We start from the raw sequence: 72,089 nt of genomic DNA on the forward strand, positions 1-72,089 counted from the left end.
TATAAGGGAAGGGACTTAAGACGATAAGGCCTCATGTTTCAAGTTTCATAAACATACATAGCAAAATATAGCAATCAATTTTGATACAAATCAATTTAAATACAACGAACAATAAATAGATTTTCGGACATGCTTTTCCACCCCAAAACATAAAAACCGAAAATAGGGGAGTGCGTGAATACTCACAATATGCAAAATATAGCAACCAAGTTTATACAAGTCAAATAAATACAATGAAAATAAATAGTTTAGGACATGCTTTTCCACCCCAAAACATTTAAAACCGAAAATAAGGGAAGTCGTGAATACTCACAATATGCAAAATATAGTAATCAAGTTTATATGAGTAAAAAAAAATACAACGAATAAAAATAGTTTAGGACATGCTTTTCCACCCCAAAACATTTAAAAACCGAAAATACAGGAGTGGTGAATACTCACAATATGCAAAATATAGCAACCAAGTTTATACGAATCAAATAAATACAACGAACATAAATAGTTTAGGACATGTTTTTCCACCCCAAAACATTTAAAAAACCGAAAATAGGGGAGTGCATGAATACTCACAATATGCAAAATATAGCAACCAAGTTTATACGAGTCAAATAAATACAACGAACATAAATAGTTTAGAACATGCTTTTCCACCCCAAAACATTTAAAAACCCGAAAATAGGGGGAGTCGTGAATACTCACAATATGCAAAATATAGCAACCAAGTTTATACGAGTCAAATAAATACAACGAACATAAATAGTTTAGGATATGCTTTTCCACCCCAAAACATTTAAAAAACCGAAAATAGGGGGAGTCGTGAATACTCACAATACATTGAGATGATGCAAATGGTGCCTTAACTACGCTCCACTCGTACCACTATCGATTCCTACAATAATGGTATTCGCTAGTGAGTCTCTAATCGAAATCTAACACTAGTATACTTACTACTACAATAGAATTATGTCAATATTGTGTCAAAATTTAATATTGATAAGTTAAAAACATTTTTCTGAAATGGTGAAATTTTATAACTCATGTGATTAAGACAATTTTGGATATTAATTTCCAGATTTTTATGATATTAATTGAGGGTATTTCAACACATTTAAAGGTGTTTTAAGCTCCTAAAAATCCAAAATATTATCAAACAGTTTCCAAAAATTGTCAAACTTTGCATTTTCATTCTAAATACAGTAAAGGTCTTCCATAAATTTTCCTTTAAATTTTTGATATGATTAACTAATTTTCCAAAATTTTAAGCCTCATAACAATATAAATTCGTGAAAAAATAGCATCCAAATGATAAAAATTCCCAAACTTTTAATGATACTGCCATTAGACATACTTAAGCTAGGAAAAATATAAAAATGGATTTATATACTGTTTAACCTGATTTTATGATTTTTGTTCATTTATTCTAATAAACTTTTAAATAAATAGAAAACAATTTCCAAAATTTCCCAAACTTTTTGTAACACTATTATTATACATGTAGAAGATTTTAAAAATATAAAAGATATTTTTCAATTAGTCTTGCTATTTTCCTTTGTTTTATCCTCTTAAATAATCATTAATAGGAGAATAATTATTAAATAGTTAAAGTAAATTACCAAAATTTTTGTAAATTTCATTTACAGTGTAAATAATCTGGGAAAAATAGCAAAGGTGGTTTTTATCTACTGGAATCCGATTTTGTGGATTTAAGTGTATTTAATCTTAGAAAATAGAAGAAAAATAGCATAATGAATAGAAAAATCATCCAAATTTTTATTTAGAGTTCTAATATATTATAAGGTCTTTTGTTAAATTTTCATGAATTTTGGATAAGTAGAACTATTTTTCCCGTTATTAGTTCGTTATAAATACAAAAATAGGTATGCATTATAAACAAATTCTGAAAATATTTTTCTGAGTCTTCCACATAGGTTAGGAGCTGCGAAAATTATTAAATAGACTTTTCAAATTCCTTAAAGTGGTTTTATGATTTATTTGAATAAAACAAAAAGAAAATTCAAAACCATAGCAAACTGTAACAAAAATCGATGACACTCACTGAGATGTCATCATTCACTTTAGTGGTCATCCACGAATTTACCTAGGATTTATAGACCTCAGAAAGTATTTTATATGAATTATTTCCCTATTTTCTTGCAATAATTATAATAATTCGAGAAAAATAAATTATTTTCTGAAAATTTATAGAACATCTCATTTTGTTATGGAAATACTGGGAAAAATCGGATGTGATCAGAAAAGTTGTTTTAGATATTTATTTGGGAATAAATCCTTTATGAACATATTTGAAAGCTTTTAACAACAAACTTTGATCATCAAGCATCTAAACTTGAAGATCATCACATGCATGTTGTTTTGAAGACCATTAATGAGTTTGAAATGTTCAAAACTCGTTTTTTATAGAAAACTTAGGGTGCATGTGGTGATTTCTACCCAAAACTTGTAGAAAAGTGCATTATGTTGATTTTGACTTAGGTTTTGGTCCTTGGATTTCACCATTTACAACATGCATGTTGTTTTTGGGTGATATCCTACCACCATCATCATCAAAACCGTGAGTATGAGCAAGTGTTCATGATTTCACCATAGAATGGAGTAGAAGAAGAGAAAGTGCAAGAAAATAGCAAAACTTGAAGGAAAAGTGAAGTAGAATTAAAGAAAATTCGGGATTACCTTCAAGATTACTTCAAATGATGAATATTTAGAGTTTAAGGTGTGTTCTTGGGGCCATTTTTCTGTAACATTTCGTGGGTATAGAGAGAGGAAGAGAGAGTTTGAGAGAAAAACTTGTTCTTGAATGATGTAAAGAGGTGGAGTGAAGAGTGAGTGAAAATGAGTAGTGTGTGCCTTTTGAGTGTGAGAGAGAGATATAGAAAGAGACGGATCCAAATTTTTGAGGTATAAAACCCTCTTTCTCTTTTACTTTTATAAAAATTTCAATTCTTTTGTAAAAGTATTAAACTTTTTATAAAATATACACCCTAACCAACTTTTTATTCATGAAACCTTGATTTTTGACTTATAAATTAAGGGTGAATGTTAATGACTTAAATTTTTGTTTTCCTTGATTATATTTCCCTGAATTTAATTGTTTTAAGTTAATATTATAAGTTTCATAACTATTTTTATAGAATTCTTGATGTCAAATTTTATAAAATTTAGGTTTTAGGGCTTTTACGGTTTTGAGATTTAATAAATCTTTGGATATCAAAATCAATAGAATCTTTGAGACTTCAATTTATTTTATGGTACTATAACTCTTTTATAGTTATAAATAATATTTGTAACTTATTTTATCGGTTTATTGGCATTCTATGTAGTGGTTTCGAGATTCAAGCAAAATTGAGGAATCAAGTATACTAGTCCTAGTTTTCAACTTTGACTTAAGTTTCTATGAGGCTCCAACCTGATTTCTACTACTAGTTTAAGTGGATAATGTGTGTATATGATTCATGAAAAGGTGTTCGAGTCAAAGAGTGACCCGAATATGGATAGTCTCTACAGTTAAGTAGTTATAGAATTCACATATCAATGTGAAATCTAAGTACACCATCCATTGTTTCTATCTGTTTCTAAGTTTCTACTAGGTTATAACTTAGCTTCTAGTTACTAAGTCTAATATGTGTTGTGCCTATATGTGCAACTAAGTCTAGTCAAATCTAGAACCGACTCGAATTTTGACGGTTGTCACATTATTATAGGTGGAGCCACTTTAATATACTAATAATACTAAAATTAAATATTTATTAAAAAATTGTAAATAAATCAGATAAGGGGAAACAGATACCAAAAGCCTTATGAATCCATCCACTAAGAACCAAAATAAAAAATGACAACTAAACACAGGGACCAAATCTATAATTTAGCCATACATTTAAATCCGGAAGTATCATAATAGGAAGAATAAACTACAGTTTTGATCTCTGAGTATATAACTGGTTTTGCAATTTTGGTCCCAAAAAATTCTCTTACAGTTTTGGTCCTTAGGAAAGACACTTACTTTCCATTATTTTCTTTTTTCAAACTCTTGTCAACAAAAATACAAATATATATTGATATAGTGCTTCGATAATTATGGTGATGATGCTGAGGTGGCAATGAAAGAGAGTTGGAAACCTGAATTCGATAGGGTCTGTGATGTTTAAAGAAGGTTGTGGATCTAATTTGACACCATGATTCCAGCCATTGAAGCTACCAGCCACCTCGACACTCTCACCCTCACCCTAGTAGTCAACTTGAAGGATCCAAAGTAAAACCAGTAAATGCCATTTTTAATAGTAATTTAGTAAATAAGGAGTTACCTGTTTTAATCCAAAAAGGCTTTCTTCATCTTTTGTTGCATGATGGAAAGCAACTTTTAGGGTTTTCAGGCCTTGTAGTTCAGGAAGAGGAATATCCAGTACTTCATAATACAAAATATCTGAAGTCTGTGTAGAACAACAAAAACATAATAATATAAATTATTGAGCAAATTGAATTCAAATTATTTAATAAATTTTAGTTACCTGATTGTAGTGAGCAAGCATGTCTGAGAGGTGTTCGACTCCTCGATACTTGATTGGTTGAGGTTTGGGTTGTTGGGAATAGCAGTTGTGAGACGTAAGTCTGATTTTAGATGGATCATCTAACTTCAAATGCCCAGCAACTCTTTCAACAACGTCGTCATAATTGTTAAGTTTTGACCTGCTCAAATCAAAGTCAACAACAATACAACATTAAAAAAAAATTTCCGTGAAATTAAGATCTTATTCTTAGGAAACTTACAGTTCCAATGAGAACTCATCCTCTTTTGGTTTCTCCAGTGAACGAAAGCGTACAACCTAGATACACAGAATATGTTATATACTTATTATATGTATGCATAAACATAAAAAGAGCAAAAGTGGAAAAATATAAATTTAAGTTTCACAGTATACCTGACGATTATGAACGTATTCCAGCAATGATGGAACATCTTGATAGCGGTTTTTTACAGTTCCATCCTTGAGAGGTTTCTGGAAGCAGATAATGTCCCCATCTTCAAGCTATAAAACCAAAAATGTGTTGATTAAATTAAATCAAGAAACTGTCATAAATATATGAAAAAAAGAAAAAACTTGAAAATTTACCTGACTAGCTCGAAATGTTAGCTTCTTATCAATGTGTTCACACATGACATTAGGTTCGAATTTGATAACCTGAATGACAAGGGTAATTTAGGAAACAATATATATATATATATATATATATATATATATATATATATATATATATATATATATATATATATATATATATATATAAAAGTAATACAATAGACTAAAAGGTTGACCTCAAACAGTTCTATTTCTTCAGCGGGGGTAAAGCATGCGAGCTCATTTAGCTTTCCCAGCATCTCCATTGGCTTTCCACTACTCTTCACAAAGAGCCTTCCAACATACCTGGATAACACATTAAACCAAATTGAGGTGTTGTTTCCAAATTGAGGTGTTGTTTCTTTTTGATTTAATGAGTTAAGCACTTAATATGGATAGCTATATATGTCTCTTTCTTTTTTACTTAATCTATGCAGAACCACTTAATGGGTTAAGCCAAAAAACCTCGCTTAATATTTTAAGACATTAACCCTTCTTCTTTTTTCCTCCAACTTCTCTCACGTAAATATCCATACATATTTCTTAGAATCGGTGAACATTGTGACATTTGTTTTTTGGAATGTAAGGGTGCAATGGTCATTTAGTCTCATCCAGACGGTTTCTTCGGTCTAGAAAAGAAACAGACATTATGTATACAACACTTTACCCAAACTGACATCATTACCCACTCAGTCACTTTACAATTCACACATACAAGACTTAATAGAAAAAAGAGAAACAGCCACTATATATATATATATATATATATATATATATATATATATATATATATATATATATATATATATATATAGAGAGAGAGAGAGAGAGAGAGAGAGAGAATGCATACCGAAGCTCTTCTTTTAAATTGGTATACCCAATTCTTTTGCTACTTCCTATTAGTCGTAATACTTGTACTTAATGCTTTTTTGTCATAGTCTCTTTGTATAGGGTTCTATGTGTAACATTTCATTCTATTTATTGTTTTTCTCTCTGCCTCTTTTGGCATTTCGAGAGTTATTCCTCTCTTGGTATCAGAGCACCGGATCCGATCCTCTTCCTTTTCTCTCTAAAACTCTTCTCCTCCTCCATGGCCGGATCATCTTCTTCTGATTCTCTCCTCTCAATGAACACTATTCTCCACCTAATCTCCAATCGCCTCACCTCGTCCAATTACCTCATTTGGAGAAATCAAATAGTGTCACTTCTCCAATATCAGAATCTCCTGCCTCTCGTTGATGGCTCCTCCACTAAGCCGCCTTCCACGATTGTCAAGGAAGGGACCTCTATTCTAAATCCTGAATTAACAGAGTGGCAATCTGCTGATCAAAGGGCAGTCATACTTCTTCAAGCTTCTCTCTCTGAAGAGGCTTTTCCTCTGTCTTCGAGATCAACTCCGCCAGGTGTCAAAAGGCTCTTCCTCTGTCTCCGATTTTGGGCGAAAATTTCGCACTATTTGTGACCAATTTTCGGCCATTGGACACCCTGTTGCCGATTCTGATAAAGTCCATTGGTTTTTGTGTGGTCTCGGTGCTCCGTTTGAGACATTCTCCACCGCCATCCGGGCATCTCGTTCTACTATGACATTTCGTGACCTTCTTGCTCAGGCTGAGGGTCACGAATTATTTGTGCAATCCATCCATGGGTCTGTCACTCCTCCAGTGGCGTTCACTACTCATTCGACCGAATCTCAGCGAAATCGGGGTCGCGGTGGTCGGAATTTTCGTGGGGGTCGAGGTCGTGGGCGTCGTCCTCCGCACTGCTAGCTTTGTCGCATAAATAGCCATTTTGCCAATGCATGTCCGCAACTTGTCCGGTATGCTTCGCCCACTCTAGGTTCTCCTTCCCCTGGATCGGACGTTGATATTGCTCGGGCCTTTCATGCCCACTGCCACGTGACTTCATCTGGTCCGGATTGGTATGTCGATTCGGGTGCAACCGATCATATGTCCTCCACCACTGCATCCGTTACAAATCTGGTTCCCTTCCCTGGAAACAGAAAGGTTTTCTTTGGAAACGGTACTGCTCTTCCAATTTCTCATACAGGATACGTCTCCTTCAAAGGAGATATCCACCTTCGGGATGTGTTAGTCGTTCCGCGACTTACTAAAAACCTCTTATCTGTTAGCAAATTAACCCATGATAATTGCCTGGATGTTTTATTTTCTCACCCGCATTTTTACATTCAGGATCGAAAGACGAAACGGGTTCTAGCTCAGGGGCAATGTAGTCAAGGTCTTTATGTGCTTTCCACCAGTCCTCAAGCCCTTTTTGCGTCCACCAAAGCTGCGTTGAAAGCTTCTTTTGATTTATAGCATGCTCGTTTAGGGCATGTCTCTTATGACACTATTTCACTTTTAAATAAACAGGGCCAGTTGTTGGTTTCCTCCATTTTACCTAACCCGTCCATATGTTCTTCTTGTCAAATGGCAAAGGCACATCGGCTACCTTTTGTAAACAATGATAAACGTGTTATGAATGTTTTGGATCTTATTCATTGTAATCTTTGGGGTCCCTCCCCCGTATTTTCAATTGATTCTTATCGCTATTATGTGTCATTTGTGGATGATTTTTCTCGCTTTACGTGGTTTTACCCACTCAAAACTAAGTCCGGTTTTGTTGATGTATTGGATGTGTTTCTCAAATATGTACAAACTCAATTTAATGCCAAGGTGAAGATTTTTCAAAGTGATGGTGGCACGGAGTTTCTAAATCACAAAGTACGGTCCTTACTTGATATTAATGGCACGTTCCATCGCATATCATGTCGTTATACCCCTGCCCAAAATGGTCGGGTGGAGCGCAAGCATCGCCATATTGTCGAAACCGGTCTCGCAATGATGTTTCATGGCCATGTTTCCCCTGATTATTGGGTTCATGCGTTCAGCTCAGCGGTGTATATCATAAATCGCCTCCCCTCATCTGTCTTGCAAAATAAATCTCCATTTGAGTTGCTCTACAACACACCACCCACATATGCTCATTTTTGCCCTTTCGGGTGTCGGGTTTACCAATATTTACGGGATTATGCGGATCACAAACTATCTCTTCGCAGCCTTCCCTGCATTTTTCTTTGTTATTGCTCACAATACAAGGGTTTTCAATGCCTTGAACCATCGACATCTCGTATTTACATAACCAGGCATGCTAAGTTTGATGAACAATGTTTTCCACTCCTTGATGACTCCAAGGCTACTCCGGCACATTTTCTTGCTCTCACAGAATTTTCCGATGCCATGCTACCTGCTCCGATCTCGCCGACTCCTTCCTCTGATCCAACACCATCTCCAAAGCCATGCAATATTTGTGTTGATCCTGTCCCATCTTCCGCTACCATTGAGCCTGATCCCACCAATGATACCACAGGCTCTTCCTTCGACTCCAGTGACACTGTTTCTGATACAAGTGATGCCCTGACAGATCCAGGTGGAGCTCCTTCTGACTCTGGTGATGATTCTTTTTCAGATTCCCCACCGACAGCATCACCTACTCCAGCTTCACCAGTTCCGCCATTTGGTTCTTCGGTACCTATACCGATCTCGAGTCACCCAATGATTACTAGAGCCAAGGCCGGTATTTTCAAACCAAAACATCGAGCGGATATGGCTAGCTCCATCTCTCATGGGCTTATTGCAAAGCTTCACACTTCCACTGATCCAAAAGGGTACAAAGTCGCTGCTCGATCTCCTCATTGGGTCCAAGCCATGGAACGTGAGTTGGATGCTCTTCGGAAAAACAACACCTTTACGTTGGTCCCTCGACCTTCCAATCATAATGTTGTCGGCTGCAAATGGGTGTTCCGAACGAAATATCTCGCTGATGGCTCAGTTGATCGTCACAAAACCCGTCTTGTTGCTCAAGGGTTCAGTCAAATTCCGGGTTTGGACTACTCCCATACGTTCAGCCCTGTGGTCAAGGCTTCCACGGTAAGTGTCGTCTTATCTTTGACTGTGGCAAACAAGTGGGCTCTCCACCAGTTAGACGTCAACAATGCGTTTCTCAATGGGTCCTTAAGTGAGCTTGTATACATGGAGCAACCGTCGGGTTTCCATAGTACTAAGTTTCCGGATCACGTTTGCCGCCTTAACAAGGCCCTTTACGGCCTCAAACAATCCCCGCGGGCATGGTTTCATCGTCTCAGCACCTTCCTGCTTGCGAATGGTTTTGAGTGTAGTCGGGCTGACCCATCTCTGTTTGTTTTTAAACGAGACACATGCATATACTTACTTGTATATGTTGACGATCTGATTCTTACAGGCAATCAAGACTCCGTGATCCGCTCGTTTAACAAAAAATTGCATCTTGAATTTGCAATAAAGGATCTTGGCCGCCTAAACTATTTTCTTGGCCTAGAAGTGACATATACATCTGATGGTTTGTTTCTTGGTCAGTCCAAATACGCTCATGACATACTCCAGAGGGAAAACATGCTAGATGCCAAACCGGTGTCGACTCCTCTAGCCGCTAATGCAGCATTTGTGACCACCGGTGATCCGTACGCTGATCCTACTCACTATCGGTCTCTTTTCGGTGCTCTTCAATATTTCACCATTACCCGTCCTGATATTTCGTATGGCGTGAATCAAGTGAGTCAGTTTCTACAAGCACCGACTGTTTCTCACTTTCAAAGTGTAAAACGGATTCTCCAGTATATCAAAGGCACCGTGTCTTATGGCCTTACGTTCTCTCATCGGACGCCCCCATCCACTCTGCTCGGGTACTCCGATGCCGACTGGGCTCGCTGCCTTGAGACACGACGCTCTACCTATGGTTACTCCATCCTCTCTCTTCCTCTTGAAAGGGTAAAATGGTCATTTATGTTGGATTAATGTCTAAGTCCATAACTATATTTGGTATGTACTTGACCCGACCCGGCATGGTCCATTTGGGTTGCACTTCACCGGCATAATTTATATGGATAGTCTTTTGAGAATAGTATATTTATGATTTATATTAATATATTATAAGTTCTAATATATTAATATGGAATCATATTATTTAATTAGTATTGATCAAGAATTAATTTAGAATTAATTAAGTGATCAAAAAGAACTAATTAAATATGGACTCTTATATATATGGAATGGGCCAAGTTCATTTAGGTTGGGCTAAGCTTTCATGGATGGTCCATGGAGCTTTTAACCCATGGATCCTATGTAAATGAAAGGTCATGGGTATTAGGGTTTACATGGATGTAACCCTAATCCTCCATAATATATAAAGGGGTCCTTGGCTCACAAAATTGGCACAAGTGTGTGAAAATAAGAGTGGGCCGATTTTAGTGTGCATACATATTCTCTCAAGTTCTTCCAAGGTGTTTTGGTGATTTGTGATTCCATTTGAGGCTTCCACACTATTGGGGCTATGCTCTTAAAGCTTGAAGACATCAAGCTACATCAAAAGGTATGTCATCTAACTAGAACTTTGTAGTATAGGTGCTTCATAATCTGCTAGTTAGGATGAAACCTTGGAATAGTTAACTTTTGCATGTATAATAGAGAAAACATAGATCCAAGGTTTATAGGGTTGCATGTACACCATATGGATTGTAAGGATGAGTTTTTCCACAAAGTTTTTTAAAATAAAAGGAAATTTTTAATTTTATTTATTTGAAGTATCCTTACAATGGCATTTGTGGAAAATTGTTGCTTATATGACTCCACTGACAGCAATATTGGAAAATGGATTTGATTCTTTCATTTGTGGTAGTGTCTAAATTTACCAAATCAGGAAAGTTGCTGATCGCCCAAGTTTCAATTGGACCGAAACTTGGAATCTTGCAAGTTGAATAGTATGATGAATGAGAACTTTCAAGCATTGCAAAATCAAGACTAATTACTTGTTCACATGGATGTGTGAGTCAAGTGAAGGACTAAAGGGATCGAGTACATATTCTCTTGCATTGGCCATGTCCACCACAAAGCTCGTTAAGACTATTTGATTTACTAAAGTTTAGTAAATATGGTTATACTTACAAGTTTAAGTATAATTCTGAAACATTGGAAAAGTCTCAATGTATGGCAGAACGAATGGGAAGAATCAAATTAGGCAGAAAGATAAAAGTTTCTCAAATCTGAAAAGATGGGAGAGTACTTTAGTATCATGTTTGTGATCATCTTAATGATTTAGAAATCATATCATAATTAGTCTTCTAAAGGTCATCTTAGTGCATTCTTATGACTAAGAAGAGGAGTCATGAATTGTTGAAATGGTTAGATCAGGAAGATGAGTCATACTTCGTTCCAAAACAATTCTTAGAGTCATACTCCAAGATTGTAACTTGAGTGACATATCTTAAAGAAAGGTTTAAAACACTTGTCAAATGTAAGAGTAAAAGTGTCCTACTCTTGTACATTTGAAATTGGTAAGTTGTGATGTTTTGGATAAAACAAAGACCAACTAAGGCCAATTGTGTGAAGTGTTTGTCTTGATAAAGAATCCGCACTATCTCTTGAATATTTGGCAAGATAGTCTTATATGTCAAGAGGATAGTGGGAGTCTTAAAGATCCTAAAAAGAATTTCAAGAACTAATCAAGAATAAAACCTGAGGTTCTTCACAAGCACACGACTTGAGGTTTATAACCTATCGTGTTGACATATTTTGTGCCCATTCCAGTTAAATTTGGCTTTGCATAGGAGTTCTGAAAGTTCTCAATTGGTTGCACAACAACTTGGAAGCAATGGCAGGCCCTGTACTGCCAGGTGGCAAGAAGTTAAGATTGCATAAGTTCAGTCCATATGAGTTTGGATTTGTCATTATCCTTGTCTTGTGACTATGGTTTTGACGATTCACATGGATAAGAACACATACACCATAAAATCTTAGGGTCATAAGGTTTCTCTCCGATTCATGAAAATGATGGTGAGGAAACACTTCCACCAAGTAGATTTGAAGCAGATGGCAAAAGATCTAAACAATTGAGACTATGATTACGGCATCCCTTTTCATAGTTCTGAAATTGTTTAGACACACATGCATGCTATCTAAGGAAAGGTGTATGATTTTGATAAAGTTTTATCAAAGCATCTCGTATCAGAAATCTGAACTTTGGTAAGAAAGTCAATAAAGTATTGATTTCTAGAAGTCCAGCTGATTTCCGAGTACATGTCAAAGCTAGTGGGAGCATAAGTGTTATGCTAATAATCATCATGTTAGTGGGAGCATGATAATTATTGTTAGTGTTGCAAGTTAGCAATGTTAATTATAGAAAACAAAAGTTTCAATTTGTGAGGCTGCAGGGATTGAAAAGTTGTTTTGCTATAATTAAGGGAGAGGATATACTTCATTTCAGTTCTAAAGGCTTAGATTGAGACCTTAATCATCCTTAGTCAAGAATATATATATGAATTTCATGTTGGATTGGTTCAACTTAAGGAAATTCTATATATTGCATTCTCAAAATTTGATTATGATTACGGAATCCCTCTTCATAGTTAAATTTTGAAAACATGGCAAATAAAAATATTGTAGCAAAAGACTGGTCTAGAATCATGTCTTTATGTGAGACATCATGAATCGTGTACCATTTGCTTTGGGTACAGGATCGATTGCATGTGCTATAATATTTGTCATTTCTAAATTTTTCCAAATGCCCAGAGGAATTAAGAAGGGAAAAGGTCTAGAATTGGATATGACTAAAATGATTAAGCAATTGTCGAGGACAATCTGAGGTTTACCAAAGATTAGTTGCTCGGGGACAGTTGGAAGTATAGTGCTAATTTTGGAAGGACCATATTGACATATTCTGAAAAGAGGCATCTCTTGTTCAGAAGTGATAGTCAAAATGAGAATATGGAGTTGTCTCCATAGGTGGAAGTTATCTGTGTAAGATTAGAAAACTTAATGCAAGAAGCATGTCCAAAGCAATGTACTTTGAATATGAGACTTAGTTTCCATGGAGTTGATCTCCATTGGAATACCTTATAATGACTGTTGACAAGTCTTTGTGACTTTGTACATATTCATTACAGGAGGGTCAGTGCATATAAGTTTAAAATCTAAACAGATTTCGATAAATGATAGGAATTTGAAATTCTCACATTTTTCGATAAGGATTTGGGAGTGTGAAATTAGAATCATTGAAATTATGTTCAATTGGTTTATTTCACAAAGTAAGGATCATAGACAAACATAGAGTGCATACTTGGTGTATGGCAAAGCTATTGTTTAAGAAAAACATAGTGTACATGCTTGGAGCATGGGACAACTAGTGTTTTTAATTCAAGTATAAAGTTGATAAAACCGAAACAATGAATAATGAGTAATCAGTATGGTGATAAATAAAAGTGTTTATTTATATTCATAGGGTTTGATACCATATTTGATTCATTTATTCTTGTGTTTCACTTTTCATGTTTTGACTTCCAGAATAACTAAGTCGCTCTTCCTGAATGATTAAGTTATTCAAACCATCCACAGTCGGTCATATGTTGGAAGTAGATATGAATCAAGACTGTCATGGGTTGGTTTGTAGAGGTCCAAGTTGGTGGACAAAGTGGTGCTACAACACTCATGAGTGCTCATAAGTTCTGAGTATTGGATTCAACCCGCGCTCATTTGAATCACTTCATGGATTTTATCACGAGTGATCATGAGACGATAATATCTTATATTCTTCAAACCTAGAGATATGAGTTGTTACTATGAGTTGGTTATACATTGATTGCACGAAAACGCATTTGGTAACTCGATGTTATAAAACGTGCCTTTGTGTATGATTCAACAAGTAGTAGAACAAGCCATATGAGTCGAAGTTTATCCATTCCTTTTACCTTCGGGATAAAAGCGATATATGTGGGCCCCTCGATGATTTAGCGATGACACATGTGAGTGCTTGGCCAAGCCAGGACTAATTTGATTTGTTCAATCAGTCAGTCATCATAAATCGAAAATCGGGAAACAACAAATGGACAGAGAGAATGATTATAATCCATGTCTCAGTCCATATGATATCTAGAATGGAGGAATATATGATCCCTTATCTAATGGACAAGTCATTGACAAGGTCAGAGTTCGACAGCGGCTTTAAGAGCTACGATTGCCAGTTAGGTTTTGAAGTCATACTTAATAATAGTTTTAGACTTATCCAAGTGGGAGACTGTTGGATTAATGTCTAAGTCCATAACTATATTTGGTATGTACTTGACCCGACCCGGCATGGTCCATTTGGGTTGCACTTCACCGGCACAATTTATATGGATAGTCTTTTGAGAATAGTATATTTATGATTTATATTAATATATTATAAGTTCTAATATATTAGTATGGAATCATATTATTTAATTAGTATTGATCAAGAATTAATTTAGAATTAATTAAGTGATCAAAAAGAACTAATTAAATATGGACTCTTATATATATGGAATGGGCCAAGTTCATTTAGGTTGGGCTAAGCTTTCATGGATGGTCCATGGAGCTTTTAACCCATGGATCCTATGTAAATGAAAGGTCATGGGTATTAGGGTTTACATGGATGTAACCCTAATCCTCCATAATATATAAAGGGGTCCTTGGCTCACAAAATTGGCACAAGTGTGTGAAAATAAGAGTGGGCCGATTTTAGTGTGCATACATATTCTCTCAAGTTCTTCCAAGGTGTTTTGGTGATTTGTGATTCCATTTGAGGCTTCCACACTATTGGGGATAAGCTCTTAAAGCTTGAAGACATCAAGCTACATCAAAAGGTATGTCATCTAACTAGAACTTTGTAGTATAGGTGCTTTATAATATGCTAGTTAGGATGAAACCTTGGAATAGTTAATATTTGCATGTATAATAGAGAAAACATAGATCCAAGGTTTATAGGGTTGCATGTACACCATAGGAGTGTTAGAATGCTCAAAACCCAACAATTTATTCTCATTCACAATTTATTCGGTATAGATTAGAAAGAAATGTAGTTTATCCAGAAAGACATCATTACCCATTCAACCACTTTACCCATTCATAATAACTTAATGAGGGGGGGGGGGGGAATAGAAACAAACAATTTACTAATTTAGAGAGAGAGAGAGAGAGAGAGTCATTAATCGAAAATGATATGTAAGACACTACATATATATGATTTATCAAAGTACCAAATTACCACTAATAAAACATTGAACAACTAACTTAACAACTTTACATCGGGAATTTACCAAACTACCCTTCTAAATATTTACAAAGCTAACTATGTTGTCTAATACGAAGACATGTGTAATGAACACGAGAATATACTTTTTTTGATTATTAGTTTCTCGTTATTTGTATTCTGACCAATTTCATCAAAAATTTATGAAAAATATTGAAATATGTAACTCCTTTGCAAAGTGACTCATATTATAAGCAGTTGTAGCTTCATACACAACATCCATTTTTCTTTAAAAGATTAATCTTTATTTTACACAAGTTAAGCACTATAAAATATGCATAAAACAAGTTCTTTTTATGTGCTAACAAACGGCATTCTTTTATGCATAAATGTTTTCAGTTACTTATTTCCTACATGTTAGTACATTCCAAATGAAAGAAAAGGTGATGCCTATCAAGCGTTGATGTCAAACTATCTAATTATTGTAAAAACATTTGATATGAATCTTGTTTGGGAAAGAGCGGCAATGTTTTATACATGTTTTAGAACTGATGAGACAATGAATCAAGTATTGAACGAATTAGAGTGTAAATTCAAAGTAGAATTGAAAGATTTGAACACCGATGTAAATATGATCTGTTTGGCTCTATTACGCTTTTGCAAATTTTACAGAGTACAATGAATATTTTGTAAAGACTCTGTTACTAAGACACTAGTAACCACTCCTATTTATAGAAGAGAAAAGCGTACAAAAAATATACTAAGGACTAAACATGAAGCTTCGAATATTATGCCCTAGTAAAATACATTACAAAAATGTTCGAAGACCCTAAATACAAACTTCGACTATTACAACATTTCGACCCTAACAATCTCCCCCTTTGTAATCAAAGTCGAAGTCTTCAGTTTGTAAGTAGAGTAATGGAGTACAGCAAAACTCTTCGAACCTCAGTATACCAAGAAATAATTTTCTTCAATTCCTTCTTGTCTCCTTCATTGTTCTTTTTGCAGTGGTTCATACGAACAATCAAGTTCGTATATTGAGATGTAGAATATCTCTCCACTTCGCTAGCTTGGAACAAAAACCGCTTCGCTTTTCCAGCTTTATCCTTTCCAGCAAAAACTATTCCAAATGGCTTTAAACATATTTCTCCATCAGCATATTTCTTTAACTCAGTCTGAGTCAACGAAGGAGCCATTGGAACTTTTACTTCCATTCCCTTTACAGTAGCCAACTCCACATCAGTCAGTGCTAGGCACTCATAATAATTCTCAATGAAGATTTTGATGTTAGCAACTCCAAGTTTGAATTCCTCTGGATCTGTGTTTTGCAGAAAAGAAAAGGATTTGTCTTTCAGAAGCAATGCCACTTGTATAAGGTCATACAAGTTCATCAGAGGAAAATCTGCAATAGTGAATTCGCATGTTTTTCCATTTGCCCTGGCCACAACATATTTAACATTTTGAACAATGTTTTCAAAGACCACATCCTTTTTCATGCTTATCACCTTCTTGATCTTGATCAGTGACCAAACATCCTCGGGGGCTTTGCCAAGTACTGCATGAAAACGAATTTTCATATGAGTCCCTTCATCTTTTTCTTTGAAATTCCCTTCAGCTTTGAACTGAGGCATGATGAACATCATCTCATTTATAGGGAAATCCAACTGGCATGCATCAGTGTTTGTAACCACATAACTCTGTTTTGGCTTCTTATCAAATGAGTACATGTGATTAAAAGCAACCAAGGCTTCGATTGTTTCATAGTTGTAATGTTTTGCTGGATCACCTTTATTCATGCCCTTCGGATCACCAGCCCTCTGAGTCATGATGCTTTGAATAAGCCTCATTTTCTCGAGTTCAGCTTCAGCTTCAGCCTTCTTTTCTTCTTTAGATTTTTCAACCAGAATTGATTTTCCTTTGTCTTTCGAAGCAGATTTTTCAGTTACGTCTTTTAGCTTCGAACCACTTCCACCAGATTCCAAAGGTTTACCAATTACAATTCCTTTCGAAATTGTTCTTGTAATTGGTAATGTTGTTACGATTGTTGAGGTCACTGGTTGAGCAGACACAATTACTGGTTTTGTTGAAGGGATGCTAGATGGAAATACCTTGCCCACCACTTTCGCTTCTTCTTCTGTTGACTTCCTTTCTCCCCCTTGCACCCCTGTGAAAACAGGAGGTGCAGTAGTTGTGGGAAGAAGACCGGATATGCGAACTAGTGGAGCAAGTTGCTTGTTAAGTATGGCTTCGAACTGCACAAACTTCTGGGATAAAAATTCTGGAGTAATCAACGGTGACGAAACCGGTTTCGTTGAGATCTCCTTCAACTCCTTTAACAACTTGATCACACCTTCAAAATTTTCACTTTCAGACTTGGAGATTTGAGTTATTTGAGGACTCAAACCTTCGTATAGCTTGACAAATCGAGTGACAGCATCACAAATGATATCGACCTTCTGATTCAAGGACGCATAATCATGTTGAACAGATAGAATTTCCTTTTTCATGTCTTCACGAAGTTCGTGAATTTGGGAGTTAACATCCTCCCTCACTTTCTTGACTTCCTGAACAAAAAGAACATGTCGTTCTTTTGTTATGCTTCGCAGATCCTTAACTTCTCCCATAAAATCAGATCTGAGAGTTTTAACACGAAGCTCAGAATTCTGATCTGTGTAATCAACCTTTTCTAAAATAACAGACTCTGAGACTCTGAGACGTATACACAGCCTGTCATTATCCTCTTAATAGAATTGTAACCGTTAGAACCCTTCGAATGGAGGCAAGGCTCTTTCACTTTTGGGATAAAAAGCGAAGTTATTTGCCAGATGTTCGAAATCATCAGCCTGATTTGGTATTACTCAGAACCTCAAGGATTTCGTGTGTGTAGTGTGCCAAAGAAAGTTTAGACAAGAAACAACAAAAAAAAAAATTTTTTTTTTTTTAATTTTGTGATGTCAAAAATTTAATTTGACACGAAGGCAATTAAACCCCGGGCAAAGGTTGCTTCGTTAATCATCAAGAGAGATGATCAACAGCTTGTGTATGTTCCCGTGAATTACAATCGAATATTTTTTGATAAGTATCAAAGGGCTTCTTTTAAGAATGCTTCGTGGGTAGGTTCAAAATTTCGTTACATGTCAACCTAAACATAAGGTGATAAAGTGTAACAGAAATTACTTGTATGACTAGTGTAGTCAGTGACAAGTCGGCTTTGAAAAATTTTAACATGACTAGGACATTCGAATGAAACTCACACGGAAATCATATTCATAAAAAAATTTGTATACTGGATCTTGTTGGGTAACAAACATCGTGGGTTTCGAATGCTTGATCAAGACCACTCATTCGAAAGGAATATGATTTGGAGTTTCGAACATTGGTACAGAAACAAAAGTTTCGTATATATCTGGAACAATGTTCCCCGTCAATTCCTTAATTTGTAAGATTTTCGGGTTTCACTTCCATCACGGACTCATGATGTCAGATCATAAACACAGAGTTTTTATATATCTAAGTCTCGATGGGTTTGATCAGAGACCTCTCGGATATACGTCTTTGTGTGTGATCGTGTAAGAATGTTTTGGATGAAAACGATTGGTGTAAGACACGAAAAGTACCTCTGTTATGTTTTGGACCAAACAGGAAACTCTTAACTCATTGTGAGAAGAGTAAGGTAGCTCAGAGACTAATGTGAATATAAGCCTGATTGGGAAGAAATTTCGTACGAAACATTTCATTAAGGCTTTCGTACACACACATTGAGTCATGGAGGCTTTGGACGACATGCAGCAGCATGCTTCTAGGGACAACCTAACTAATTCGAATAATGAGAAACATATCAATTCATACGAAAAATTTTACCTGACCCTAAAACTGCCTGCATTGTCCCCTCTGAATCATCATCATAATCTGCAACAAAAGTCTAAAAATAAAAATATTTTTGTTGTTTTGAATTTTTTTTTTCTAAAATAAAGACCGAACAAACGAAAATCTTTTTGGATTTTTGATTTTTCGAAAATTTAAAGACAAAACAAAAGAAAATCTTTTTGAATTTTTGATTTTTCGAAAATTTAAAGACAAAACAAAAGAAAATCTTTTTGAATTTGTTGCAAACAGACGAATATTTGGCATTCCTTGAAGAGTGACAAATGTACGAATTCGAAGCGTTCGAAGCGTTGACTATGAACAGTAACCATTAACTCAATGCTGAAAATAAATGACAATCATGCGAATTCGAAGCGGTCGAAGCGTTGACTATGAACAGTAACCACTAACTCAACACTGAAAATAAGTGACAATCATGCGAATTCGAAGCGGTCGAAGCGTTGACCATGAACAGTAACCTCTGAATGTTGAATGACTTTGTGTTATCTTTTATTCAGCGCCTCTGATTCATTCTTTTTCGCCTATCATTCTTCTTTTTCGCATGGAACATAATTGCCATCGATCATTCCAAGACCTTCTATTATTCGCATTAGAGATTTTTCATCCAAAGCTTTCGTGAATATATCAGCTAACTGATCAGTTGTTTTCACGAAATGTACTTCAATGTTTCCATCCTCCACGTGATCTTTAATGAAATGATAACGAAGAGCTATGTGTTTAGTCTTCGAATGCTGCACAGGATTATGACAAATTCTTATTGCACTTTGAGAATCACAATATAATGGAATCTTTTTCATATTAATTGCATAATCACGCAATTGACTTTGGATCCATATTATTTGCGAAGTGCAAGCAGCAGCAACCACATATTCTGCTTCAACTGTGGAAATTGACACACACGTTTGCTTTTTCGACTGCCAGTTGACTAATTTGCCATCAAGAAATTGACATCCTCCACTTGTGCTTTTTCGATCAAGATTACAACTGTCACACCCCGCTAAAGCGGAAACGCAAGATATGACAGCGATAACGGTTTCATTGCAAAAGATAAAGATACATCACCATAGCAATATTCAAAAGTTTACAACCCATAGCTTAATAGAAACAAGTACAAGTTTTTCCAAAATAACATTGTTCAAAATATAACTTCATAAATAACTTCAACACGATGCAGCATGCTCTATGATGATGAATCTTTATATCCACTTACTAATTATTTCCTGAAAAAGCATGTAAAACAAGCGTCAACTATGAAAATAGTTGGTGAGTTCACAAGTTTATAAAATCAAGATTTTGAATAAGGCTTTTCATAAATACAAGTACATTGTTTTAATGAGAAACAAAGTTGATTGCTATTATTGATAACAAGTTTATTGCTATAACGAGAAACGAGTTTGTATGTGTATGAGCAAACAATGAGTCTCAACCAAACCTATGACTGAAGCCCTATCAAGATCTATGCTTATCGTTCCATAGATGAATATGGTATCATGCACTCCAGCAATAGGGCGAGTGAGGAGTTGTCAATTCCTAATAGCGCTATCCATAATGACCATTGGCTCAAAGAGTTAATGGTTAGAGATAAGGGAAGGGCCTTAGTACGATAAGTTCTCATGTTCCGTGTTGCATAGACATACATAGAGAGACATAGTAATAAAATAGCAATCATGTTTGATACAAATCAATTTAAATACAACATTCAAATAATAGTTTTTCGGGACATGCTTTTCCACCCCAAAACATAAAAAAACCGAAAATAGGGGAGTGGTGAATACTCACAATGTTTCGAGTAGGTACAAGTGGTGCCTCGGAATACACCAACGTCTTAATACCGGGATCCTACGACATCAAACACACACTAGTGAGTTTCCATGTCGAAACCTAATGCTAATATACTAAACTCTACATATAGTGAAATGCCAATTTTATGTTTTAATATTGGATTTTATATTAATTGGTTACAAATTTTCTGAAATGATGAAATTCTAATAGTCATGCAATTAATACTATTTGGGATATTAATTTTCCAGATTTAGTAATATAAATTTGAGAGAATTTCAACACATTAAAAGGTGTTTTAAATTCCTAAAAATGTAAAATATTATCAAACAGTTTCCAAAAATTGTCAAACCTTGTATTTTCATTCTAAATACAATAGAGGTTTTTCAGAAAATTTTCCTTGGATTTTTGATATGATTAACTATTTTTTTCTAAATTTTTTAAGCCTTCATAACAACATAAATTCATGAAAAATAGTATTAAAAGCATAAAAATTCCCAAACTTTTTATAATACTGCCATTAGGCATACTTGAGCTGGGAAAAAATATAAAAATGGATTTCTAAACTGTTTAACCCAATTTTATGATTTTTGTGCATTTATTCTAATAAAAATTAAAATAAATAGAAAACAGTTTCCAAAATTACCCAAACTTTTTCTATTACTGTTATTAAGTATTATTAAACTAGGAAAAATATAAAAATTGATTTCCAACTGTTTAACCCAAATTTTATGATTTTTGAGCATTTATTCTAATAAAAATTGAAATAAATAGAAAACAGTTTCCAAAATTACCCAAAATTTTTGTAACACTGTTATTATACATACAGAAACTGTGAAAAATATAAAAGATATTTTTTAGTTGTTCTTTCTATTTTTCTTTGTTTTATTCTCTTAAATAATCATTAATTGGAGAATAAATAATAAACAGTTAAAGTAAATTACCAAAAAATTTTGTAACATCATTTACAGTGTAAATAACCTGGGAAAAATACCAAAGGTGGTTTTCATATTGTATAATCCGATTTTGTGTATTTAAGTGTATTTAATCTTAGAAACTAGGAGAAAAATAGTATACAGAAGAGAAAAATCATCAAAAATTTTATGTAGCCTCGTAATGTACTACAAGGTGTTCTAGTAAATTTGCATGAATTTTGGATGAGCAGAACTAGATTTTCTATTTTTAGGCCATTATAAATACAAAAATCGGGGAAAAATAGAAATGCATTATGAAAAATTCTGAAATTATTTTTCTGAGTCTCCCACCTCTGGTAAGAGCTGCGAAAATTGTTAGATACAATTTTCACACTCTCTAAAGTGGTTTTGCGATTTATTGGAACCAAACAAAAAGAAAATCAAAAGTCATACTAAACAGAAACATAAATCGATAAAACTTAATGAGAGGTCATTATTCACCATAGGGGTCATCCACGAATTTAATCAGGATTTATAGACCTCTGGAAGTATTTTATGTGATTTATGCCCTTGTTTTCTTGTAACAATTTTAATAAATCAAGGAAATGATAAAAACTCTTGGGATTTTCCAGATGTTCATATTACCTTAATGGGAATCTGGAAAACTTTTTATTTTGAACAGAAAAGAACTTTTAGATATTTTTATAGACAAAATCATTTACATGCACTATTAACAATGTACTTTGATCATCAAGCTCTTTAGCTTGGTGTTCATCACATGCATCACGGTTTGAAGACCATGCATGGACATATGTTTGTCATAGTGATGTTTTTAAAGGAAATACTTGAATGCATAAGGTGTATGAACCTTTAAAACTTGTAAAAATCCGTATTTTAGTGTTTGACATAGGTTTTGGTCCTTGGATTTCATCATTAAACAACATGCATGTTGTTCTTGGGTGAAACCCTACCACCATCATCATCAAACTCGACATTCATGGATATGTTCATGAATGTTCATAAAGAATGGTGTAGAAGAATGAAAAGTGCAAGAAAACTCTTTAAAACAAGAAAGAAAAGTGAGGGATGATGAGGGATTTTCGTGAATACCTTGAAGAACAACCTTAGAAGATGAAGATTTGAGTGTTGAGAGGTGTTCTTGGCTGGAGATTTTCGTGGGTTTGGAGAGAGGAAGAGAGAGTTTGAGTGTTGTAAAGAGTGGAGTGTGAGAGAGAGTGAAAGGGAAGTTGAAGTGTAAGAGAGGGATAAAATGATTAAGATTTTTGGGGAAAAGAGAGCATGGGAGAGAGTATGGACGAAATTTATGAGTATAAGAGAGGTCCTCTCTCTCCTAATTCACATTTATATAATTTCCCCTTAATTTTTATAAAACCCCAACTTTTATAAAAAGGCTTCTTTATTTAATTCTTGATTTATTAAAAATCTTTGTTTTTAACTAATAAATTATGATTAATGTTTGATAATTAAATTTTTATGTCTTTCATTATATCCCATAACTTAATTATTTAAATTTGATATAATGAGGTTCATAACAAATCTTATAGGGTTTTTAGGTTTTAAAGTTTATAAATTTGGATTTTTGGGTTCTTTAGGGCTTTTGGAACTTTGTTAGATATTTACCATCATAATGAAATGAAATTAGAAAATTTTAATTTATTTTTAAGGTTTTGATACTCTTTTTCAATTGTAACAAATGTTTGGAGTTTATTCTAATTCGGATATCGGCATTTCCTACAGTAGCTAAACAACTTACTAGAATCGTAAGAGTCAAGTATATTAGTCCTAGATTTTAGTTGGATCCTAGTTCATGCAAGATTTTGACCTAATTTATACTACTAGGCCATGGCATGTTGTGCATGTATGGTTTTTATAAAAAGATGCATGAGTCCGAGAATGACCTGAATTTGACAGTTGTCACAACAACCACCCAAGTCTGCATCTGAGTATGCTTGAACGAAGAATCCAGTTTTCGAAGGATACCACAATCCTAACGAAATTGTGCCTTTAAGGTAACGAAAAATATTCTTCACTGCAGTAAGATGTGGTTCGCGTGGATTAATCTGATACCTAGCACAATTACACACAGAAAACATGATATCAGGTCTACTTGCTGTTAGATAAAGTAATGAACCAATCATGCTCCTATACAACGTTATATCAACAGCAGGTTTGTCCAACGATGGTGTTAGCTTTATGCCTGTTGCCATTGGTACACGAAGCTTTGTGCTATTCGTCAATCCAAACTTTTCTAACAGATTTTTCGTATATTTTTCCTGATTAATGAAAATCCCTTCTCTGTTTTGACGAATATTCAATCCAAGGAAATTATTGATTTTTCTCATCATGCTCATTTCAAATTTGCTTTTCATCAATTCTTCGAATTCTCTAGACAAAGCAGGGTCAGTCGAGCCAAAAATAATATCATCAACATAAATTTGAACAAGCATTAGATGATTCCCCACTTTCTTTCAAAATAATGTGGGATCAACTGATCCTTGTTTAAATTTAGATTGTTTCAAAAATGATGTAAGTGTTGCATACCATGCTCTTGGTGCTTGTTTCAGACCATAAACCGCCTTATCTAAAATATAAACATGATTAGGATATTCTTCGTTAATAAAACCTGGGGGTTGTTCCACATAAACTGTTTCTTCAAGCACTCCATTGAGAAATGCACATTTCACGTCCATTTGATAAACATCAAAATCTTTGTGAGCTGCATAAGCCAAAAATATTCGAACCGCCTCGAGTCTTGCGACAGGGGCAAAAGTTTCTTCATAGTCGATTCCTTCTTGTTGTGAATATCCTTTTACAACAAGTCTGGCTTTATTTCGAATAATGTTTCCATCTTTGTCGGTTTTATTTTTAAAAATCCATTTTAACCCGACAATCGAAACATTTTCAGGTTTATGAATTAATCTCCAAACCTTGTTTCGTTCGAATTCAGACAACTCCGATTTCATTGCAACAACCCAATCTGAGTGTTCCATTGCATTCTTAATTGTTTTTGGTTCAATTTTAGAGATGAAAACATTAAACATGCAAAATTCTTGATGAGTATTCAATACCTCATTCTTTGCACGAATTTGAGCTCTTGTCAGAACTCCCTCTTGTGGATTCCCAATAACTTGATCCTTCGGATGGTCTCTTGTCCATTTTTCCATGGGTGGATATGCTGGATCAAATTCCAAAGGGGCATCTTCGTATATTTCATCATTTTCTGAGCCTGCATTCGAACAAGCATCATCAACATTATGCTCCCCCTCAACAACATGCTCCCCCTCAATTTCAGCATTCAATTGTTCTTTCTCCCCCTCGAAAGAATGTTCTTCATCATCTAAAGTATTCGAATCCAATTGTTCCCCCTCCAGTGGACTATCACTCATAGTTTCGCCTTCTTGAGGAGTCGATGGTGAATCATCAGTAAGTTTTGAAAATTCTGGTATGTGATTATCAGGAGCATGAACTTCAGCATCAACTGCATGATCTGAAATTCCAAAAATCAAATCATAATTAGTATCATCCATTTGTATAGATTCAGTTTCAACTTGTGTTTCTTGTAAAATTGGATGATTCGTAAATCTATGCTCATTTGATTTAACATAATAATCATCGAATGTGAGATTGAACGTTTCTTCCACTTTTCGTGTTCGCTTATTTAACACTCGATATGCCACTGAATTGTGCGAATATCCAAGAAAAATTCCTTCATCAGCTTTTGCTTGAAACTTCGAAAGATGATCCTTGAGATTCATAATAAAACACCTACATCCGAAAATATGAAAAAACTTCACATTAGGTTTACGATTATTCAGAATTTCGTATGGTGTAATATTAAATCGACGATGAATGAACGATCTGTTTTGAGTAAAACATGCAGCTGAAACAGCTTCAGCCCATAGATATTGAGGTAAATTCGCATATGCCAACATGGTTCTTGCTGCTTCGCATGATGAGCGATTCCTTCGTTCTACAACACCATTTTGTTGTGGTGTATATGGAGATGAAAAATTATGCGAAATTCCTTTGTCCACCAAAAATGAATCAAGAACTTTGTTCTTAAATTCAGTTCCATGATCACTCTTGATTTTTCTAACAGTCTTCTTCAACGTGGTTTCCATCTTTTTGATAAAGTCAATCATAATTTGTGCAACTTCGGATTTGAGCCTGAGAAAATAAACCCACGTAAATCTGGAAAAATCGTCAACAATAACTAAAATGTACCGTTTATTGTTGAGAGTTGAAACAGTCGAAGGACCACACAAATCAATATGTATCAACTCAAGAGGTGCAACAATTTTCGAATCAATTGTGATTGGATGACCTTGTTTATGTTGCTTGCCAACTTCACAAGCTGCACATAAAGAATCATTGTCAAATTTAAGTACAGGTAAACCTCTTACCAGATCTTGTACCACAAGTTTATTTATGTTTCGAAAGTTGAGATGTGAAAGTCTTCGATGCCATAACCAGCTTAAATCAGATGTAGCTTTCGAAAGAAGACATACTGCTGGTTTACCTACAATTGGATTGATGTCCAAAGTGAACATGTCACTTTTCCTTTTAGATTTCAGTAATATTTTGTTTGTGTTAACATTCGAAATAACACTTCCTTCTTTGTTGAAAAGAACTTGATTGCCAGTGCCCACAACAAGTTGAGAAACACTAATCAAGTTATGTTGAAGACCTTCAACATATGCAACACGATTCACTGTGAATTGTCCATTTGTGATTTTTCCATATCCCATGACTTGACACTTTTGATTGTTCCCAAACTTTACTACTCCAGCATTTTTGAGACTTCGAAAATCTCTTAAATTCTCCTTCTTTCCAGTCATGTGACGAGAGCAACCACTATCAATGTACCATTTGTTATCATATTGCTCGTCACACAATACCTGCAATCAATGAAAAATTTTAAGTACCCAAGGCTTTTTGGGTCCTTGGAAATTAGATTTCAATTTCGAATGAAATGAAGAACTTTTAACCCAATCACAAACTTTGGTTTTGAGACTATCAATTAAGTTCACTTCATCATCTAAAGGAACTGAAACATAAGTGTTTGATAGTTTCGAATGTTCACTGACTTTTCCCTTCGCATCTTGAGTTTGTGATTGAACAGTCTTCGCTTTTGTAACAGGTCTCCATGTTTTGACTGAGATATTCGAATCCTTAGATGATGAGCTGCCATTCGAAGAAGTATTGACATACTTTTCGTATGCTTCATGAATTTGCTCTTATGAATATTTATTTGATTGATACATTTTTCCTCTTCCGTCAAGCCAATGATCAATGTTCTTCCTTGAAGTCATTCCTTTTTCCCGTGACGTCCTCATAGTTTCTTTCTTTGTGTAATTAGGAAAATTTGGCTTTTGAGGTACAAAATCAACTTTGGGTTTGGTAACATAAGAGTAAGCATAGGATGTATCAATTTTTGATTTAAAATGTTGACGTTGAAAAACTTTTTGATTTGAATTGGATCTTTCTGAAAAATCTCTTGTTTTGTTAGTTTCAGAAACTTTCGAAAACTTTGTTTGCTTATGTACTTCAGACCTTGTTTGATTTGATTGAGATGATTGTTGAGTTTTTGAATAAGAATCATTTTTAACGTTGAAAACCTTTTTGATGGATTGTGATTCAGACATCTTTTGAGACTCAATATTTTGCCAAAATATTTTCTTTCGTGCTTGTCTTTTTGAAATGTTGTTTTCCTTTGAAAATTTGTCAATTTGATCTTTAAATTCTTTAGAGTTTAATTTGACAACTTTTTCATTTTCCTTTTCAACACGAATTACTTTCTCTTTTTCAACTTTTGATTTTTCAACCCATTGTTTTTGTGGTTTTTGTCGTTGAAAAATATATGAATTCTTCGTTAAGTTGTTTTCAACTGTGTTTTGATTTGCGAAAAAACCTTCCTCAGTTGTTTTTGAATTATCCTCCTCAACCATCTTCTTGAACTCTGGTTTGATATTCTCAACATTTCCGGTAGTTACGAAAACTTGATTTGGAAAAATGACATCATCTGTGCATTTAAAATTTGGAAAAACCACCGTGTTTTTTCAAGATAATGTTCACCTTTTTCATTCATCACTTTTTCAAACTTTTGTGTATCACCATACACTTGGTCAACAACTATTCGTGGAATTACTTCTTTCTTTGAAGATTTCTTTTCTTTCGAAACTTTCTCTACATCTTCATCATCACTATCATCAGTTTGGTAATCTTTGAGATCCACGAAGTTCATTTCACTAACTTTCGAAGTTGAGGGAATATCAGTTTCTTTCTCAACTATCAAATCCTTAACTTTTTCTTTCCCTTTAGAATTCGAAGCAACATTAACAATAGACAACTGAGAACAATCAACATCTTCAAGCTCACTAATTTCACTAATATTGTCAGAATTATCTTCAATATCAGTAAAATTAGATTGAGAATCAGATGATGAATTCTCAGACTTTTTCAAAATGTGAATTTGTTCAGATTTAGTCAAAGTATCATTTACAATGTTAACTAAATCATTCGAATCAAGACATTCATCAACTTTGACAATTCCATATCTATACTTGTCATTCGGAACTTTGTCAAAACCAGCTATTTCTTTTTCACAGTCATACGAAATGTTATCTACCTTAGCTCTTTCATAAGCTAAAAATGGCAGCAATTTTCTATATTGTTCTTTACTGATTTCGCATGAATGATGAAGTTCAGTTATTTTCCCATATAATCTTTTAGCAGCATTACAGTAAATGTTTCTTTGTGCTAACAACAGTTTATTATCACTAGATAAATTGTCCCTATCAACCATGATATTCGTTATTTGAAGTTCTAGACAATCTATCTTAGTGATTTTCGAATCTAATTTCTTCTGTGTCTCTAGCAATTGCATTGACAGGTTCTTAGCCTCATTGCTAGCAGATACCACAATCGAATCAAAATAAGTAACAGTTTCATCAAAAGATACTAATTCAGAATTATAAGCATGTACTGGAATATTAAAAGATTCAAGAATGTTTCGTACCTTTGTGGTCATTGGTGATTTGTCAGCAGCTTTTGATACGAAGCATCTTCCATGCACTTCGTATGTTTCCTCCTCTGATTCTTCCTCCATTTTTGTAAACATAGCTCCATGGGTTGGATTTCGCATTTCCTCATCATCTGATCCAGATGACCAGATTTGATAAGTACCATCTTCATCCTCATTCGCACCTTTTGCAACCAGAGACAAATTCTTGGCTTTCGCACGAACCTCCTCCAACTTTTCAGCATAGTACGCCTCATCCTTGATCTTATTCTTTCTCTCATCCTTCTTTCGAAGCATACAGTCATTAGCAAGGTGATTAGCACCATTGCAATAATGACAATCAATCCCATCATCTCCCTTTAGCTTCTTCTCAGACTTTCCCTCAACAGGCTTCGAATCTTTCATCTCATCTTTCTTTTTCTCTTCCCGAGCACTTTTACTCAGAAAGTTCCCTTTTGTCTCAGACGACTTTGCCTTCGGATTGAAAGGCTTTTTGAAGAACTTTTTCACACGATTGTTTGAATAAAAGGCAACTGCCTCATCATCTGAGTTCATGATGAACCCTTCATCTTCATCCAAAGCATCTTTCTCAACATCTTTTTCAGAGATCTTCGAAACCAAAGCTAGTGGACCTCCCAACATAGCCTTCGATTCTTCAGCTATTTCGTTCACTTCGCTTTCATGAGTCTTAAGTTGGTTGTACAAGTCATTCAATGTTGACGTATCAAAGCTCTGTTGATTCTTCACCATCATGCTCACACTACGCCATTCCTTTCGAAGTCCCATAATAAATATCAGATTGAATTCCATGGCTGATCTGGTGATACCATATCGATTGCATCGATATATCAATTCATTAAGACGATCGTAATAAACTTCAATTGTTTCACCATCTTTCTGTCTGAAGTCCTTCAGCTCCACTAAACATTGCTTCACAGAATTAACTTTCGTCTTCTCACTTCCCTGAAATTTTTCCTTGATATTGTTCTAGATTTCCTTTGCAGTTGTACAACTCCTCACGTAGTTGTAAACAACTGGAGGCAAAGCTCCTCTTAGTTCTCTTACACACCTTTTCTCCAGCTTTTTCAGACGATCAGATTGATTTTCAACTTCAGAGTTTCCAGAGGAAGAACCAATTGGTTGAACATTCAATGGTGGATTGAGATTGCCAGAAATGCAATTCCACAGTTCTTCATCCAATCCATTGAGATAATCCTGCATACGATCAGCCCACTGATCGTAATACTCAGGGATGAGCATAGGAATTTTGGTGGATGATCCTAGAAGATGAGAAAATGAAGTCATGGAATTCAGATTGAATGACGCCATTGTTGTACGGAATAGATCCTTAAGAATTTTTTTGAAGAAACTTTGAGAATTTGACAACAAACTGTATGATTCAAATCACAATCACTCTTAGAACACTCGATTCAATGAATTAAGTGCAGAATCGAATCACAGACTTAGATCTAAACAATTTTTCACTTTCAAAAAGTGCGGAAACTTTTGAATCAAAAAATTGACTCAAAAACCTTTTGAACAAAGTGAAAATCAGATCAGAGATATGATTCCTGCTCTGATACCAATTGATGAGACAATGAATCAAGTATTGAACGAATTAGAGTGTAAATTCAAAGTAGAATTGAAAGATTTGAACACCGATGTAAATATGATCTGTTTGGCTCTATTACGCTTTTGCAAATTTTACAGAGTACAATGAATATTCTGTAAAGACTTCGTTACTAAGACACTAGTAACCACTCCTATTTATAGAAGAGAAAAGCGTACAAAAAATATACTAAGGACTAAACATGAAGCTTCGAATATTATGCCCTAGTAAAATACATTACAAAAATGTTCGAAGACCCTAAATACAAACTTCGACTATTACAACATTTCGACCCTAACAAGAACTAACCCATTTGATCCTTCTTTTGAAGATGAGGGAGTATTTGCATCTTACTATGAAATTTGCGCATAAATAATAAATACAATTATGTGCAAAATTTAAATGTCGTATTTATAGGAAAACTTTCAACGATTTGAACGCATAGATTGAAATGATTTTTATTTGTAATTGTACATCGATGCCATTTCATTTACAAAGATCTTCATCAAATCTGATCAACTTCACAAGTAATACATATTCGTATACATAAGATTAAATACAAGAAAACCTGCAACAATAAGGGTTCATTCAAGCTAAAATTTCCTGTTTCTGAACACTTTCTTCTTATTACCACTTCAAAAAGCTAATTCAGCCTCACATTTTTCTTTCACCACTTATGTCCTCTGATTCTTTGAAGCAAAACGCAAAATGATATAAAACAAGATCCTATAAAAAACCGCCCACCCCAACATCATATAAATCTTGTCCCACTTCGGATCCCTTTCATGATAAATATGCAAAGATTGTAGAATATCAATTCCAGTTACATTTGTCCCAATAAGAGTTTGTCCAAAAACTTCTTCTCTTTGGTACTCATTCATTAGAAGCCCTTCATACGGATACGTCATAGTAGACACCTTATTCATCCATCTCCAACACTTCGGAATATCATGACTGTTCACAAAATACCCACAAAACAAGAAAAACAAAGCTGTGAAAGCAATAACAGCAGCATACCCGAGAATATAATTTGGAACAACCGAGCTCACAAAGACCACAAATGAGTTGGTAGTAAGAAGAGAAACATAGAGAATTGCCAAATAGTAAACAAAAGGGCCTTCTAGCTTTAATGCAAACCAAGTGATACCAGCATAGACAACAGCTTGTAGTAAGAGAAAGGGTAGATATGTAATTACACCAGAAATAGTATAGGAAGATGCTCTATACGCATTATGAGAAGTCTCACGAACGAATATGAAACGTTCTTGAATGAAAGCAGGGACAGCATCATTTGAAGAGAAGAAGAATAAGCTGATAGTGAAGATGAAGAAACTTAGGCGGTTAGTGATTCCTTGCATTGACTTATGAGGGTTAGCGAATAAGGTGGCCATCATGAACCCCATGATGGCTAGCACCATGAGGCGTGATAGAAACAACTCGGGTGTTCTTCTAATGTTTATAAAGTTTCTACGAATCAAAACCCATGTTTCTTCAAAGAAAGAGTTTGCAAATTTGGGACCAAGGTGATTGTATCTTTCAGCATTTGGACCACTAGTAGGGGTGAGGTAGTCGTCTTCGTTGACAGTGTAGTCACTACTATGTGGAGTTGGGGTTCCTGCTACAATATCACTTGAGTAAGTGTAGTAGCCGGGTGACGCACTGCAAAAAAGGGACACAAAGTCAATGTCGACAAGTTCTCGCTACCAATATGGACAATGTACTTTTTTAATACATAATAACAATATTTGTTATCCGTAAATATACTTAGATTTATTTATCGATAATAGCAAGATATTTCACGAAGTCTGTAAAATGGTTACAAGCTTTATTTTACATTTTGTTGTTATCGATAAAGATATATAAGTATGTTGCCATTATTGGTAAGTATTGGTATGATGCATTGCTATAAGGTGTAAACAAATATAAGTATGTTACTATTATGGATAAAAATATGTAAGTACGTTCATATTATAGGTAAAAACATGTAAATACTTTGTTATTATTGATAAATTTTAAAAAGCATTGTCTATATTGGTAAAAATTATAAAGTATGTAGGGTTTCCCCAATTTGGTGTTTATTAGATCTATATGGAGTCAGATTTTTTTTTCTCCAAAAGATCCATTAAGGGGAGAAAGAAGACTCTTGAATATATAAAGACAGATAGAACAGTGTCTAGCTGATGTGTGACACTGACTAGAGTATATAAACTCATTGTCGCAATTGTTTACCTTACAGGATGTGGTGTTCTTTGAACAGTACGTTGACGTGTCGGAGTGAGTCCAACCGCTTGCATAATTCCACTTTGACTCCACGACTTTGAATTATTCCATGGGCTTCTAACACTATGATCAAAATCCTTCTCTTGATCGGATCGCCCCACGGTTTGTAAATGAAGCCTCTTCCCGGAGCTATTTTGTTTCTCCGGTTGATTATTTTTCCGGCGAGGCGGTGGCGTAGGAGAGGGAAGAATTGTCGAAAACGACATTTCATCATCAGAAAGTTGTGGAGGTTTCATACCCGTAAGCACAAATTCCGCCAATGCATCCACTCCATATTCCGATTGATCGTATTGTTGTATCACATCTATTAAAAACTCAATCGGGTTTTCCCCTTTTGGAAGTTTTCGACCCAAACGACCCAAATGGAGCCCCACGTCTTTCGGGGGTCCTTGGTACATGAGTTGACCACGAGCTAGTATGATTAGGTGGTCAAGCAGAAGTAGGATTCGGTGTGAAGGTTGGTGGATTGTTAGAACCACGGTGCTTCCCGCACGTGCAATGTTGTGAACCTTTTCAACTACGCTTTGAGCACTTGTCGAGTCCAAACCGGATGTGGGCTCGTCAAGAAAAAGAAGTGATGGTCCGTGGATAATGTCTACACCGATCGAAACCCTACGTCGTTCGCCCCCCGAAACTCCTCGCCTCCCCTCGTCTCCGATATACGTGTTCCTAGCTGTCTAAAAGTTACACAATTTAACATGTAAGTTTACATTTGCCTCTTATACGGTCTGATACCAAGTTACTGGAAAAATATGCTTCATTCATCTTATATTAGAGGGGATGCAAAAAAACCGCAATCCAAACATTTGTAACCGAAAAACTGAACCATTTTGAGAATGTAGGGTTAGGTTTTTGGTTAAAAGAAAATCCGAATTTGTAGTTTTGGTTTTTTTTCTTAAATATAAAAAAAACCGGAAAAAGACCAAGTTGAACCGAAACACCCAAATGACATTTTATGTATGTGTTTAATTGATTAAGTACGATAAGAATGGTACGCATGCATTTTGTAATGCGTTTATTTTCGGCCTCTTGTATTATTTTTGTATCAAATACTTGTTTTTGTTAATTATCATGGTAGATGAGAAAACGGAAAACCCGACTAATTATTGAAAAAAAGAAGAAAACGAAAGCTAGAAAAAGGAAAATAAAACAGAAAAAAGAACATAAAAAGTATATTGTAGTGATTTCATCTGGAAATTATGTTCTAATATCGGATGACACGAACATTTTGAGCATTTTTCCTCTGGTCTCCAATATACAATATTTAGATGATTTGAGTTTTCTTTTGTTCGAGTGATTATTCAAGATAACTACTCGAACACGATATGCCTATATGACTCCGGTAACTGGAGCATGTTATCTTTAAATATCAAATGATTGTTATGTCATCCAAAAGAATACGTTTCGTTTAATTAGATCCTTACCGATAAACCAAGTTGCTCGATCAATTCCTCAACACGTTGCCTCTTTTCCGCTCTCGGAATCGACCCCAACCTAAAATCAGCCGCAAACATCAACGTTTCATAAACCGTAAGCATCGGAAACAACCTATCTTCTTGCATGATATAAGCCGAAGTCCTCTTAATCAAACTAGGGTTCATTTCCATTCCATCCATCGACACCTTCCCTTTCAAACTCCCACTAGCAATCCTTCCGGCCAACCCATCCAAAAGAGTAGATTTTCCGGCACCACTGGGGCCCATAACAGCCGTGATACACCCTTTCCTTGCATACCCTGTAATCTTATTCAATAAATCAGCTTCTTGTTTCACCCATTTACCTTCTTCACTCTTCTGCTTCTTCATCACTGTATACGTTAAGTTCATGAACTCTAAACCTCCGGTGAAGTTCATCGGCTTTGATATGTCAATCACCATGTCCGGAGTGCCGCCGTTATAATGATTACTCATTTTATTTCGAGATGATAAAAGTTGTATGAGAATCATGAAATTCGAAAAGGTGTTAAAAAGAGGTTAGTTTGGACAGGTGAGAGTTCCAAAGGTGTACATTGTTATTGGATACATTGCTGAAAATGAAAAGGATTTTCTTGTTTACTTCATCGTTTGTTTTTGTAACTTTGTTTGAAATTACGGAACTGTCCTTGGATAGATAAATCCGCTACGTGAAAGAATATTTTGGGACAGCGTAATGTTTAACGGGTTGTGTGGTTTTTTTGGTTAATAGGGGTATTTGCTTGTGGTTTGTTTAATAATTACAAATGAAAGAAAGTAAAGATGTCAACTTTTTGACGTAGCTATCGTTGATTTTTGTAAAGATATGTTAGAAATTTTTTGAAGATAGTGAAATGAAAGCTTGCAATAGGGTAACAAGATGGTGAGTATGAACAGATATTTTGTATTTGATGCTGTGTTCTTAACTTGTTCTGTGTATGTTATGGTTTTTCAATGTTTGACGATTGCATTTGTTAGATTATTATTATTATTATTATTATTATTATTATTATTATTATTATTATTGTTTCACTTTTAATGAAAAGGTTCTATTATTTTTTATTTATTTTAAAATTTGAAATATAATTGCATTTTAAGTTGGATTCATAAAATCAATAAAGTGAAGCTAAATGGTAGGGATAAACCAAGAAACAATGCAAACAATGAAATACATGAATATTGGACGAATTGACCATGTATTAGACCATACACTCTGCATTGTGCATCTTATGGTATACTGCGGTAAGATGCTGTATGTGGCAAAACACCGGCTCTCGGGCCCAAAAAAAAAGTGAAGTATGAGGTGATGGAGTTATGAAAAAAAAAAAAACTTTCTCAAATGTAGCACTTCATGCATAAATATTTGTATTGAGGTGGGTGTGGTATGACACCCATCAGTTTTGTGGGGTGAGACAAAAAATGACGTGGCATTACAAAAGTGTGGTATGACACCTACCAACGTTAGTGTTTTTTTATCACACCAAATCTTTCATTTCTCTTAATTCAGAATGTTCCAGAAAACATAAAGAAATGTCCACAACTTTTTTGTTTTGCGTTTTCACTAATTTAGTCATTATCATGGTTAAAATCTGGGTCGAAAGTACAATAAAAAGCTAATGCTCAAAAATGTCCAACAGGAGAGGTCAGTGGCCCAATCGGACCACTCTAATCCGTGAGGCTAGTCGGGAAGGTCTTGGATCCAAACCGCACCTAAAAGCACTCTGATCCACAACACAAAAGTTTGCTGAATTTGACACTTTTAGTCCCTAAAGTGAAAAATTTTACATTTTTGCCTTTTGATTAAGTTTTTGTACCTTAAGGTTTTTGCCACAAATTTTTAATGACTTTGACACTTTAGTCCTTGCAGTCAAAGGTTTTACATTTTGGTGTTTTTGCCACAAATCTTTAATGAATTTGACATTTTTCGTCTTTGTAGTCAAAACTTTTACATTTTGACATAAAAAACACAAAAAAGCTCCGTTAAAATTTTGCCGTCATATTTTCCCAACTTTAACATTATTGCCACAACATTTTTGGATTTTCTCTACCAATGTCTTCTTTTCGTTGTACACTCTTGACATCTAATTTTAGGGGTTGTCGACTTTCTCCCCTATTTATGGTGATTTACAATTTTAGCACATATCTTTTATAGTTGGCCGATTTTTTTCATATTACCCGAAAGCGGCGTAGCCGCGGTTCTTTACTAGTATACATATTAAAGTTGGACAATCCTTAGGAACAGTACCTAACCATAACCATAGTACTGTTACTCGGGTTCACTTCCTCAACCATAGTAACCACCCCCGTCACAGTTTATCCACGTTTACTCACCGCCTCCCTCGCCCAATCACATACACTTCCACCGCCCTCTATTTCTTTCTATTTGCCTCTGTCTTTTGGAGAACTCGATTCCGGTTTATCAGAATCAACGAATTGCTAACCGACTGCTTTCCATAGTTTTCTCCAACGCTCACTGCTACTCAACATCTTCGTCAATGGCGGTGTCGACTACAGATGCCGTTCACTTTTCAGATTCTACGAATCGATTCCACCACTCTGTACACTTCTCTAAACCACCGTTTCACTCAACTCAGGCGGAAGAAAGATGGGGGAAGTTGGATATCGATGGTCGGACCGTCACTCCTATACACAGTATGTAATTCCAACCCGTCGTCTGTTTAATCCCTATCTACCTGATGTTCCTTCTTTCACCGCTTCAGATACATATGCTTTTTCACATCTCTGCTGCATATCTAAGCTTCAAAAATAGCGACCCATCAAGGCCTACGGTTATGTTGGTTTTCCCTTTTTGGCTCTCCATTTATGTTCTCGGTCTGTGGATGGTGGTTACCGGCCGGAAGAAGGTTGTGTTGATGTGTTCTCTGCGATTGATGGAGACCTAGTCGCATGGCACGCACCATTTCTCCGTTGCTATGTGCTTTGCCGAAGTACCACCAGCAGCAACATCCTGCTCTGTGTTTTTCGTTAAATAGATTGGAGTCGTCACCCGGTAAAGGAATCCAAAGTATTATCACCAAGAATCACAACAACAAATCCAAAGTATTATCACTAAGAATTACAGCAACACAAGCATGACCTCCTTCTTCCGTATGTTCGGTGGAGGTGAATAGGGTTGTGGAGAAGGTAAGGGAGAGGAGATAACGGCGAAGATGACACCACACATTCAAGTCAGAACCCATGAAATTAGGGCAGAAATATGGAATTCATGATCGACAACCCACCTAAATTGTGTAATATCATCTTCCAATTATTACCCTTCTACCCCTTCTCTCTCCCCGGTCGTCGATTTTCTATCATCACCTTCGGCTAGAAGTCGTCGCCTCCTGCGTTTCACCTATATCGACCGTCGGCTTCGACTTCCCAAGGAAAACCTAGAGGAAAACCTCCGCTTTAGCCCCACCTCAGCTCACCAACATGGAAGAAACCACCTTCTCCTTCTCTTTCTTAGGTATCAAATCGATTTCCTAATACCTCAAGTATCAAAACGATTTCCTAATACCTGAAATCGATTTTATTCTCGGTTCTTATCAAGGTATCGCCGATCAATTGGACCCTCTGTATAACCAACTGCTTTGTTCCTACATTCGAATGGGAAGTTGAAGGTGCCGATGTGGCCATAATGTTACAGGTTTGATATTACAAGTCATAATTTCTTTTTTATGTGGTAATTTTATGCAGTTTTTGATGTGTGTGTGTTCTTTTAGTTGGTAGAGATACCATCTACTTACTTTGGTTTCCCATGTTTCCATCCTTGCATTTGCAGTTCCGTTCCTATGGTCCAATGCGTAAGCTTTTTTATAAAGGAAATCGACCTGTCTTCCTCACAGGAGAGGTAAGTTTTTCAATTAAATTTAAAATTAAAACAATGAATATGTTTTATTTATATTTTAAAAAAAAAGTTGAATTTGATGTGTGATTATTTGTGAATGTGTTACCTACACTCCAAATCAAATAAGAAATATGGAAGAATCAGTGTGAATACAGATATAATCTAAACCTGTCAAGCTCATGGAGATGGTAAGATTCGCAGTTGATTTTGATTGTTTAAATTTTCATAGATTGTGTTTATATATTCATCATTTGATTATATAAGTTGATTAAGTGAGTTCTCTAATTTGTATTTTTACAAGGTTAAAGAGATCAAAGCATGGTTAAACAATCACAGGGGACGTTTTGCAATGTTTGAGACCTAAAGTATGGTTAAACAATTATATGATTGTTGACTTGAATTCTTATATCTGGAAGTAAATTAATGAATTATTGTGTTGCTGATTTCTTTATTTTCTCGGATTTTTTTTTTCATTCCATGATTATTTAGTTATCAATTGTCTCTTATATACCCTTCTAATTTCCTTTTCATTTATTTTTATTTGAATACAATTTAAGGGAAAAAAATACCACACCCCATGGCCCCATCCCCATCCAATAAAGACCCCACCTCTTCCCCTTTAGTTTTACCTGATCGACTTCAGATTACTTCATACCTCACAGGTTCTTATCTTCCTCTAGCTGGTTTCATGCTCCGTTTGATTTCCTATAATTCTATGTTTAAGTTACTATTCATTATTTCAGAACTCAGAAAAGGATTTCACTAAACTTGGAGAGTGACAACATGACGAAGGTTGATATTTGATTTTCAATAGGAGTAAGTAAAAGGATTCCGATTGTTGGTGTATGTCGCCAATTCCAATGGGATCACAGTTTTTAAGAAATGCATTTGTTATCTACAAAAAAAGGTCGAAACTAATTTGGTATGCTTTTAATGAAGTCTTTTTATAACATTTCTGATGCTTTTGATTAGATTTTATATCAGACACTACACTAATGCTTTTAATTACATTTTTCTATCAGACTGGTGCTTATTTGTTGTGGTGCTTATAGGAAAGTCTTTTGAGTTTATGGTATGTAATTTCATTATTCCACTCTTAAGGTAAATAATCATTAAATAAATCTTTGTTTTGTTATTAACTTTTCTAATTTTTACAGATTCGTCATCTGTCAAAGCCCCAATTTTGATCAATTGGCAAAAAAGTTAGAGTCTTGCTTAAAATCCGTTCAGATTATAGATTGTGATTATTAAACACAATAATAAATTAAAGAAGCAGCACTTGAAATTCAGACAAATTCTCAGAGCTTTATATCTATAGGGGGGCTACTTATATCTATATTGTAACGACCGCTCTCATTTTCTGTCCCTTTTACACGATTTTCCCTTTTTTATTTTCATATGAAATGATGAGATGTAACTAATATTGAGAAAGTTGGTGTGGTGAATGGTTTGGTTACATACCGCAGAACTAGACGGGTTGTGAATGTGGATGAAGAAGAAGAAGAAGATTTACATGACAATCTTATTACAATATTAGTACCGCGATGTTTATTTGTCTTACATTTTAAGGTAAAAAATATATTTTTAAAAACTTTTTGAAAGAGAGAATTGGTATCACAGTGCAGCACGGTTGGTTTGGCTTCGATGATATGTTTAAGGGTTTACGAGAAAACAAATATTCAATTGGGTAGTTTTTTGAAAGTACAATATTGTAATAGGAAGAAATGAAAGTAGGATGTTATATTAAACTAATTAACGAAAGTTTACTGCTATTTCTTGCATCTAGCCATAATTTAATGTGTTCTGTGATGTAAACCTTCCAATATTTTGCACGAAATTGATACTTAAGTCATCAGGTTGTATAAACAAATTGTCCATACAAGAGTATCTACATAAGACCGACCAAACAATAATCTTATATCGTCATCTAAAAGGATAAGTACGTTTTCTATTTATCATCATAAACACCGCCTATTATGTTAAAAAAAACTACCCCGCAATGCGGGGTCACTCACCTAGTTTAGTATCTATTCTCTTATTTTGCTTGATGATTTTCTCATTTGGAAAGTAATATCTCTATAATGATACACTGAAAACAACACTCAACTAGGTTTTTAACTTTTTATTGCAACTAATTTTCTCATCTAAATTTTAATTTTTGTTTTTTAATATTATAAAACATAAATTTATAATTTATAATGTATTAGTTGTATTGGTAGTACCTCTAGTTTCACAAACACCTAATATAATATGTATTTGAACAGTTTTTTTAATTCAACTCTTTCGTTATTGATATAAAAAAAACATTTGTACCCGATCCATAAAAAAATATGTTTCGATATTTTTGTATCCCAATCTATCAAAATCTTGGATCCATAAGTGGTGTCAAGTTCACCAAGTTCCACCTTAGTCAAACTGTTGCCCAACTCTTCTTAACCTTTGGCCCATCTTTACTAAGGAGAGAGAAACATCGTAGTGTTTTCCGAACCACTATGTGAAGCCTAAGACCATCTCCAACCCTTAACATTATTTTTTTATATTATACCTATAACTACAATGTAAAAGATATTATAAACACTAAAGTCTTCCAACCCATTATATTATATTTAACACTAAAAAGAATATTCTAGGTATATTGTTCTTTATTCAATACTATATTTAGTGTTACACTAAAATCCAACACTATATATATTGTTAAATATAATATAGAATTGAAACATTATAATGTAATTTATAGTGTAAAAGTGATTTTAGGATCGGAGATGCTTTTAATCCGAAATTTATTTACCCAATCTTTGTTAGTGATTTTCTCCTTTATCATATTAGGTTATATTTGTGTAGTGGAAGTCTGCAAGACATTGTACTATTGTAGCATACTTGCATCGATGCGGAAACAACGGAAGTAGTGGCAGGCTGGCAGCGTAAGGACGTTGTAGTGGATTAGGATGGGATCAAGGGAGTATACAGCACAGTGTGACACCGCATCCAAAGTTTTGAAAAGAGAAAAAAAAAATTGTAATTTTTAACGATATTTTTAGATAGTGTTTTTTTTCTCTTATTATTTACACTGTTTATGCTTTTTATAATTTATATTTTTGATAATAATTATTATTAGAGATTTATAATGATATCATTATACCATCCCATCCGTACCACATGAATGGAAAAACCAGTTTCAAATGCGATGGAAATTTATTCGATGTATCGTGTATTCTTGTGGCTGATTAGAATATTAACTGTGAATTCTGTTGATACAATTGGGATTTTATTCCAAAAAAAAAAAAAAATGTTACTGTCATTTTGCCGACTACTAACGTATGATTGACAACTAATATAATGATATTATAATAGCGCTATAAAAACATGGTTAATAAATGATAATTTATCAAATAACTATTATACTTAGTTAATGTTTGTTTTTGTTGAGTAAAATGTTTGTAGTATACGGACCTTATCATTCATCGGCATAAGAAAAGATAGACTAAATATTTGTAATCTACAATATATATATATATATATATATATATATATATATATATATATATATATATATATATATATATATATATTTCAAAGTTTGTAGAATAAAAAACGAAATTTAAAACTATAGAGTTTTTTATTTATTGTAAACTCTGATGACAAAAAATTGATCTTTGTTTTTTATTTATATTTTCTATAGTTTTTCGATAGACATGGTCGTTTTTTAGAGTGCGGTCGGACCGAATAGGTCATACGTCGTGAAGGAGACCCAATTTTACATATGATTAAGTCTTCTCTATTGTTTGTAATCTTGTTCTTGTTTTGTAGCGTCTGCTTAGTTGATCACAACAATGTTTATGACTTTTATATTGTTGTAAATGTTATATCATATATAATTTTCAGAAACTATGCCTCCTAAATATCGATCAGTGTAGTGAAATATGTAGGGGGGAGTGGGGGTGGAGGTGAGAAATTAAGAATGTCTCAAAGTGGCCTGGTGATAGGTTTATCTATAAATAAATAAAAACCCTAAAAAAATTTAAGAATCACATGTTGACAATGATCTGTTCAGAATGATATATTGGAGAATATTGATTATAAGGAGTTGGTGACCAACTTTGTTTCCAAAAATGTTGATTATACATCGTATTATCATCCCTTTTGTCTTGATTGTTTTTATAACATTATCGATTTATCGTAATATGAATGAATTTTGCTTATATATAAAACCACTGGCCGATTTACTATAGGGAACATGGTAACCCCTGACTTTTCCGAACACAGTGTAAAATTTTCCGAAAATTTTCAAAAAAAAAAAATTCTACTATCATGCAACCCCTGACTTTCCCGTGACACTCCTACTATGAAATCTTGCGTCCACCCCATTATAAAAGAGTCATATTTAAGGTTCAATTTTTTATTTATTTATTTTTTGCACAGGCCCTGTCGATGGATGTTCCTACCATTCATATTAGCCGCAACAATGGATCTTGCTACTTCCTTCTTCCATTGCAGCTTTTGATAAAACCCTAGACATCATTTTCATCAAACTTTTTTGTAATCATGATTGACAAATAATAACCATACTTTAAAATAATACTCATTTTCAAGATCAAAACGTTGCAATGATAAGAAAGTGACGAGGGATCGGGGAAGATGCTTCCCTAAGAAGAATTATTCGCCGATCGAGAAGATGTGAAAATGTACTAGTGTGCTGTCTTAACATGCAGAAATTTTATTAGAGGGCTTATGCGAAAGAGAGCATCGCTTACCCGAGAAGAGAATCTGATTTCCTTGTTTTTTTGCTCCTTGAGAGGAAAGAACGAGCTCGACTGTTAGGGAGAGGAAGCAAGTCTTGTTCGCATGCTTCCGGAACTTGTTCGTCAACACCAGGTCAGTAGGTGGCTCTTTCAAAAGGTATTATGACTTTATTGGATCAAATAAGAACCTAAGCCTTCTACTAGTTTGGACAGACTAAGCTCCGATGCAGTGACCAAGATCTCTCATTCTTAAGTGAGCTGGAGCGCAGCCATCTTATCCCCCTTCCCTCTAATCTCAGGGTGAGGCAAGGAATTCAAGCAAATGTTCCTTTTCCACTCAAGTGTACGGCATCTGCCATGCAGCTGCTTTCCCGGCATGTTACTTACAGAAAACAAAAACTAGAGATGAGAGAAGCGAGCCCTGAAAGATGTAAGGGTTTGAAAAGTCAGTTCAAGGATAACATTTATCGATTTATCGTATGAATGAATTTTTCTTATATATAAAAGAAGTCATATTTAATGTCAAATTTTATTTTTTGCACATGGCTTTCAAAATCAACGATATACATGTCGATGGATGTTCCTATCGTGTCATATTAGCCCTGACAATGGATCTTCCTACTTCCTTCTTCCATTGCAGAATCAATCTTTAAGTTCCAAATGTTGTGTACGTTGAAAAGTTTCGAGGGCGGTTCCGGATGAGGAATGAGCTATTCTTACGTATTGTTGGCAATTTGGAAGGTCGTTTTCCATATTTTAAATGGAAGCTGGATAGGAGACGCAAAAAAGGTTTCTCTCCAATTCAAAAATGCACGACTGCAATTCGTCAGTTAGCATACGGCATAGGCGCAGACAAATGGGACGAGTATTTTAGGATGTCCGAGCGTACTGTACGAGAGTGTGTGTACAAGTTCTGCAAAGTAATACTTTGGTTTACGGACAACGATATTTATGCAAACCAACTATCAACGATATCCACCAATTGTACAGGGTGCATTAAGGCGAGCATGGGTTCCCAGGAATGCTAGGTAGTATTGATTGCATGCATTAGGCTTGGTCATTATGCCCCAATGCATGACGTGGCCAGTATATGCGAGACAACCACTGAGAGCTGACGATCATTCTAGAAGCAATTACATCACATGATATTTGGAAATGGCATGCATTGTTTGGTCCAGCTGGTGCAAACAACGACATCAATGTTCTATACCAGTCGCCGGTATTCAACGATATCCACCTTGGAAAGTCGCACGATGTACCTTTTCAAGCAAATGGGATAGCATATAAGCGTGGGTACTATCCTACTGACGGTATATATCCTCCCTTATATGTTTTTGTTAAATCATTTACATACCCGGATGACGAAAGAATAAAAAAGTTTAAAGAGGCGAAAGAGTCAGGTAGGAAGGACGTGGAGCGAACATTTGGTGTACTCAAGAGGCATTGGCAAGTACTAGCAGTCGGCGCACAGTCATATGAAGTGAGAAGGTTGCAACACGTAATGTATGCGTGCATCATATTGTATTATATGATTCTTGAAGATGAAGGAAGAGCGATATGTTGATACAACGAAAACGAAGTTTTGCCAAATGTCGAAGGAATAGTCGTTGGTACCCAAGAGTATAGGGCAAATAGAAGAGGAGTATACAATCACAACATTCATCACGCCCGTCGTGCTGATTTGGTGGACCACGTTTACAGGGCTCATATTCAGCCGCCAACAGAGTATTGGCACGATGATTTGTTTGACGAGTCAGATGAGGATTCAGATATGTTCGTCGAGAGCGAGAATTCTGATGACGATGATGAGAATGACGTTGATGAAAATGACGATGACGGTGATGTAAGACGGAGATTTCAAGTGACGTATTTTGTTTTTTTTTAATTCAGATACTAATTATGTTTTCTAACTTATGGTTATTTGTTGTTTTCTAATTTTTTTAATTTTTAATTTTGCTTAATTTAATGAATCTTTTTTTTATGTAATTTTTAATTAATGGAGTGGTTTTTATTTTAGAATAATTTTGAGTAAAGCTGCTCCCGCTACTAAATATAGGCTAAGTAAGAAGTAATTCTTTCATTCTTTAAATTTTTTTTCTTTCAAAATTATATTGTTCCTGGATAATTTAAAAAGGAAAAAAAAATCATCGGGTTTAATAATCATGTTTTTGAAAGGGTGCTGATTTTTCCACGTCTTTTTTTTTATGTATCCATTGAATTTTAAATTTAATTGACAACTATGCCCCTTGTTAGATTTACAGAAGAGAGAGAAACTCAAACATTTATTTCCAAACACAGGGGGATCTTTCTTCCTTCTTGGGTATGCCGGAGACACACCCTTCTTCCCGTCTTTTGGTTTTTGGTTTGCTTGCAAGAAATACATTAATCAATTTGAAAACTTTGAAAAACAACCCTTTGAAAATTGTTGACAGTGAAAAGTTTTTTTTTTATTGTTTTGTAATCAGTTCTTCGATTTAACTCCCCTTACACCTGCAAGTGATGTCATTAATGGTGTTTATCGGTTTATGGAGTACAAGGTTGTTTGGTGAAAATCTCAGACCAACACCACCATTAGAAATATCTAGAAATCTATGTTAATCACCTCCGACGAAATCTCTGAACACCACCACTACAACAAAAACACAAAATAGATAAAACACAAGGGTTGAAGGCGAAATCTCCGGCGAAGGGGCTCTCCCGGGTTTGTTTGTGTGCATCGTCGACGATCTTCATCATCGTCTTCATCGTCATCGCCTTTTTCAATGGAACAAGGATGAATAACGATGAGATATGGGTGGTCTTTTGGGTCGCAAAGGGGAAAAGAGAGCCAATGTTGCTCATATACCTTTCCTACAAACCTTCATCTTAATCTTTGGTCGTGAGAGTTTTAGATGTTCTTCATCCTCTTCAAGTTGTAAGATCACCGTCAGCAATGATCTTTTAACCTAGGTAGGGTTTTGGATCTTTGAGTTGCAGATACAAGGGCATCACGCTTACAAAGTTTTTAGATGAAGTCATCAGGGGCAATTTTGTCAATTAACAATAAAATTATGTGGACGAATAAAAATAAGTCGTGGAAGAATGAATGCCCTTTTTGAAACCATTTTAGCCACATTTATAGATGAAACAAATGTAAAAAAAATACTAATAATAATAACAATTATGGCCACCACTTGTTAATCAATTTGCTTGTTTTTTTTCATTTATTAAGTTTATGGATTACACATGTATGATCAACTAATCATTGCCATTTTTGAACGAAGAAACTCCATTTTCAAAATCTCCTTAGTCTCAATTATCAAATTTTATTGATTCCTCATACATTCATTCATTCATTTCAAGTTAGAAACATCCATCCATCCATAAAACGTTCTCATTCTCATTTACTTTTTAGAACATACTTTTCAGTATTTACACATCCATTCATCCCCCATCTCAATTACATTCCTCCTATTACTACTACTTCAACTTCTTCTAACTAAAACTTCTTTCTTCATATCATATCAAAATATCATATCATGTTAATTCCTTTACATATAACCTTCTCTACACCTCCAAAAAAACAGTTAGAATTTCTCTCCTTTCACTTTTCAAAACCCCCAAAAATCTTCATTTCCACTTTAACCGGAACAACCATCTGAATCTGCAATCACATTTCAAATCATCAATTCATGATCAACAATTCAAAAGTTTTTTCATATGATCATATTTCATACCACTAGATGACGAATCACTGCTTGAATTGCTGCTACTACTAACTGTTAAACCATCTTTTTCGATTTCAAGAAATGGGAAATTGGTTAATGGGATCTCTTCTCCTATATCAATCTCCTCTTCTATATCTGGAGACTGATATCCAATGTTCATCAGAGAGGTTTAAGAGAAGAAGTATCGAGTAAATTAAATGACAGATGATGGAATACTTACATTGTTAATCTGTACAGAAGAACCCATGTTAGTGATTGTCTCCTTACAGGAGATACCAACGAACTTATGCAGCTCCCATAGCGTGTCATCATCAAGCAAACCAAAATCAAGCTCGATTTCACTTCCATCTTGTTCTAATTTGGAACCCCTTTTCTTAACGATTGCCATTAACTGATCCATGCCTTCAGGATCCAGTTGTAGATTGTTTAACTCTGCTGCTAGCTCTGATTTCTCCTGTTCTGTCATCTCCGGCTTCTTTTGCTTTCTGATGTTATCAATCGATGTATTACCTGGATGTAGTGCGAGTTGAGGAGGTACAGGGTTTGATTTTCTCACATTGGATACTGGTTTCTCTTTTTCAATTGGAAGAGATGGTTTTGAAATTGGTTTTTGTTCCATGGGTAGTTTGGTAGAACGGTTTTGCTTCGTTGAATGATGATTTGGATCGAACATTTCGTCAAACAGCGAAAGAAGAAGCTCTGCCATTGCGAAAACTTCGGAGCCCTTGCCATTGTAGAGCATGGCATTTTGGAAGGTTAATCTGACGTCGGTAGCAAATGCGAGAGGAGATTCGTATTCGTTTTTAGTAAGCTTCGACTTGATAGTTCCAAGATCCATCGGTTTGTTGATGATTTTATGATAATCACTTAGCTTCAAAGCAGCCGCGTCAACTGGAGTGTTGAAAACCCACCCGTGCTTGTGCTTCATCAGCTTAGCTAAAATTTGCCCACATTTCTTCATCACGAGCTTACTCCTCTGCGTATTGTTCTTCACACGAGCACCACAATGCTTCTTCGTATCCCTGGCTGAAGAAGACGGTTTCGCACGTTTCTGACCGACTGCATTCTTTGGCCGTTCTTTCACCGTCAAATCAACTTCCGGAGCGGGCGGTAACCCCAGCGGCGGTGGTTGATAATGCCTTTTGGGTATCGGCGTCGAACAGATCCAATGTTTGAGGTTCCTCACCCGTTCCAGATCCAGAACTAACTTTTTCTTCAACTCTTTAAGCTCTAATCTAGTGTACGAACCAAGACGATAGGTAATGTACCTGTATCCATGAGAGTACGCCGGTACGGAATTGGTCGACGAACCGATAAACACCGCTCCAGACGGACCAGAAGACCGCATTTGCTCCTGATTTTTCCAATGGACATTTCTGCTAAAGAAACGGCTAGAATTAGGGTTAGGGTTAGAGTGAGGACTAGGGCAAGTGATATTCTGTAATCTGGAGAAAGCTAGATGACTATTGTCAGTAAATTTACTCATAAAATCACCCGAGTTTCGTTCATTTCTGCTTGATAAAATCGCAGACGCCATAGAAACCACAATGACGACGAAAATGGAAAGAAAAAAGGGAGCTCGTCGAATCAGAACGACATTTCTACATTCTGGCAACTAATCTCCTGCAAAAAAATGGCGCGAAGCCATGAGGCGGAGAACGGAGGAGTAGTCGCCGGAGAGAATTAACCGGTGAGGGTGACGGGAAGAGGCGAGGGTTTTGGATTTGAAGGGGCCCTCTTCTTCCTCACGCTAGAAAGGGGCGAGTGAGAATGTGTGGTTGGTATGGTGTCAATTTTATAGGGCAAAGAATCTGCCCGGATTATTGTTGGGGCAGGCTGTCAACCGTCGATTTTTGTTTCAACGGCTGTGATCTCGTTTGATGAGCTACCCCACAACTGATGGGAACAAGAATTTGTTACGGAGCCCTTCGATCGTTTAGAGTTGACACGTGGACGTTGTGATCAAGTCATTCCTTTTTGTAATTTCGTTGTAAAAATATTGATAATTATATTATATTTGAATAAAAATAGTTGTATTTGTATTGTATCTAATCGTGATTTAGTTTTGTGTAAAAATATATACATATATAAGATATAAGATTTTTCTACATTCAGGACATTGATATGAAATAAAGTAATGTACTTCAACATGGGTTTACACCTCCCGTTACGGGTGAGCGCGGTGCGGTTCGGTACGGTTATTGGCCAAAAGCTCACCACTAACCGCAAATGTGGTTAATCTATTTTCAGAACTGTTTGGTGCGATTTTGTTTTTTTGTGTTTCGGTTATTAATCGCATCGATTTGGTACGGTTATTTTTTGAGGTTTTTAACCGCAGTTTAAAGTTCAAACGATTTTAAGAGTTCAAACATACTATTTGTAATAATAAAAAATCATAAGGTATAAGACAATTAATTTAAATCACAAAAGACTAGTATCTTAAAAACATCAAATCACTAGTAATTAACAATAAATAAATTATATAATATATTAATAATTATTAATAATTAATATATTAATATTTAATATGTATTAATAAATAAATCTTATCTTATTTTTAATATTTAATATATTAATAATTAATATAAAAAATTATATAATATATGTGGTAAGGTGCGGTTTTTTGCGGTTTTTAAAAACTAATAATTGCACCGCACTGCAAATTTGCGGTTTTTAAAAAACAGAAAACCTCACCATCGGTTTTTATTGCGGTTTATCGGTTGCGGTTTATTCGGTTAATTTTAGTTGCGATGCGGTTTTTGCTCACCCCTACTCCCCATTACACAACCTTCGCCTTCATCTCTTTTACAAATTGAAGGGTGATGATGATTCATACAAACCCCAAATCAATGAAGATGAACGCAAGTTTTGAATTAGCTTTAAGGCTAGACGGTATGGGCTCGGCAAAGAGCTCAGCGAGTTCGGCGCACACCGGGCCGACCCCGGCTCGGTATCTCGGTGAGTAAATGTTGAGTTTAGCTATGTTGAGTGGACCAATGGGGTGGCTGCAACGGCTACTTCCGTTTATTTATTTATTTATTTTTGTTTTTTTTTAAACCCTCCTATAAATACTACAACCCTTAACTATTTTAACTCATCAAAATCAATTTACAACTCATATCCACTCTCTCAAAATATCGTTTTTGCCATCTTCATCGGTCATGTTTGATGCCTTGCTTGAAACGACCATAGAGGTTATTCGGGAGGCGAAACAGATGATCAAGCAACTACAACAAGAAAATGCGGAGAATGCACGTCGGAGGAAGAGAAGGTACATACAAAGATTTCGTGAGGCGGCTAATGAACGACTCATGCAAGATTACTTTGTGGATGACGCCACGTTTATAGGATATTATTTTTAACGCCGGTTCCGTATGCATAAATCTTTGTTTTTGCGTATCGTCAACAACATCATGGCAGCGTGTCCATTTTTTCAACAACGTCGAGATGCTAGAGGTACAGTTGGTTTTACTTCTATACAAAAATGCACTGCTGCACTTCGTCAATTAGTGTATGTCACTTTCCCCGATGCACTAGAGGAGAACCTTAGGATGTCCGGACGTACTGCATGAACTAGCCTTCACAAATTTTGCAAGTATGTCATGAGATTATATGGTCCACGATATATGCACAAACCTACTTGTAGTGACATCCTACAATTATATGCTCATCACTCAAATGTGCTCGACTTTCCTGGAATGTTAGGAAGCTTAGATTGCCTCCACTGGGCATGGGGTTGTTACCCGAATGCCTATAAAGGGCAATACACCTGAAGTGATCATGGTTATCCAACCGTTATACTTGAAATGGTGGCCTCACATGATATGTGGATATGGCATGCATTCTTTAGGTCAGCTAGCTCTCTCAATGACATTAATGTTCTTAACATGTCTCTGTTACTTGACGACATGTATAACGGAACTGTGCCCGACTCATCCTTTCAAGTAGTTGGAACATCGTATAGGAACGGGTATTATCTTGTGGATGGGTTCTATTCGGAGCGTGCTTGTTTTGTGAAGTCATTATCTTTTCCAAATGATTGCAAAAGGTTGAAGTTTAAGAGAGCTCAAGAGAAGGCGAGAAAGGATGTTGAACGAGCATTTGGAGCTTTGAAAAAACATTGGCATATTCTTAAATATCTTGCGCCTTATATGGAGGAGGAGAAGAAAATGAGCGAGGTGATGTATACTTGTATCATATTGCATATATGATTCTCGAAGACGAATGAAATGCAATATGTGAGTATAACAAAAACGAGATCGTTCCACCGACACAAGCTTTTGAGGTTGGAAGCGCGGAGTAAATGTCAAGGAGGGAAATAGTTCTTGATGTTGAGACGCGTCATGTTTTTCGTAGGGACTTAACAGAACATATTTGGAACGTCGACCACGTTGATCTTAACGCGGAACCGGTCTACGATTTAGAAGGTCAATTTTTCGATGAAAATGTCATTTAGGTCTATATGGGTTTGGTAATTTTAGTTTCTATGTTTTTATTTTAAATTCAATTTTTTTTGGTGTGTTTGGTATGTTTGTTGTATTTTTGAATTTCTATGTTTTTATTTTAACTCCAATGAATTTCTAGTTTTTTAAAAAATGCCATGTTTGAAATATTTATTTTGTATATTAAAAAAAGTAGCATGGCAAGTGTGGCAACTGTTTTGGTCAAAAATCGACAAAGTGGATATTAACCAAATTGCATGAGAGGCTGTGGTGTTGTAGGGTGAAGTGATTAACGAAATTAGAACAAAATTGCATAAGTGGTTTACAAGGAAAGCCCTTGGTCCTTGCTAGGATATCCGACATAAAACCTTGGGAGGTGATAATGATCACCTGCCTTGTATGATCTTATTGATTTGAACATAAATTACAGAGATGAGCTTGATAATATGATTACAAATGATAAAGTGAGTCTAGATGAGTAAGGTGTCAGATAATTGTCCCCGTTGTGTGTGTTTTACAGGTGTATTTATAGTCTAGATTAAGTAACTAAATGTATGATATTTACGGGATCCTGGTGAACTGGTATTTAAAACGTGCTTTGACTTGGTATTTCCGGGTCTTAAGCCTGATTGGACTGATTCTTCATTGAGAATTGGTCTTCCCTTGACTATTTCTGCACACGTGTTAGTTATGAACAAAATATAACTGTTATAAACATTAATAAAAATAATAACGGTAATAGCCGAGATCCTGAGGTAGCTGAGGATCCTGGATTTTTGAGGATCCTAAAAATTGTGAGGATCCTGGCCCAACAAATGCCCCCAAATTATACCTGCAAAATATTTAAATTGATTTCAGGTATTTAAAGTGTATAATTTAATTAATTGGAAATAAAGGGTTCGAAATTCAAACTCTAACGGATAGAATTGTATCCGTTCAAAAGATATGATTATGTTGTCAAATCACTTTTCTCTCATTGTTTTGAAGTTAAATTTCTTTCTCCTTTATTCTTATTTTTCTTGTTTGTTGATTATGGGTAAAGAGACACTCCATTCTCGCACGAGCATCCTTGATTTTTCGACCAGGACTTCATCGAATAGAGGATCCTGTCTTATGAAGAGACCTGTTCTTTTGGTGATGACGACATTGAGTCCTTGAAGTCAATCAGAACTTTTCCTTCTGATGTTATTTTCAAGCCTTTTGATGCTAAGACCCAACCTGACTTCGTCTCTCTTACTTAGGTTGGTCCCATCCAAACTATGCTCATGATCTGGAGGATCCTACTTTAGGTTGATCGATTGAATCAATCTAAGGATCTAGACATGGGATTTAGCTAAGTTGGCCCATGTTTGTGATTTCCAAACTTTTGGGTCTTGTCCTTTCCTGCTCAGAGTAAAAAAAAATACATAACATCTTATTTTGAAATCAAAACAAAATGAAGGTTCTTTGAAAGAGAAATAGTTCTTTATGAAACGTGAATCCATCTCGTCGGTGATCTCCTGCCAAGAAATCGGGTTAGAAAAGGTAGGATTTTATTTTATTTCGTTGATGATGTAAAATTCACACTTCCTTGTTTTATTTGTTTTGATGTAGCTTTCAAGTTGGAGGATCCTGTCCCTGCTGCTGAAGATACCAAGGAGAAGATTAGGAGTTTCCTTGCTTTGCCTGAGACTGAAAGATCCGTTAGGTTTGAAAGGTAAATCTGCTATTGCCACCACGTCGAAAGGTAAAGTTCCTTTATTTGTCTATTTTTTTATTTTTCATGAAGGATCTTGAACTTATTGAGTTCCTTTGTTATGTTTAGGATCCAAGGCTATACACTCTAGTGCTTGGTTCACCCTTGTTGATATCGACTCTGCCATGTCTGGTGGCCAACTTGTGGTGAAGAAGGAGAAGAAATCATCTTCTCTTCCTCCGGAGAGAACCTCGATAAATGTGACCGTCAATACTCCAGGATCCCAAAAGAGGAAGTCTGCTGAGAGCCTTGGGGTGGACGAGGCGCTGAGGAAGCTGCTCTCTTTCTGGCAATCGTGATCTTTTACAGGTTGTTTGATCATGTTTCTTGATCCACCGAAGATCTAAAGGTTAAGCTTGATCGGGTGGAGCATGCGCTGGAGATCGAGGAGTTGATTCCTGAGGTTAATAGCAGTGTTGTTGAGGTCAACTGAGAGGTAAAGATCAAGCTGGCAAAGGATGTGGAGAATGCATGATCCTAGAATGATTGGCATGAAACCCTTGCTAAGTTGACTGGTGAGCTTGTAAATGTTGGTCATGATCCTGTATAGAAGAGAAGAAAGAGATAGAGTATATCCCAGTTGGGGGTGATAAAACCTTGAATTAAGTTTGATAAATTTAAAAACAATTTTAAAATTTTGTTCTGTAAACAATATTTTCTTTTTTGTTGGGTTGGAAGGTAACCCTTTTTAATACTGATGCTTTGGTCTATCTCTTTTCTTGCATGATTGATTTGGTTACAGAATCAAAATAGGTTTTCTTGAGGATCCTTAGACAATTAGGATCCTAAAGAGTTCAGGTTTTACAAAAATTCTTGGGATCCTAATAATCTAGGATAGTTAATCATCTGCCAAGGACTTTGAAACCGTTAGGATCCTTAGTTAAAAAGGATGAGCTTTTGATTATCTTTTTATAAGGATAAACTTTAGGAAATAAGGATAGATAGAACCTGATGACCCTTAGGTTTAACTTTGACCTTCTGAAGACTTTTGACTTAGCAGAAGTTTTGTATTGTAAGTCTTTTAGCTCCACGTGATCTTGAAGCTTATATCAGGAGGATTCTTGTTTTGGGATTTCATCATGGAAGATCCTTGTTTAGCTTCTACTTAGTGAACTGGGGAGGATTCCGTCTTAGAAATCATTTGGAGGTAAATTCAACTGAGAAAACTACTATTGTTTGTAACATGGCAATGCTACAAGTCTTGCATATATTCAGGGGAGTGACCCAATCTTAGTAAAATATTGGGAAAAATCCAAACTGTATGATAACATGAGAATGTTATAAACATTTGATATTTTATGGGGAAAATCCCAACATGAGATAACGCGTCAGTGTTATAAACTTTAGCAAATTACTAGGGAAAATTAATACTTAACTGTCGCTGGGGAAAATCCCAACTTAGGTAATATTGGGAAAGATTCCACATAGGAATTCACTGGGGAAGGTCACAATGTATAGTTATACTGGGGAGAATCCCAACTTAAGAATTACCGGGGATTATCCCAACTTTAGATAATAACTGGGGAAAATCCCAACTTTAGACGTACCGGGGAAGATCCCAACTGAAGGTATGCTGGGGAAAATCCAACTTCAGTAATACTGGGGAAGATCCCAATTTAAGATAATAACTGGGGAAGATCCCAACTTCAGATGTACTGGGGAGAATCCCAACAGGAGATATACTGGGGAAAATCCCAACTTAAATAATACTAGGGAAGCTCCTAACATGATAATGTTATAAACCTTAGAATTTTACTTTAGGATCTGAACATATGTTTTTTTATAATAAAACAAGTATAAAATAATTTGTTAACAACTAATTTTTGTAAATCTAAGTGCTTTAAAACTTCTTTAAAGATATCAATTCAAAATAGTAAATGACTATGTAGTGATGAAAGTTTATAAATCAGCAATTGGTTTAGGATCCTAAAAACTTTAAGATCCTTAATTTTACTTAAAAAATTTCAAAGTTAAGAACAAGGAAAGATGGAACCTGATTGTCTTCGAGTTTTTCATTAAGCTTCATAAGTTCTTTAATCTTAGAATTTACTGAGGATAAATCTCAACTTAGGAAATAACTTAGGATCGTTGTTGACTTCTGATGATAAGATTCTTACTGATGAGGATCCTTACCGATGAGGATCCTTAATGATGAGGATCCTTAAGGATGAGGATCCTTAATCATAAGATCATACGTGGGAATTCCCTTATTAGGATAACCTGTTTAGGTTATAAACCTTGACAAAAGTCTTGGGTAACACCACAAGTTCTGTAACGCCCTGTTCCGAATCGCTTTCCTAATTCGGGATTGTGGCCTGGAGATAGGTTATCATAAGGCTTAGGGCCTTTGGAAAAGAGAGTTCTAGACCCATTTAGGTACAAATAATATAATTGAAGTGATATGGGAGTTTGGGTTGTGTCTTGGAGCCAAGGGGTAAATCGGTAAAGTGGCATTTCGAGCTCTTTATGAATTTTGGATTTTCGTTCGGAAGGTTTTGAGGTAAGGAAAAGTTGATAGATGTGTAGAGCTTCTCGCCACCTTTCCGTGGATATAAAGAACATCAAAAACATAGTTGAAACGAAGAAGTTATGGCCGTTTTAAAGTTGGAGTGGTTCGGGCGAGTGATCGTTGACTTGTTGACCAAGCTCATTTAAGGCTCACGACGTGAGCATGAAGTGCTCACGACTCTTGACGCACCTGAGGCACCAAAACCCTAATTTTCGGGTATTTAAAGGTGCGGGATGATTAGGGTTGTTTCTCCTCAGCCTCTTTCACTCCCAAGTCACTAAAAAACCCGAGATTAGACTTTCTTGAGCCCTTGAGCCATTGTTGGTGGTATTGGTGTGCTATAGTGGTTGATTTCCTTGAAGAATAATAATAATAATAATAATAATAATAATAATAATAATAATAATAATAATAATAATAATAATAATAAGAAGAAGAATAAGCTCTTTTGGAGGTTCATTTGGACGAGATAAGCTCCTTCTAGTGGCACTTCTGAGTTCATAAGCCTCTGTAAGTCTCAAAGATCCTACCTTTCTCTTCTAATCTTGCTAGATCTAGGTTATGGTTACCTTCTTTGCATGGGATCTTGAAGTATCATGCATGAGGTCCATAAAGTTAGCAACTTTATGGACCATTAAGTCATTTGCTATGCTAGAACCCTTAGATCTGGATTTTGGTGCAAGTTATGGGCTCCAAGTTTGAATTTTGATGTTTATACCCATTTTTTGACCTAACTAGTATTTAAGTCATGTATTGGACATGTGTGACTAAAAAGATTTGATTTTTATTGACCTTTAGGTCAAGGAAGACCCCCTACACTGTCCCATGTTAAGGCTTAATGGATTAGGAGCTTAATGCTCATTTTTGGACAGATTTGAACACACGACGTAAGGAATGAAGCCTGACGACATGAGAACGTATTAAAGAAAGCTTCTGGGCCAAATTCGCGACCTCACGACGTGAGCATAAGGTGCTCACGACGTGAGAAACTCCTGTGCAAGTTTTGGACTCTTTGAATGTTGGCTAGTTTGGTCTTGGACTTATCCTTTGTTTTGGGCTCATAATGGACTAAGGATTTTAGAGTAATGGACTTCTAGTTGGGCTTGCCTTGCTAGGCTTGCCCTAATGGGCCATGGATGGTGAATTGGGCCTTAGTGGGCACAATGGAGTTGGGCCTTGTTTGGGCCCAATGGGCTTGAGCAAATTGTGGGCTTGGTTAGTTGGACCCTTTATGGGAGTAGTACTTGGTGGTTTTGTCATGGGCAACTATTAAAGAATGGTTTGGTTATTGGTTCAGTCGTGGAAGCCGGTTCCTAGCAGCTGCAGCAATTGTGGGATTTATTTGCCGTTCGAGGTGAGTTCTCCTCACTATATCAACATGGTCTTAGGCACCAATGCTGACCCTTTTCGGATTTGTATTCGGGTTATTGCATGATATGCTTATTGATTTACATCCTGGTAGTTAGGATGGTGACATGCTTAGTGACCTGGTTAGGTCGGTATCCTGGTATATAGGATGATGCTATGTTAGTGACTGGTTAGGTCTGTATCATGGTTATAGGTTGTTGTTATGATTAGTGATCTGTTAGATCGGTTTGACTGTTATATATGCCAGTGTATGATATTTATGTGCACATGATTGTTTGATTGGGGTTGGGTTGAGGTGGTCCTGCTTTGTGCTGAAGGCCAACATACCTTGGGCGGACTGGATAGACTACAGTCACGGGAGGGCATATTAGTCAGACCGAAGGCCCGATGAGCGGTCCGGATAGGTTGAAGGCCCTGAGAGGCGGTCCAGACGTGCCGAAGGCGCGGTGAGCGGTCTAGATAGACTGAAGGCCTGCGAGGCGATCCAGTCAGGCTGAAGGCTCATTATGCATGCTGTTTGTTTATATGATATGGTTATATCTATATGGCGTTGCTATTTTGGGGGTAACTCACTAAGCCTTCGAGTTTACATTTATCAATTATTGTTTCAGGTATTTCTAATGATCGCGGGAAGGCGAAGGCGTGATTGTGCACCTCCTTATGTTTTTATGATTTGATTCTGGGATACTCTGACATTAACCATTTTGAAAATATATTTGTAATAATTATCGGTTTTGAATGATTTAAAAAGTTTTAAATTGGCATGATTTTTATGGATGTTACAAGTTGGTATCAGAGCCTTGGTTTGAGTGAATTGGAGGAAACACTCGTGTGTCTCCAGTATCAAACTAAGTGTTGGAGATAGTGTCTAAGTCCATAACTATATTTGGTATGTACTTGACCCGACCCGGCATGGTCCATTTGGGTTGCACTTCACCCGAACAATTTACGGATAATCTTTTGAGAATAGTATAAGTTATGATTTATTAATATATTATAAGTTCTAATATATTAATATAAAATCATATTATTTAATTAGTGTTGATCTATAATTAATTTAGAATTAATTTAGAGATCAAAAGTATGACTAATTAAATTTGGGCTCTTGTATTTATATAGTGTGGGCTAATGCTTATTTGGAATGGGCTAGGCTTGCATGGAAAGTCCATGGATACTCCATGGAGCTTTAACCCATGGATCTCATGGAAATGAAAAGACATGGGTATTAGGGTTTACATGGATGTAACCCTAATCCACCACACTATATAAAGGAGGCTTTGGTTCTTGAAATTGCACTAGTTGATGTGTGTAAGCTAAGAGGGCCGATTTCAAGAAGTTTGTGACTATTCTCTCAAGTTTCCAACTTTGTGGTGATTTGTGACTTCCATTTGAGGCATCCACATTATTGGTGCTAGGCTCTCAAACTCCAAGCAATCAACTACTACTACAAGGTAAGTAATTATACTAGTTTTATTAATTCAAGTACCCCATGCCATGCTAGTTAGGATATGAACCTTGGAAAAATAATTATTTACATGTATCTTAGTCAAACATAGATCCAAGGTTTCTAGGGTTGCATGTACACCATAGGATTGTTAGAATGCTGAAAATCCATCACTAAGGACAAGATTTTAAAATGATTTTTTTAATGGTTTTCAAAATACTAAAGGAGGATGCAAGTGTACGATAAACCGAAGCTCTCGAATAGACCCCAAGATACCTTACAGATTATTTGATTTTAGTGATATGTTAGAACAACATGCTAGTACTAGGCTAGGGATCTTCAGGAATTGCATGATAGAATTGCGTGATTATATGATGTCTGGTAGCATAGGGTTTTTCCTTATTTGAAATTGATATCATTACTGTAGTTTCTTAGTGTATGCAACACGGCCGTACATAATTAAGATCTTATAACATGAGAATGTTTGGTTTGGACTTATTTCCTATTCTCGTATGATTAAGGGCTTAGGTTAGGATCAGGTATTCGAAAGTCTATATGGTCCAGCATTATGTATGGCTAGCATACACGAGTGCTGCAGGGTTTGTGGAAATTTCATGGATGGGTGGGTTGTGCGAGGTCAGTAGGCCAGTATGAGATATTTAGCATTCCTTTATGAGTGAGGATTGAGCTCTCGCTATGTTTATGTATATTGTTAGGGCGTTATGATGATACTTGAGACAAATATGGGTAGGTGTGGAAGGTAGTATGGGCCCATACTATTGAAAGCGCAGGACCCATACGCGTAGCAAGGAAGTCACAACCCCTAGGGTTTAGTTGGGAGTAGGTTCCCCGTTGTTTATGCGGATTATCTAATATCTTTTTGATATATTTTCAGCATGCTGGTTACTAGACGATTTGTGACTGGATCCAGATCAGGATCAGGAGATGGCAGTCAGGTGGAACCAGCAGTACCCGAGACTATCAGTCAGATGAGACCGGATAAGATGGATGATAGGATTCGAGAGATCCTGCAGGATGAGGTTGCTACACTGTTCCGATCACAGTTGCTAGAGATATTTGGGTCTATTAAGAATGCCATGGTTGAGTACTTTGACGAGCGCTATGCAACCATTACAGAGACGGCTGTCGCAGCAGCTGTAACGGCGGCAGGGGAAGAGCTAGCCGGGCTTTTCAGTACTGGGACTTCGATAACACGAAGCCCCCGACTTTTGAGGGAATTCATGACCCGATTATAGCCATGAGGTGGCTTTCTGACGTGGAGGAGTGTTTCTTGACGTGCTCATGTCCTGCTGACCAGAAGGTCAGATGTACTCTGAACCTGCTAACGTCCGGGGCAAAGGACTGGTGGAGGTTGATGACAGGGTCGTACACTGATGATCAGAGAGTGGGAGCAGTTAGCTCAGGAGTTTTTGTAGTTGAGACATGATGCTGAGACGGTGACGGAGATCACCCGTATGTTCATGGAGAAGGCAATGTTCTGCCCGGAGTTTGCTTTCGAGCGAGCTCAGATGACACGTTATCTGAGCATGCTCAAGACTGACATCCGTCAGTTTGTTGCTACCTAGCAATGTGATACCTTGCTGGAGTTACAGGAGGCCGCTAGGCGGCGTGAGCTTGAGATCGAGTTACAGTTACGGGAGCAGAGACAGGCCCCGGTGCAGTCACAGCCGGCGCCAAAACGGTCTAAGACCACTGATTCCAAGACAAGAGGACAGCAGGGTCGCACTTGTGGCAAGTGTGGGAAGGGTCACTTGGGGGTTTGCAGATCGGGTAGCACGTGCCTCAAATGCGGACAGGAGGGGCACTATGCGAGAGATTGTTGCCAGCTAGCCCCGGTTCAGGATATGAGGATTTGCTACCACTGCCATCAGGTTGGTCACGTGATGACCAACTGTCCACAGCTCGCTGCCAGGCCGGTGCATGCTCCAGCGCCGGTGACACTGAGGATTACTTATGGGACTCAAGGTAGAGCAGAGCCTCCTAGGGCTCAAGGAAGTGCTTTCCAGCTTACAACAGAGGAGGCAAGGGCAGCACCAGATGCAGTTGCTGGTATGTTTCTACCTTTTATATCACTGTTTATGATTATATTGTGAACTTTCCATTACCTTCTGCATAAGATGTTAGGTGATATGAGGATCAGGGGAATTTAGTATCGAAGGGTTGTAGATGGTTAGGATCCAGGGATGCATTGAGGATGAGAAGTTAGGATAGAGAATCACCATTCCAAGGTCACTAGTTGTGGTTTGGAGATTCAGAAGCATTCAGTTGGGATTCAGGCTTCTCTTGAAGTTCGGTTGCTCTGTGCCGAGAGGATTGTTTTGCGTAGGTTATTCATTCCAGGGTTAATCATTCCATGGTTAAGTATGGTAATACCTAGTAGGGATGGTTAAGTGGTGTTTTGGTTTCACAACTAGTAGGTAGTGGTTAGTGTCCCAATTGGGGGAGAATTGGGAATTCTCATATGGAGCATTAGCCATTGAGGGTTTTTTTAGCTTCCAGGGCTCGGGAGTACTTTCAGTACGGGTGTGCGGGATATTTAGCGTATGTGGCGGATACGCGGGTCAGGGATCAGACCACGGTTTTCCCGAGAGGGTGGGCGATTAACACGAGGTCTAGAGTTAGGCTGGGAGTATAGTTTACGGATTGGATTAGGAGTTCGAAACCCCAAGTGGGGGAGAACTGGCTATATGGGAGAGGGCACCAGGATGGATCCAAGGTTATGCTCACCAGACTTAGGGTGGTCAGGATAGACTGAAGGCCAGCGGGGCGTACCAGTCAGGCCGAAGGCCCGGAGAACGGGCCAGACAGGCTGAAGGCCCGGAGAGGCGGTCCAGACATGCTGAAGGTTCTGAGAGTGGTACAGATAGGCTGAAGGCCTAGTGAGGCAGTCCAGTCATGCTGAAGACTCTATATGTATTTTGTTAGATCTACATTTTGGTATTGAGCATGTTGCTTTGTGACAATAACCTGTGGAATTGTACATTTCGTACTTGCTGGTTATCACTTATAGAGTACCCTTAGGGACTGTCAGTGGTCATGTAGAAGAGCTTGGAAACTCTTGAGTAGCAACCTGTCCCAAGAAGGGAATCATGCGTGGTAGAGTTTCAGTATTGCGATGCTTGTTTGTGTTGGGTTTTGAGCATTCTAACACTCCTATGGTGTACATGCAACCCTAGAAACCTTGGATCTATATTTTCTCTAAATACATGCAAATTTGAATTTCCAAGGTTTACTTCCTATCTAGCATGTTATGTGGAACTTGTAATGCAAAACTCAAGTAGAATAACATACCTTTTAGTAGATTGGATTCCTTGATGACTTTGTGAGCCTAGCATCCCAAATGTGATGCCTCAAATGCTTCACACAACACCACAATTCTTGGAATAACCTTGAGAGAAGTTCACTATACTCATAAAATCGGCTAACCGTCTTTCTTGCTTGTAGTAGTCCGATTTTGCTAGACAAGGAGTCTTTATATAGTTGTGACACAAGTAGGGTTACACTATGTAAACCCTAATTGTCATGGCTTTCCATATTCCATGATCCATGGGTTTGTAACCTCCATGGACTATCCATGGAGCACCTTATGGGTTTTAACCCAATCCATACAAACCACGGATCATTAGCCCACTATACAAGAATAGATTATTTACACAATCAACCCCATATATTTAATTAATCTCTTTTTGATCACTTAATTAATTCAAGATTAATTCTTTGATCAATACTAATTAAATAATATTATTAATATATTAGTACTTATAATATATTAATAAACCTTAAGTGTCCTTTCTCTCACTTTGGTCTATCCAAGTATTGCAATGCCATGCAACCCAAATGGACCATGCCGGGTCGGGTCAAGTACATACCAAATATATTTATGGGCTTAGACACTATATCCAACAGTCTCCCACTTGGATAAGTCTAATAACTATAGTTGCAGATATGACTTCAGAATCCAACTAGCAATCGTAGCTCTTTCAAAGTATCTTGGAACTAAGATGATGATGATGATGATACACCATTTAAGATAAGTGATCATATAATCCTCTGCTCTCAAGATATCAGTCGGACAAATACATGGAACAATGTCGTACTTATTGTCCAGCAGTTGTTTCTCGATCTCTGATCTGTTTGACATAGAACTAAATTGAACACATCAATTAGGTTCTGACCGGGCCCGGTACATAGGTCAAAACAAAATCATCAAGGGGCCCAGATATCGCTTCTAATCCTAGAAGAAACAGATAAACTTCGACTCATATGCTTGTACTGACTACGTATTGAATTATGCACAAAAGCACGTTTTATAACATCGAGTTACCAATGCGTTTTCGTACAATCAATGTATATCCAACTCATAGTCAACAACTCATATCTCTAGGTTTGAAGATTTATATGATATTACCATCTCACGATCACTCGAGATAAATTCCATGAAGTGATACAAGTGAGCGTGGGTTGAGTCTAATACTCAGAACTTATGAGCACTCATGAATGTTGCAGCAACCATTGCTATGTCTAACACAGCTTAGATAATCTACACACCCAATTCATGACAGTCTTAATTCAATACCTACTTCCAAAGTATGACTGACTGTGGAGAGTTTGAATAATATAATTATCCTGGAAGTCAAAACATGCAAAATTGAAACAATAGTAAACGATTAACATAAGATAGTAACACTTTACTCATAAATAAACAACTTTTATTTAGTCATCAAATGTCAATTGCATTTTACAAGTTTCAAAACTATCTAATTATTAAAACTAATATCATCCTTCAGCCCGATGCGCCTCGCATGCTGTAAATGCTTAACCCTACTCAGTCCCTTCGTGAGGGGATCTGCTGGGTTCTCATCTGATGATACCCTCTTTGCCACAAGGAGTTCTTCTTCTATTCAATGTCTAATGAAATGGTATTTTCTGTCAATGTGTCGGGATCTGCCGTGATCCCTTGGTTCCTTAGGTAAGGCAACCGCACTTTCGCTGTCACAGAAAATTTCCATTGGCTCTTTTATAGCTGGTACAACTCCAAGGTCTCCAATGAAGTTCTTTAGCCATATCGCCTCCTTTGCTTCCTCGATTGCTGCTATATACTCTGATTCGCAAGTTGAATCAACTACCGTCTCTTGCTTGGAACTTTTCCAAGTAATTGCTCCTCCATTGAGGATAAAGACCCAGCCTGACTGAGAGCGGAAATTATCCCTATCAGTCTGAAAGCTAGCATCGCTATATCCTACCATTCTCAAGTCATCACTGCCACCAAGGGTAAGGACCCAGTCCTTAGTCCTTCGCAGATACTTGAGAATGTTGTTTACCGTAGTCCAGTGAGCCTTGCCAGGGTTCCCTTGATATCTACTGACCATGCTCAAAGCAAAGGCCACATCAGGGCGAATACAAGTCATATCATACATGATTGAGCCCACAACAGAAGCATATGGTACATGACTCATCTCAGCTATCTCAGCCTCTGTACTCGGACTCTGAGTCTTACTCATTTTGGCGTTACTCTGGATCGGTAATTCCCCTTTCTTGGAATCCGGCATACTGAACCTATTCAGTACCTTATCCAAGTAAGTACTCTGACTAAGTCCAATTAGTCTCTTACTCCTGTCTCTCAATATCCTTATCCCTAAGATATAGGCAGCTTCCCCAAGGTCCTTCATAGCGAAACACTTCCCAAGCTAGGACTTAACCTCCTGTAGGATTGGGATGTCATTTCCTATTAGTAGTATGTCATCCACATACAACACCAAAAAGCTAACTATACTCCCACTAGCCCTAACATATACACATGACTCATCCTCACTCCTCGAAAAGCCAAACTCTTTGACTTTATCATCGAAGCAAAGATTCCATCTACGAGGTGCTTGTTTCAATCCATAAATGGATTTCTCAAGCTTACACACTTTATTAGGGTACTTTGCATTAACAAAACCCTCTGGCTGAGCCATGTAAACATCCTCAGCCAACTTTCCATTAAGGAAAGCGGTTTTGACATCCATTTGCCATATTTCATAATCATGAAATGCAGCAATGGCTAGCATAACCCTAATAGACTTAATCTTTGCCACTGGTGAAAAGGTCTCATCATAATCAACTCCCGGAGTTTGAGAAAAGCCCTTTGCAACCAGTCGCGCCTTATAAGTGTGTACATTACCATCCATGTCCGTCTTCTTCTTGAAGATCTACTTGCACCCAACTGTCTTACGGCCTGGTACATTGTCAACCAAGTTCCAAACTTGATTGTCATACATGGATTGTATCTCGCTGTCCATAACCTCTTTCCATTTAGCAGCCTCAGGGCCTACCATGGCTTCCGTGTAGTTGTTAGGTTCATCCAGACTTACCAGTGTACTATCACTGATAAGCGTATCACCTTCCGCAATAATATGGAAACCATAGTAATGCTCAGGTGCATTCCTAACTCTCGTGGAACACCTCAGAGGTATGTGTTCGTCAGTCGGATCAACAGGGGTTTCCTCCTCAGGTTGATTACTAGGGTTTGAGGTTCCTTCATCACTTGACTCTTGAATTTCTTCAAGGTCAATTTGCCTCCCACTGTCTCCTTGGCTTATAAATTCTCTCTCACGAAAGACTCCTCTCCTTGCCACAAATACCACATTCTCACTGGGTCTGTAGAAGAGGTAATCAAAGGATTTCTGTGGGTAGCCGATGAAAATACACCTCTCGCTTCGAGGTTCGAGTTTGTCATGCGACTAGCGCCTCACGAAAGCCTCGCAACCCCAAATCTTGATGTGGTCCGGATTGGGAACTTTTCCGGTCCACATCTCATGAGGTGTTTTGGCAACCTTCTTTTTAGGGACTAGATTAAGGATATGGGTGGCAGTCTCTAAGGCATATCCCCATAATGAGATTGGTAATGAAGCTCGACTCATCATGGAACGAACCATGTCCAACAAGGTTTGATTGCGCCTCTCAGCCACACCATTCAACTGCGGTGTCGTAGGAGGTGTCAATTGTGAGACAATCCCACATTCCTTAAGATAGTCAAGGAACTCAATACTAAGATACTCTGCTCCCTGATCGGATCGGAGCATCTTGATGTTCCTACCCAGTTGATTCTCCACTTTCTGCTTAAACTCTTTGAATTTCTCAAAGGTCTCTGACTTATGCTTGATTAAGTAGATATATCCATATCTACTATAATCATCAGTAAAAGTCACATAATAACGATTAGCATCCCTTGTGGCAGTTTTGAAGGGTCCACACACATCAGTGTGTATGAGGTCCAACAAACCCTCAGCCCTCTCACACGTACCAGTGGGGGTGACTTTGTCATTTTTCCAAGTAAACAAGACTCACAACTATCATCTGATTTTAGGTCAAATGATTCCAAAACTCCAGCCTTTTGGAGTTGGCCTATGCGCTTCTTGTTGACATGTCCAAGACGACAATGCCACAAGGATGCTTTATCCAAAGTAATAGAAGAATCAATATGAAATACATTATTTCCTAAGTTATCTACAATCGACACAGTTTCATATACACCATCACAAGGTAATGCTTTAAAATAAAACACATCAATATAAAAAGCATCAATAGCACCAACTTTATTGTCAAATGAAAAGGTGAAACCTTGCTTGTACAAACTATGAAAGGAAATAATATTTCTCGCCATTTCTGACGAGTAACAACAATTATTCAAATCTAACATTAACCCATTATTAAGCAATAAAGAATAAGCTCCTATCTTGGTAACAAGTGATGCTTTCCCATTGCCCATGATTAAGTTTATCTTCCCGTGCTCCACTTCTTCACTACTTCTTAGGCCCTGCAAATCAGTACAAATGTGAATACCACAACCTATATCAAGCACCCAAGAGTTAGTATGCAATGAGTTTTTAGACAATATAGTGTAAATACTTGCATGGGTGGGTTTAACTTTCCCATCCTTTGTTGGATTTTGAGCATTCTAACACGTCTATGGTGTACATGCAACCCTATAAACCTTGGATCTATGTTTTCTCTATTATACATGCAAATATGAACTATTCCAAGGTTTCATCCTAACTAGCATATTATGAAGCACCTATACTACAAAGTTCTAGTTAGATGACATACCTTTTGATGTAGCTTGATGTCTTCAAGCTTTAAGAGCTTAGCCCCAATAGTGTGGAAGCCTCAAATGGAATCACAAATCACCAAAACACCTTGGAAGAACTTGAGAGAATATGTATGCACACTAAAATCGGCCCACTCTTATTTTCACACACTTTTGTCAATTTTGTGAGCCAAGGACCCCTTTATATATTATGGAGGATTAGGGTTACATCCATGTAAACCCTAATACCCATGACCTTTCATTTACATAGGATCCATGGGTTAAAAGCTCCATAGACCATCCATGAAAGCTTAGCCCAACCTAAATGAACTTGGCCCATTCCATATATATAAGAGTCCATATTTAATTAGTTCTTTTTGATCACTTAATTAATTCTAAATTAATTCTTGATCAATACTAATTAAATAATATGATTCCATATTAATATATTAAAACTTATAATATATTAATATAAATCATAAATATACTATTCTCAAAAGACTATCCATATAAATTGTGCCGGTGAAGTGCAACCCAAATGGACCATGCCGGGTCGGGTCAAGTACATACCAAATATAGTTATGGACTTATACATTAATCCAACAGTCTCCCACTTGGATAACTCTAAAACTATTATTGAGTATGACTTCAAAACCTAACTGGCAATCGTAGGTCTTAAATCCGTTGTCGAACTTTGACCTTGTCAATGACTTGTCCATTAGATAAGGGATCATATATTCCTTCATTCTAGATATCATATGGACTGAGACATGGATTATAATCATTCTCTCTGTCCATTTGTTGTTTCCCGATTTTCGATTTATGATGACTGACTGATTGAACAAATCAAATCAGTCCAGGCTTGGCCAAGCACTCACATGTGTCATCGCTAAATCATCGAGGGGCCCACACATATCTCTTTTATCCCGAAGGTAAAAGGAATGGATAAACTTCGACTCATATGGCTTGTTCTACTACTTGTTGAATCATACACAAAGGCACGTTTTATAACATCGAGTTACCAAATGCGTTTTCGTGCAATCAATGTATAACCAACTCATAGTAACAACTCATATCTCTAGGTTTGAAGAATATAAGATATTATCGTCTCATGATCACTCGTGATAAAATCCATGAAGTGATTCAAATGAGAGCGGGTTGAATCCAATACTCAGAACTTATGAGCACTCATGAGTGTTGTAGCACCACTTTGTCCACCAACTTGGACCTCTACAAACCAACCCATGACAGTCTTGATTCATATCTACTTCCAACATATGACCGACTGTGGATGGTTTGAATAACTTAATCATTCAGGAAGAGCGACTTAGTTATTCTGGAAGTCAAAACATGCAAAGTGAAACACAAGAATAAATGAATCAAATATGGTATCAAACCCTATGAATATAAATAAACACTTTTATTTATCACCATACTGATTACTCATTATTCATTGTTTCAGTTTTATCAACTTTATACTTGAATTAAAAACACTAGTTGTCCCATGCTCCAAGCATGTACACTATGTTTTTCTTAAACAATAGCTTTGCCATACACCAAGTATGCACTCTATGTTTGTCTATGATCCTTACTTTGTGAAATAAACCAATTGAACATAATTTCAATGATTCTAATTTCACACTCCCAAATCCTTATCGAAAAATGTGAGAATTTCAAATTCCTATCATTTATCGAAATTTGTTTAGATTTTAAACTTATATGCACTGACCCTCCTGTAATGAATATGTACAAAGTCACAAAGACTTGTCAACAGTCATTATAAGGTATTCCAATGGAGATCAAATCCATGGAAACTAAGTCTCATATTCAAAGTACATTGCTTTGGACATGCTTCTTGCATTAAGTTTTCTAATCTTACACAGATAACTTCCACCTATGGAGACAACTCCATATTCTCATTTTGACTATCACTTCTGAATAAGAGATGCCTCTTTTCAGAATATGTCAATATGGTCCTTCCAAAATTAGCACTATACTTCCAACTGTCCCTGAGCAACCAATCTTTGGTAAACCTCAGATTGTCCTCGACAATTGCTTAATCATTTTAGTCATATCCAATTCTAGACCTTTTCCCTTCTTAATGCCTCTGGGCATTTGGAAAAATTTAGAAATGACAAATATTATAGCACATGCAATCGATCCTGTACCCAAAGCAAATGGTACACGATTCATGATGTCTCACATAAAGACATGATTCTAGACCAGTCTTTTGCTACAATATTTTTATTTGCCATGTTTTCAAAATTTAACTATGAAGAGGGATGCCGTAATCATAATCAAATTTTGAGAATGCAATATATAGAATTTCCTTAAGTTGAACCAATCCAACATGAAATTCATATATATATTCTTGACTAAGGATGATTAAGGTCTCAATCTAAGCCTTTAGAACTGAAATAAAGTATATCCTCTCCCTTAATTATAGCAAAACAACTTTTTCAATCCCTGCAGCCTCACGAATTGAAACTTTTGTTTTCTATAATTAACATTGCTAACTTGCAACACTAAAACTAATTATCATGCTCCCACTAACATGATGATTATTAGCATAACACTTATGCTCCCACTAGCTTTGACATGTACTCAGAAATCAGGTGGACTTCTAGAAATCAATACTTTATTGACTTTCTTACCAAAGTTCAGATTTCTGATACGAGATGCTTTGATAAAACTTTATCAAAATCATACACCTTTCCTTAGATAGCATGCATGTATGTCTAAACAATTTCAGAATTATGAAAAGGGATGCCGTAATCATAGTCTCAATTGTTTAGACCTTTTGCCATCTGCTTCAAATCTACTTGGTGGAAGTGTTTCCTCACCATCATTTTCATGAATCGGAGAGAAACCTTATGACCCTTAGATTTTATGGTGTATGTGTTCTTATCCATGTGAATCGTCAAAACCATAGTCACAAGACAAGGATAATGACAAATCCAAACTCATATGGACTGAACTTATGCAATCTTAACTTCTTGCCACCTGGCAGTGCAGGGCCTGCCATTGCTTCCAAGTTGTTATGCAACCAATTGAGAACTTTCAGAACTCCTATGCAAAGCCAACTTTAACTGGAATGGGCACATAATATGTCAACACGATAAGTTATAAACCTCAAGTCGTGTGCTAGTGAAGAACCTCAGGTTTTATTCTTGATTAGTTCTTGAAATTCTTTTTAGGATCTTTAAGACTCCCACTATCCTCTTGACATATAAGACTATCTTGCCAAATATTCAAGAGATAGTGCGGATTCTTTATCAAGACAAACACTTGACACAATTGGCCTTAGTTGGTCTTTGTTTTATCCAAAACATCACAACTTACCAATTTCAAATGTACAAGAGTAGGACACTTTTACTCTTACATTTGACAAGTGTTTTAAACCTTTCTTTAAGATATGTCACTCAAGTTACAATCTTGGAGTATGACTCTAAGAATTGTTTTGGAACGAAGTATGACTCATCTTCCCGATCTAACCATTTCAACAATTCATGACTCCTCTTCTTAGTCATAATAATGCACTAAGATGACCTTTAGAGGACTAATTGTGATATGATTTCTAAATCATTAAGATGATCACAAACATGATACTAAAGTACTCTCCCATCTTTTCAGATTTGAGAAACTTTTATCTTTCTGCCTAATTTGATTCTTCCCATTCGTTCTGCCATACATTGAGACTTTTCCAATGTTTCAGAATTATACTTAAACTTGTAAGTATAACCATATTTACTAAACTTTAGTAAATCAAATAGTCTTAACAAGCTTTGTGGTGGACATGACCAGTGCACAAGAATGTGTACTCGATCCCTTTAGTCCTTCACTTGACTCACACATCCATGTGAACAAGTAATTAGTCTTGATTTTCCAATGCTTGAAAGTTCTCATTCATCATACTATTCAACTTGCATGATTCCAAGTTTCGGTCCAATTGAAACTTGGGTGATGAGGAACTTTCCTGATTTGGTAAATTTAGACACTACCACAAATGAAAGAATCAAATCCATTTTCCAATATTGCTGTCAATGGAATCATATAAGCAACAATTTTCCACAAATGCCATTGTAAGGATACTTCAAATAAATAAAATTAAACAATTTTCTTTTATTTTAAAACTTTGCGGAAAAACTTATCCTTACAATCCACATGGAAAATTGTTGTTATCTATTCCTTAGCAATATATCATAACTTCTTAAGCAACTGCTCAAAATTCTGATGCGATCGAAATCCACCTTCGCGATCAGAATCAGCATATACTTCCTTTAAGATTTCTCTCTATTCTTTGATTCTTAAAACATCAACATGTGACCCAGTCACATCATGTAATGAGGATCTCATAATAGAACTTAACAGAGTTAGATAATGGGCTCTACCTGATGTAGAGTCAAACTTATTGACTTTAACATCCTTAGGTAAATTTGGCAGCTTTGCAATCAACGCCCATTCCTTTGGCAAAATAAACATATGGACCCTTTGGTAATGGGACTATCTCAGACTTAGCCTTTCTCTTTACCATTTGGTCAACCGGGTTGACTATGGTCAATCCCTTTCCATTGGGAAGAGAATGCTTTTTTTGGATTTCCAGTGTCACCATTGTCACTGTCCATAAAGTTTTTAGGAATTTGATCTTCTAATCAAATTTGCTTTACTATCGTTCCAAATCATTGCTGATTCAGCAGCACCAAGCAAATAGATATGATCATTAAGGTTCATGTCATAGTCTGTTTCATAGTAGTCCCAAAGGAACTCACTATGTGACTTAGAAAGTGATTGAACATCCAACTTTCTCAAGACTTTGACACCCAACTCTCCCGGCTTGTCAATATGTGACTTCATCTCTAAGATGTGATCACACATAGACCTTGCTTGCCATTAGGGCTTGAGTGACCTTGAACTTGTGGGTTAGGGAGAATAATTGGAGGAGGTGGAGGAAGAGAAGTATGACTTCCATGAGCCAAACTCGGGAAGTCATATTCATTAGGAAAGCTTGGTTTGGGAAGATCATTGTTGTCTAAACCAGACATCAACAATGGGAGAAATTCATGTAAAGTTGATTTAAGTCCTTAATATAACACCCAATATGATATATTAAGGCTAGGACCCAACAAACTATTTTATAACTTGGAAGAGGGATGTCGTAATCCAAGCTATAAAATATTTGAAGGTAGGTAAATGACGATTCACCAATTTCCACCAAGATAAACGAAATGTATTATTAGGTTTTAATTGGTTTTGAAACTCCTAGATTCTTTTGAGATTCATTGAACTTTTCAATGGCATGTTTCAATCTCGAGTGTGCCCTTCAGGTTTTGTGACTGGGATGCCGAGGATCACAAAACAAGGTGTGAAGTAACCATGCAAATATACTTGGTACCCTTAATATTTACCCCTCAATCGATGTGCCGGTTAACCACACACGCTCCAACGATACTATGATAAACATTAAGTTACCCTTTGCCTACCTTGTTAAGTCCAGGTTAGTGTGCCGGTTAACCACACACGCTCCACTAACAGCTTAAACAAAGTGCAAAGTGTAATTTCATGGATTAGCACCTTATTCACATTTTCCTAAGTAACTAAGATTGGGAATTTATAAAAAGTTTAGTTACTTAGTATTTATCATTAATACTTTTAATGAAGGGAGAATTATAGTCCTTGTCCTACCCGTTCGGCTAACGACCCTCCACCAGTCAAGGAAGCGGTGGGTGAGAGTAGACACCCATTAAACTGCCATTTTATAGGCAGTAACCTTATACCCCCCCTATAGACCGGCTTCGTGAATGAGGCCTACTAATGGTAAGACGACCTGCTCTTATACATATAACATATTAAACTTTTAATATTATAATAGTATAAGGGTGTAATTTAGACATTTAAAATATTTGGTGGTTTAATCTATTAATTAAACTATACTCTTAATTTAATTAAATTTAAACCATGTCATTATGGAATTATTAATTCTCTTTTAATTAAACACTTTAATTATCTATTAATAAAGTCCATAAGAGTTAATTGAATTATT

The 72,089-nt window shown here is 36.2% G+C and overlaps 3 protein-coding genes and 1 long non-coding RNA gene across 4 annotated transcripts; 1 reads left to right on the top strand and 3 right to left on the bottom strand.

Moving 5' to 3' along the window:
- Positions 1-4,277: 4,277 nt before the first annotated feature.
- On the bottom strand, positions 4,278-5,186 carry LOC145162768 (ubiquitin C-terminal hydrolase 13-like). The gene is made up of 5 exons (XM_079081821.1): positions 5,127-5,186; positions 4,935-5,042; positions 4,783-4,838; positions 4,524-4,701; positions 4,278-4,445 (listed from the first exon to the last, which is right to left on the bottom strand). Exons 1-5 carry the CDS (start codon positions 5,169-5,171, stop codon positions 4,290-4,292), a joined length of 543 nt encoding a protein of 180 aa, XP_078937947.1. The 5' UTR covers positions 5,172-5,186; the 3' UTR covers positions 4,278-4,289.
- Positions 5,187-31,109: 25,923 nt separating this feature from the next.
- Positions 31,110-34,633, bottom strand: LOC145162769 (ABC transporter G family member STR2-like). Its single transcript, XM_079081822.1, has 3 exons — positions 34,140-34,633; positions 32,665-33,392; positions 31,110-32,094 (listed from the first exon to the last, which is right to left on the bottom strand). Exons 1-3 carry the CDS (start codon positions 34,623-34,625, stop codon positions 31,110-31,112), a joined length of 2,199 nt encoding a protein of 732 aa, XP_078937948.1. The 5' UTR covers positions 34,626-34,633.
- Positions 34,634-36,570: 1,937 nt separating this feature from the next.
- Positions 36,571-39,656, top strand: LOC145162770 (uncharacterized). Its single transcript, XR_013739318.1, has 8 exons — positions 36,571-36,818; positions 36,887-37,635; positions 37,720-37,815; positions 37,951-38,019; positions 38,144-38,204; positions 38,318-38,678; positions 38,760-39,088; positions 39,174-39,656. It is a non-coding gene; the product is annotated as an uncharacterized LOC145162770 (long non-coding RNA).
- Positions 39,657-46,114: 6,458 nt separating this feature from the next.
- LOC145166872 (transcription factor GTE7-like) lies at positions 46,115-48,240 on the bottom strand. The gene is made up of 3 exons (XM_079085927.1): positions 46,683-48,240; positions 46,472-46,604; positions 46,115-46,398 (listed from the first exon to the last, which is right to left on the bottom strand). The coding sequence occupies exons 1-3, from the start codon at positions 47,997-47,999 to the stop codon at positions 46,376-46,378; spliced, it is 1,473 nt and encodes a 490-aa protein (XP_078942053.1). The 5' UTR covers positions 48,000-48,240; the 3' UTR covers positions 46,115-46,375.
- Positions 48,241-72,089: the final 23,849 nt, after the last annotated feature.

This window comes from Lactuca virosa, chromosome 3, assembly GCF_052849685.1.
Source record: "Lactuca virosa cultivar CGN04683 chromosome 3, Lactuca_virosa_CGN04683_v6, whole genome shotgun sequence".
In the NCBI taxonomy this organism is placed as follows: domain Eukaryota; kingdom Viridiplantae; phylum Streptophyta; class Magnoliopsida; order Asterales; family Asteraceae; genus Lactuca; species Lactuca virosa.

Coding starts and splice junctions, on each gene's coding strand:
- LOC145166872 (XM_079085927.1), bottom strand. CDS start 47,999: ATGGCGTCTGCGATTTTATCAAGCAGAAATGAACGAAACTCGGGTGAT. Junction 46,605..46,682: donor CTTCTGTACAGATTAACAAT/GTAAGTATTCCA, acceptor ATTGGATATCAG/TCTCCAGATATAGAAGAGGA. Junction 46,399..46,471: donor CAGTGATTCGTCATCTAGTG/GTATGAAATATG, acceptor ATGTGATTGCAG/ATTCAGATGGTTGTTCCGGT.
- LOC145162769 (XM_079081822.1), bottom strand. CDS start 34,625: ATGAGTAATCATTATAACGGCGGCACTCCGGACATGGTGATTGACATA. Junction 33,393..34,139: donor TCGAGCAACTTGGTTTATCG/GTAAGGATCTAA, acceptor TGTAACTTTTAG/ACAGCTAGGAACACGTATAT. Junction 32,095..32,664: donor AGAACACCACATCCTGTAAG/GTAAACAATTGC, acceptor CCTTTTTTGCAG/TGCGTCACCCGGCTACTACA.
- LOC145162768 (XM_079081821.1), bottom strand. CDS start 5,171: ATGTGTGAACACATTGATAAGAAGCTAACATTTCGAGCTAGTCAG. Junction 4,702..4,782: donor GATGAGTTCTCATTGGAACT/GTAAGTTTCCTA, acceptor TGATTTGAGCAG/GTCAAAACTTAACAATTATG. Junction 4,446..4,523: donor TGCTTGCTCACTACAATCAG/GTAACTAAAATT, acceptor TGTTCTACACAG/ACTTCAGATATTTTGTATTA.